The sequence below is a fragment of the Brassica oleracea genome, chromosome C2 (assembly GCF_000695525.1).
Source record: "Brassica oleracea var. oleracea cultivar TO1000 chromosome C2, BOL, whole genome shotgun sequence".
Classification (NCBI taxonomy): Eukaryota; Viridiplantae; Streptophyta; class Magnoliopsida; order Brassicales; family Brassicaceae; genus Brassica; species Brassica oleracea.
The window spans coordinates 13,853,631-13,916,554 of NC_027749.1; the positions used below are offsets into that span (position 1 = coordinate 13,853,631).

At 34.6% G+C, this 62,924-nt stretch overlaps 7 protein-coding genes and 1 long non-coding RNA gene across 16 annotated transcripts; 4 read left to right on the forward strand and 4 right to left on the reverse strand.

Annotated features, from left to right (window-relative positions):
* Positions 1 to 705: 705 nt before the first annotated feature.
* On the reverse strand, positions 706 to 2,640 carry LOC106322777. The gene is made up of 2 exons (XM_013760914.1): positions 1,948 to 2,640; positions 706 to 1,869 (listed from the first exon to the last, which is right to left on the reverse strand). Exons 1-2 carry the CDS (start codon positions 2,406 to 2,408, stop codon positions 909 to 911), a joined length of 1,422 nt encoding a protein of 473 aa, XP_013616368.1. The 5' UTR covers positions 2,409 to 2,640; the 3' UTR covers positions 706 to 908.
* A 10,880-nt stretch (positions 2,641 to 13,520) lies between these two features.
* Positions 13,521 to 22,216, reverse strand: LOC106327161 (cleavage and polyadenylation specificity factor subunit 1). Its single transcript, XM_013765232.1, has 25 exons — positions 21,662 to 22,216; positions 21,438 to 21,591; positions 21,194 to 21,329; positions 20,693 to 20,838; positions 20,236 to 20,331; positions 20,100 to 20,152; positions 19,797 to 19,928; positions 19,643 to 19,694; positions 19,430 to 19,549; positions 19,210 to 19,341; positions 18,803 to 18,931; positions 18,540 to 18,617; positions 18,040 to 18,180; positions 17,861 to 17,955; positions 17,453 to 17,649; positions 16,571 to 17,340; positions 16,329 to 16,409; positions 16,154 to 16,219; positions 15,987 to 16,064; positions 15,230 to 15,460; positions 14,930 to 15,061; positions 14,684 to 14,857; positions 14,418 to 14,603; positions 13,969 to 14,330; positions 13,521 to 13,873 (listed from the first exon to the last, which is right to left on the reverse strand). Exons 1-25 carry the CDS (start codon positions 22,150 to 22,152, stop codon positions 13,759 to 13,761), a joined length of 4,347 nt encoding a protein of 1,448 aa, XP_013620686.1. The 5' UTR covers positions 22,153 to 22,216; the 3' UTR covers positions 13,521 to 13,758.
* A 4,655-nt stretch (positions 22,217 to 26,871) lies between these two features.
* LOC106323504 (U3 small nucleolar RNA-associated protein 25-like) lies at positions 26,872 to 32,996 on the reverse strand. The gene is made up of 17 exons (XM_013761616.1): positions 32,980 to 32,996; positions 31,607 to 31,772; positions 31,392 to 31,515; positions 31,224 to 31,311; positions 29,212 to 29,224; positions 29,002 to 29,121; positions 28,834 to 28,914; positions 28,572 to 28,735; positions 28,409 to 28,481; positions 28,228 to 28,311; positions 28,083 to 28,121; positions 27,692 to 27,780; positions 27,535 to 27,599; positions 27,407 to 27,453; positions 27,156 to 27,214; positions 27,011 to 27,083; positions 26,872 to 26,925 (listed from the first exon to the last, which is right to left on the reverse strand). Exons 1-17 carry the CDS (start codon positions 32,994 to 32,996, stop codon positions 26,872 to 26,874), a joined length of 1,356 nt encoding a protein of 451 aa, XP_013617070.1.
* Positions 29,301 to 30,986, forward strand: LOC106324996. 8 transcript variants are annotated; one of them, XR_001266779.1, is made up of 4 exons: positions 29,301 to 29,521; positions 29,775 to 29,910; positions 30,144 to 30,433; positions 30,550 to 30,986. XR_001266779.1 is itself a non-coding variant. In XM_013763010.1 (4 exons), exons 2-4 carry the CDS (start codon positions 29,866 to 29,868, stop codon positions 30,565 to 30,567), a joined length of 366 nt encoding a protein of 121 aa, XP_013618464.1. In that variant the 5' UTR covers positions 29,301 to 29,521; positions 29,775 to 29,865; the 3' UTR covers positions 30,568 to 30,985. The 8 variants fall into 8 exon arrangements, 6 of the variants coding, with proteins under 6 accessions (XP_013618464.1, XP_013618466.1, XP_013618465.1 ...); XR_001266778.1 differs by having other exon boundaries at positions 30,153 to 30,433; positions 30,550 to 30,985; XM_013763010.1 differs by having other exon boundaries at positions 30,166 to 30,433; positions 30,515 to 30,985.
* A 2,199-nt stretch (positions 32,997 to 35,195) lies between the features above and the next one.
* LOC106322512 (protein YLS7) lies at positions 35,196 to 37,321 on the forward strand. Its single transcript, XM_013760552.1, has 4 exons — positions 35,196 to 35,383; positions 35,507 to 35,856; positions 35,956 to 36,230; positions 36,299 to 37,321. The coding sequence occupies exons 2-4, from the start codon at positions 35,517 to 35,519 to the stop codon at positions 37,112 to 37,114; spliced, it is 1,431 nt and encodes a 476-aa protein (XP_013616006.1). The 5' UTR covers positions 35,196 to 35,383; positions 35,507 to 35,516; the 3' UTR covers positions 37,115 to 37,321.
* Positions 37,322 to 40,337: 3,016 nt separating this feature from the next.
* On the forward strand, positions 40,338 to 42,960 carry LOC106325033 (AT-hook motif nuclear-localized protein 4-like). Of its 2 annotated transcripts, none has more exons than XM_013763053.1 (5): positions 40,338 to 41,221; positions 41,616 to 41,683; positions 41,967 to 42,095; positions 42,180 to 42,341; positions 42,432 to 42,960. In XM_013763053.1, exons 1-5 carry the CDS (start codon positions 40,666 to 40,668, stop codon positions 42,816 to 42,818), a joined length of 1,302 nt encoding a protein of 433 aa, XP_013618507.1. In that variant the 5' UTR covers positions 40,338 to 40,665; the 3' UTR covers positions 42,819 to 42,960. The 2 variants fall into 2 exon arrangements, with proteins under 2 accessions (XP_013618507.1, XP_013618508.1); XM_013763054.1 differs by having other exon boundaries at positions 41,622 to 41,683.
* An 8,877-nt stretch (positions 42,961 to 51,837) lies between these two features.
* On the forward strand, positions 51,838 to 55,871 carry LOC106326516. The gene is made up of 3 exons (XR_001267254.1): positions 51,838 to 51,943; positions 55,147 to 55,626; positions 55,834 to 55,871. It is a non-coding gene; the product is annotated as an uncharacterized LOC106326516 (long non-coding RNA).
* A 4,090-nt stretch (positions 55,872 to 59,961) lies between these two features.
* Positions 59,962 to 61,660, reverse strand: LOC106326624 (putative FBD-associated F-box protein At5g56560). Its single transcript, XM_013764550.1, has 4 exons — positions 61,567 to 61,660; positions 60,346 to 61,208; positions 60,118 to 60,252; positions 59,962 to 60,027 (listed from the first exon to the last, which is right to left on the reverse strand). Exons 2-4 carry the CDS (start codon positions 61,204 to 61,206, stop codon positions 60,010 to 60,012), a joined length of 1,014 nt encoding a protein of 337 aa, XP_013620004.1. The 5' UTR covers positions 61,207 to 61,208; positions 61,567 to 61,660; the 3' UTR covers positions 59,962 to 60,009.
* Positions 61,661 to 62,924: the final 1,264 nt, after the last annotated feature.

A 62,924-nucleotide genomic window follows, 5' to 3' on the forward strand; every position in this document is an offset into this window, starting at 1 on the left:
TTATCCTTGGATAATTTGGTACATATGGAAAGCTAGAAATGATAAGTTGTTTAGAGGCATAAATAGAGATCCACTGGAACTAGTCAGGTATGCAGAGAGTGAGTGCCAAGCTTGGTACAACGCAAGAGACACTGAACCGGTATCGCCACAGGTACAGACTAATGAAGAAACACAAGCCTTAAGCTTGGGTGATATTTGTATGGTGGATGGTTCATGGACCTCTACAGCTCAATTCAGTGGAATGGGATGGGTTTGGAAGGATACAATGGGGAAGATACAACTCATGGGATCAAGGAACTTGCAGAGGAGGGAGACAGCGTTACACTCGGAACTGGAAGCGCTACAGTGGGCAATGGAGAGCATGATACAACACTCGTACTGTCAGAGATTTGGGACGGACTGCAAGGACCTGATTGCGATGTTAGAACAGCCACAAGATTGGCCCACCTTCTCAACAGAGCTGGAGATCATTCAAACTCTTCGGTTGTGTTTTTCAGACTTCAAAATCAGCTACTTCCCAAGGATGCAGAATGAGATTGCGGATTCACTAGCTAAGAATGCACGTTTTTTTCACAGATCCTTATGTTTTATTGGTTGTTCTATTCCGGTCTGGCTCCCCAGGCCACCTCAAGTTTGAGTAATAGAATAGCCGTATGCCGTAAAAAAAAAAAAAAAAGCATGTAGTAAGTCTTTAACGAATAGATATAATAAGAAAATAATCACTCAAACTCATTCCAATATCTACATTGTTTACAAACTTTTTATATAATTTCTCAAATGTCAAGAAAATAACCCCACCCAAATAACTTTTTTCATTTTTCCATAATGCGTATTATCAAATTAAACAAAGAAGAAGAACCCAAAAATAACCCACCAAAAAGCAAACAAACAAAAACTCTACAGTAAAATTAGCTGTGATTAGGAGGAGACTGCAGATTGAACAGAGCTTTAGCAGTCATCTCTCTTTCAAATCTCCAAATATAATTCAACCCAACAAGAAGCTCTGTAATGGCTGCTTCTGTCTTGACTTTATCCGCAAACAAAAGTGTCTGAACCAACATCACTCTGCTCTGACAATTCACCGCCGTCGCAACGTGTCTCTGCTCGAAGCTTCTCTCGCTCTGCCACCTTATCATATTCTGCGCCAACGGTAACAACCACCGTAAGATCCTACCTAACGCCGCTTTCCACTCCACAGCTAAGCCACCGTCCGTCGCCGTGAACCCAACTCCTTTTAGCCTCGACCTGAGCGACGACCTCACGCTCGCCGGCAACATCGAGTACAGATCGTCTCTCGCGTCGAGGCCCACCAGCTGTGGTTGCTTTATCATCTTCTCCATCACGACGATCAGATTCGCGTAGTGAAGCGCCGCGCCGGACCCGCCCAGAGTCGTCTCCGGCGGTTTCAAGAGTCTAGCGCTTTCTTCGAGGAAAGCAGAGGACGACGCCGTTTTGAGCCTCTCCTCGTCGTTTGGGCTGGGGTGTACGAGGTTCATCGATGAAGAGGAGGAAGAGAGAGAGCGTGGGAGAAAAGACACGACGGTTGGGCTTGGGCCCATGTGGCAGCTCGATGCTGCTGCGGCGGAGGAGAAGACGGTTTTGAGCCTCGCGAGTGCGGTGAACACCGATCTGGCGAGGATCAACACGACCGTGTCGAAGCTTTTGTTCCACAGAGATCTGTCTTTCAGATACTTCACGTGTTGTCTCTGTCTCTCGATCTTTTGCTGTAGATCCATCACTTTAATCGCATCTTTCTTGCTATCTTCTTCGTATTCGATCCTAATCTGTGAATTGTGTTTTCTCAGGGAGTTCTCCAAACTCGTCATCTCTTCCATCTCTCTATACAAAGCTGTCGTCACGCTCACGTATCTGTTTCCATTAACAAACTCACTAAGACTCTGTTTTTCCTCTGTTTTTAAATGTTTATGTGCAAAGAAGTTTCTTTACCTTTCGATTTTCTTGTTTTTAGATTCAGTATCTTTGCAGCTGATGACCCATCCATGAGGGTCACGACCCATGTCGGCGAACTCATGGAACAAGCGGTGGAAAGAGCGGAGGCTAGGGGTGGTGCAACGGAGGCTCAGCCGGGAAACAGAATCAGCAGTGTGGACGAGACTATCAGCGAGCTCAGCACAGACGAGGCTGAGGTGGAAGGTTTCGTCGCCGGTGACGATCTTGGTGAGACCTTCTAAGGACAGAGAGTGGTCGCGTAGACTAAGGAGGTTGGAGTCGGTGAGAGAGTGAGTGAGGTGGAGGACTTTAGTCATGAGACGTGCCACCTCGAACGATAAAACTCCGACGGAGGAAGTGGTGGTGGTCGGAGGAGATGTTGATCGGGTTGGTCGGTGAGAAGTGGGTTTGGAGGAAATGGCGTTTTTGAGTTTTATTAGGAAAGTTTCGAGAGCCATTGGAGAGGCAAAGCAAAGTGAATGATTTGATTTGATGGAGTGAGTGGGAGGTAATGAGATTTAAGATATAAGCTATAGTTTTCTTCTTCTAGGGGAATGATAAAGTTGATGTGTGAATGGCTCGTGGGGTGTTCTTCCCATCATTACACTTTAGGATTATTTAAAAAGGAATAAGTTTTGGTATTCGAATTGTGAAATAATGTATTCTGATATTCGTTTACATTATTTAAATGATTGGAACTTTGGAATGAATGTTAGAGGAGTCCTCTTCAGCAAAATTCTTATTCTATTCATTATGATTCTTCCATTCTCTATACGTACACACTAGATTAAATGACCAATATTTTACCAGATTTCTTTGTTTTTACATAGATATATAATCTTCTGTGGTCAAAGATATAATAAATACATGAAATTGTAAAACCCCATGAATAAAATAGAATATTAAATTTTGTACTACTTCCGTTTTAGTTTAGTTGTCGTTGTAGAGTAAAATTTTCGTTTCAAAATAAATATCGCTTTATAATTTCAATGTAAAATTTATTGACTTTATATTCCAATATATTTTTCTATTTGTTGAAATATCGTTAGGTACGATAATGATGTTTTTAATTAGTAAATATATAAATTAAATATATTTTTAATCCGTGTAATCAAATGTGAAATGACAATTAAAATGAAATAGACGGAGTTTAATTTTTCTGTATATTTGTATATAAAATTCTAAGTACTCCTAGTTACCTTTTTTATCAATTGATATTTATCTCATAACTTTCACTTTTCCATGAAAATGCAGTTTCGTTTTTATTTAGACTTGCTCGATATTTTAAATTACAAGGAATGATTTTTAAGTGTAGACGATCTTTTACTGAGACATTCTTTGAATAAATTACAGTGGAAAATGAATTATAGAGTAAGCGCATGAGGAGCAAATAAAGGCGTACCAAGAGCATTACCATAGTCATAATTAGAGTTATAGTTTATTATATTAACGACAATGATAGTTAAAATAAGTTGGGGGTGCATGCGAATGCCAACCAATGGCAAAACAACCATTTGTGCGGAAGAGATGTGTTGTCGTTAAACTCTGAGGCAAGAACATCTTTACCATGCCTCTATCATTTACTCTTTCGTTTTTAGAACCTCTCCGATAAAATCGATGTTTAAAAAATCGGCCGCCTAGCCGTCTAGGCGCTACGCGTTATTCTTCCGTCTCGATTTATGCTAAATCGATTTAAAAAATCGAATATCCAATTTTTTTCCGCCTAGACCGCCTAAATGACAGTCTAGACGGCCGCCTAATCTTTTTTTTTTTATAATATTTTTATTTATTTATTTGATCTAAAATTTTATAGATATCATTTATATTCATAATTTTGATGAACATTACACTATATTAAATTTATATATTCTATTTGTGTATTTTATTCAGTCTTAAACACGAAAATGTATTAATGTTATACGCAATTAAAGATTAACATGTTTTATAAAATAGTAAACAATCTAAAAATTCCGTCCCGCATAATTTTCGATTATTCTTCGATTTTCTCCTTAGGCGCTAGGCCCAACCTGACCGACCGACTAGCGCTTAATGCGTTCCCGAACAGGGGATAAAATCTGAACATCTGTTTTGTTTGATCAAAAATAAAACCTTATTATATACGTATTTGAATATTAAGAAAATATTTCCGTGGCATATGAATTTTTATTTTGCATACTTATCTTGATGATTTTTTTTTTCTTACCTTGATGATTTCAGTCAGACGAAGGCTAACGAACTTTAAAAAAAAAGACACTCCAACTAGGCCTGGAACTTTTATCCGAGATCCGGATTCGATCCGTGATCCGATCCGGATCCGATCCGAAAATCCGGATATCCGGAGAGGCAGAATCCGGATCCGGATAGTAAAATGTTGGATCCGTCAAAGCCGAATCCGGATCCGGATATCTTGATTTTTTAGTCCGGATATTCGGATCCGTAAATTTTATTAATAACTATTTCAAAAATAGTAATATCTATATATAAAAACTAATTTTATTTAATATATTTTCATTTTTCTAATAGTATATATAAATTTTATGTAAATTTTGTACTATTATACATATAAATAATTAAAAACATTATATATTTTTATTTTTAAATTATTGTTAATATTTTATATATATTAATATTATTTTTTATTTATTTTAAGGATCCAAATCCGGATCTGGATATCCGCCGGATATTATAATTTTTAGAAGGATATCCGACACCCAGATATCCGCGAACCCCGGATCCGGATAAGGATCCGGATCTGGATATCTTAAAATTGCCCGGATATCCGATCCGTCTCAGGCCTAACTCCAACTGCATGTTTTCATGATAAACGAAATAAACGAGTTCAAAACATATGTGATTCATACGCATAGTTATTATTGCTAAGCAACAAGATGAAAAACAGTTAGGGGGTGTATTTAGGTGATTTGTATTAAAATGACAAATTCACTGTTATTCAAACATGAATTTTAAAAACTCATTTAAAATCTACTGTTATTGAACCTAACATTTCGTAGAGTACTCTAAAATCTACTGTTATTGAAAATATTTTAGTTTGTGGAGTTTTAGGGGAATGTATTCAATTTAACATTTAATGTGATTTGATTTTTAATGGGGTTTTAGATGATTTCAATAAGTTGCAGAGATTTAAATAATTTTTTTTTAAACAACTCTAGAATATCACCTAAAACTATGGGATTTGGGTTTTAATTTTTTTAACTAAGAAATCCTACCCAAACACCCTAAAATCACCTTAAAACTTTAAAACTCCACAACTTAAAATATTTTCAATAACAGTGGATTTCAAAGTACTTTAAGAAATGTCAAATTCAATAACAGTGGACTTTAAATGAGTTTTTAAAATTCATGTTTCAATAACAGTGGATTTGTCATTTTAATATAAATCACTTGAAACTCTCGGTTGAATACATCCCCCTAAAGTTTTCGGGTGATTTTGGGGTGTTTTGATGGAGTTTCTTAGTTAAAAAAATTAAAACTCAAATCCCAAAGTTTTAGGTTATATTCTACAGTGGTTTAACAAAAATCACCTAAATCTTTGGAACTTATTGAAATCATCTAAAAATCCATTAAAAATCAAATCACCTCAAATGTTATATTGAATACACCCCCCTTATATTAGAGCTATAGATTAGCAAATACTTATTTGTTAATACGAAAGCTTAAACACTGTCATTTAGTAATTTGTTCTATTACATAAACTACTAAAATAGACTATTTTGTGATTTAAACTTCATCCAAATATAGACTAATAATGCCTCATAAAAACCTACATATGTGCTTTTCATATTTTTTTTCTCCTTTTCGCCATCTTCAAAAATAACACACACACACAGTTAGTCCTGGGCAAAAAAACCGGAACCGAAAAACCGAACCGGAACCGAATCAAATTATCCGAAACCGAAACCGAACTGAAACTCTCAAATATCCAAATGGTTCCTAAATTTCTATATCCGAATAACCGGAACCGAACCGAAAATCGAACGGATACCCGAATATCCGAAAAACAAGTATCCACTTTCTAATATAAGGTAAAATGTCATCAACCCCACTCAAACAGAAAGAGTAAGAACATTGTTATCACCGGAACAAGTATCCACTTTCTAATATATTTGATTCATCTATTAAATGGGTATCCGAAACCAAACCGAAACCGACCAAAACCGAACCGAAACCGAACCGAAATCTCATAAGTACCTATTGGGTATAAGAATGATTTATCCGATATACCCGGAACCGAATGGTTCCTACCCGAAACCGAACTGAATACCCGAATGCCCATGACTACACACAGTCCTGCATAGGGGTGGACACTTTACCCAATATCTGAAACCGTATCCGAACCCAACCCAAAAAATCTGAACCGAAGTAGCAAAGTATCCGAACGGATATTGAATTAGGATATATTGGATATCCGAACTCGAACGGATAATATCCAAACACGAATGATATCTAAAGATAATCAAACATATGAATACTTGATCCTATATTTCTAGTTTACTTTTGTAATTTTATTCAAAAAATTTATACTGATTTTGCACATGACTCAAAATCAAATAATATACATATAATTATGAAAAAAAACCATTTGTTATTCACTTAAAATACATATTAAGCTCTTGTTTCTTACATTAAAAAACGTTTCATCCAAAATTTTAAAATAACAACTAAATTAGTGTCTTTCTATTTTTAAAATTTTATCTTCAAACCTATTAATAGTTTAATTTATTAAAAATTATAAAACCAGTTAAGTTAAAAGTATATATTTTAAATACAAAAAACTTAAACAAGAAAAAATTATTTTTTTTCTTCAAAATCTAAATATTCGAACCCGACCCGAAATAACTGAACGCGAACTTAAAATACCCGAACCCGACCCGAAATGTACAAATACCCGAACGTTTCTATACCTCTGTATTGAAATATCCAAAAATTCAAAATACACGATCCAAACCTGAACGGATATCCGAACGCCCATTTCTAGTCCTGCATATGCAAATAACAAGACAAAAAATATTTAAATAAAATAAACCTAAGCAACTCAGCCAAGTGTTTCGCGAGAGTCGTAAAAACAGTTTATTGATAAATCTTCTACAACACAGGTGGCAATTTGGAAAAGCTTCAAGATTCAATCCTTTGCCTAGAGTAGAATGTCAAACTTAGACTTAGACGTTCTAAACACAGATGGTTTATATTCTTTAAAATGAGCTTATTTACATTAGCTTCTAACTTAAACGTTCTAAACTCTCTAACTTCGATTTGTATTTTTGTAATACCCTCTGATTGTCCACGGTTAAAGAATTTTCTACATTGTTTACTCAATCTATGGGTATTATAAGGCGTGATGGTCGTAACGTTAATTTCTCAAAGCCTTGAAAGATTTTTTTACTCATCCTTCAATCATCACATAATAATGATCACTCATACGATATCGCAAAATACTTACTGATAGGTTATTCATCTATCCATTATTCCGGCTCAAGCACACTTAACTCTCGAGCTCTCTCTGAACAAGTGATCAAAAAGATAAATACACTTTGATGACATAGGTAACCAAATCAAATCTTTTAAGCCATTCCAATATACCGCAAACTGAGATGTTACAATTCACTACTTCTCACAGAATGCAATGTCCACATTACGTCTCAGGATCATAACTCATGTTAGTGTGAGCTCACACATGACTCCACACTCGTCGGGATTTGTCTCTGATACCACTTGTAACACTCCAATCATCCACGACTAATAATTTACACGCCCGCCAAATTCGGTCCATGGGCTCCATCCCATCCGGCGATCGTAGCCTTAATTTTTCATAGACAAAAACTTTGTTTACAGACCATGCAATCACCACATGAATTTTTTACGTGTTTTAGTCTCACTCGCACGGATATCGCGAATAATTTTTGACATGTCACACATCCTTCCACTACTCCAGCTCAAAAACGATTAACTCTAGAGTTCTTTGTGGAGAAGTGTTCGAAAAGGTAAGTGTACTTTGATAACATAGGTAGTCAAATCAATTTTCTTATGCCATCCCACATATACCACCAATCGAGATGTTACAATTCTTGTAACGCATTGATCGTCCACGGCTAATGAGTAATGAGCCTCCTACGCCCGCTCACTCGTCCCATGGGTCCTATCACGTGCTATAAATGATGCTTTCATTTTTTGGAGGCTTGGAATGTTTGTTTACTGACCCTAAAATCGTCATTTATTTGGCATCACTCACACAATAACGTTAATAGGTCACACATTCTTTAATTATTCCAGCTCAAACACACTTAACTCTAGAATTATCTCTAAATATGTACCCGAAAATATAATTTCACTTTGGAACATAAGTGATCAAATAAATTCTTTTAAACTTTCTAATATATACCACAACCAAAATATTATAACTCATCATTTCTCACAGAGCGCAACATTCTCATTGCGCATTGCGCCCTAGGATCGTCATCCACATGTTCATCTACTTTGTAAACCGTTGTACATTTCGTTGCAAAGTAGAAGGAAATAGTTTGTTGGTATATCCTTGTTGATTTACAATGACTTAAGAACGTAATTTTTTCGTTCATTTGTTGCTACAGCCATCATTTTGCGTCAAAATACTCAATTGTTATTTTCTAACAAGTTTATAATGATTTATTTTTCTTCACTAATTTGTTGGAATACGATGCAAAATAACAACAAAATTTTGTGGTATTTTTCGTTTAAAATTGACTACTTTCTTATAGCTAGTGTCTGATTGTGTGTTAGGCCAGTTGTTAAGAGGAACAAACAGGCAATTTGACTTAAACATTTTAATATTTACATGACATATTTTTGTAAATCAAATCAATTGTATTAATCATGCTGATGCACCGGGATTTGTAGTGATTGGAGTAAGAGACATCCCGTAAAATTAGCATGAAAATCAACATATGTCTATAGATATACCACTTGGATGATTTATCTATTTACAAATGTGACATAAATGGTTAATTGAATGTATTCGTACTTTGAAACTATGGAGTTGAACGTGAAGGAAGCTTCGTGAGAGAGTTAGTTTATGAGATTTGACGACGCATCCTACGATGGGGTTTTTCGTATGCTTTGACCCGCTTCACGATTTGTAAGACCTTTATTTATGATCTCAAGTAATTTGTCTGCCATATATATAGATAGATATTTGTTTTGTATATAAATTACATATTAAGCGGTTTTCCTTAAAAATATTAAACTAGAAGGTTTTCTCCGTCATGAACAGTAATAATAAATTTATAAAAACAAAATATTTTCTAAAGTTAAAATTCAAATTTTAATATTTTTAAAACCTTTTAGATTTTTTTCACTATAAATATAAATAAGCTTTCATAAGTTATATTTTTGGCTTATAAATTTTTATTTTTACTTTTAGATTTCTTTAAATTTAAACTATAAAAAAAATTTGCTTGCTTATTTTATATTATATTTATATTTATGATTACGTTTATCTTATATTTATATACATGTATAAATGTATAAATTTTAGTTTTTGTTAAAACATATAAAAATAATAAATTAATTTATTAATTAACTTAATAAATTATGAAATACATCTAAATTTATGTGATATAAAGTAATTTATTAATTAACTCAGTAAATAGACTAAAATTCGTTCAACAAACATAATTTAGTAATTTGGTAATTTGATTAATTTTTCATACCAATTAATGAATAAAAGCATAATCCAAACATTTAATTAACAAATATATTCACAATTTATTTTGATAAAATCCAAAATTTTTGAATATTTTTATTTTTTGTAAGTTAATGTAAAAGAATTATATATTTATAATTATGATATTATTTTAAAATTTCATTAATGTGATACATATAAGTTATTGTTATATTTAAAGAATCTTACCAAAAATGTAAAATTTCATGAATGCAATTTGACATGCCATAATAAGAGTTAAGATAAGTCATCATTATCACTGAGTCATGTCATTTTTTTCTACTGAAAATGAACGTGGTGATGACACATAAATAGAATTCAAAAAATCAATTCTCAATAACAACTTTTAAAACACGTCAAAATTGTGTTTTATTTGAGAATGCAGTTTTGCATAGAATACTAAATGTAAAATTCTTTTTTTTTCAAAGATTTTTCATTTTCGTGGACTTTTGAAATTTTGTTTTTAAATTAAAAAAAAATTAAAACCATCTAAACCAAAACCTAAATACGCCCGGTGAAATAACAAACCAACTTACACACGAAACACAAAAGAGCAAACCCTAAAGCCGAAAATCTCGCCAAAGAGAAACCTCAAATAGTAATTCCATGTCGACCGTTGATATTTGTCTAACAAATTTACCACGACAAAGCACGAAACAGAAGAATCGCACACACCAGAAAAAATGCAAGATACATTCACAGAGTGAGAGAAAAGAAGAACCAAGATGCATGAATGGTTTAGGGTCTCCGGGGAAAGTAAGGGAAAAATACACAACCACACCTCACCACCAGAGATGTATAGCTACCACCAGGAACTCCAAATAGAAATATGTATCCTCAAGATGCAAAACCAGAGGAGCTGCCCATGGTCTTCAGCAATCAAAAGAAATCCTCCCTGATGCCTCCCAACCTCACCAAAACCACCACTACGTCGACACCGCTGAATGGAATGATCTACAACTGCCAAGATCTGGTCCTCTTAGATCTAGATCGACATGCCCACAACATGAACCACTGCCAAACCAACACAAAATACCATCAATAGAGCTAGGATGGCAAAATCATTGGTTATTGTTGGACATGGACTATTTCCTTTAACAAGATCCATTATGTAAATGAACTCGGTCTATTTAAGAAGAGATGTAATCGAAGAAAGACACGTCAGCTTAGAAAAAAAGGAAAAGAAATCGGCGAGTTCAGCTATAAATAGAGAAGAACTCGTTAAAAGACAAGACATTCACAAATACACAAAATTCGGCATAAAAACTAGGAGTTTCATAAATTTATTTTATTCTTGTCAAATTTATTGTCTTCGCCGATCCCTGAGTTATTTTTCTATAGTGGATTTTCTAATAAATATCTTTCAAATAACTTAACACTGAATCCATGCTTTTATCTTCAACACCCCGAAACGATAATATAACAGGCGATAAAAACAATTGTTAGGTCCAATTGGATTGTGGTTATTACATTTGAGTTTAATTTTATTGGTTCAATATTTGACAACATTACTTGTCGTCTATTAAAACTGAACATATTCTCTAAAAAAAATTAATACTACATTAAATATTATGTGCCATTGAGATTTTGTGAGATTATTAAGGTAGTTTTGTCAATTATATTTTTTTCACAAATATCTGTCAAAAATATTTAAATTAGTTTCAAAAAATAAAACATTTCCATGTTTTTACTTAAAATATAAATATATTGTTTTTGCTAAAACAGCTTTTCCTTTTAAAAATTTATTTAATCTTGCAATTATATTAATTATTATAATAAATTAGTTCTAATTAAAAAGATGAATTATTTTCTTTTCAGTTTTAAATCTTTCTAATTAAATAAACAGATTATCCTATTCTAATTTTCATATTATGTTCTTATGAACAAATTTTGTTCTGTAAAAATATAAATATTATAAATCAACGTAACACATATAAAATTTATAGTGATTATTTTATTCAAACTATAGTATTTGTTTTTTAAATTATGATCACATGTTAAAATTTAACATAGCTATTAAATATTTGGTTTATATAATACATGGCACTTTATTTCCGATCCCAAAAATTTATCACACTTGTGAACCTAGTTAAAATAAATAATCTATATAAATTTAATTGTAAACTATGTAAAAAATTAAAATACAGATATTATGTACAATTTATAATATTTATTCAATAAAGAAAAGTGCGGATGAAAATCTAATTTACATGTTAAATTCACTTATAGGCATACTTTTCCACGAAACAAAAGAAAAAATTGTCTTCTTGAATCAATGTTTACGTTCATTTCTTGCATACATTCTTATTATTACATAAAATATTTTTGTGTGTGTTTCTAGTTTATTCAATAGAATATGTAATTACTCTAATTATATAATATTATAATAATTGTGAAAATATTTACAAAAAGTGTACTATTATTCTTATTGTAAAAATGTATTTTGGTTTGCATCCAGTTTATTTATTATTTCGTATTTTGGTTAACTTTTCTTAATCATGTCCACGTCCATGTCCAGTCATGAATAAACTAGAAACCCACACACACACACACAAATTATGCAATAAATTTTTTTCGAAATTATTTACGCAATAACATAAAGGTTTTTATAAAAAATTATTGAAGTCAATATGTATTTCGTAGCACATATATATAATTTGTGAGTACAGTATACTAAAAGAGAAGAAATGAGGAAAATAAGAAGTGAAACAGAAGCGGGAGTCCAATCATAAAGTGATCTATGAGAAAGGAGGAAATCGCTGACTTGCAACAGTACACACTCAGCCACGCTGCTAAGCATTTCACCAACATTCTCCTTCTGACTCCAATCATTTGCTTTTCAGTTCTTTTTCTTCTTCTTCTCAAACTTTTAATTATTCGCAAATGTTGTCATGTGAACCTTTCGTGTGTGAAAACTTAGCGACAAGTAAAAGTGGATATTGCTTAAAAAATAACTGACAATTGGATGTTGTCTCTGAGTTTTGTTTCACCGTTAGAAAGTTTCTTACAACACCACCATTTTCCTGTTACTTAACAGAATCTTAAAACAACTGTTCTCAAATCAAATCTCTTCAGATACAATTTCTGAAGACCCAAATTTAAAACCCCCAAAACAAGGATGCTTTTAAGTTTCATACCGCATAAAATTTGCACTTAAGTACACATATGATGTGATGAGACATTTTCCTATGAAAATATCTAGTCGGGTGACAACATTTAATGTATATAATTTATAAACAATAATTATTAATAATTTGAGTCACTAATCTGTTGCCAATGTATCCCTAAATTTGTGGTTATGAATACATAATGGTGCTTGACATATTATTATGTCAAACACTTATTTCGCACTTTGACTTCTCTCTGTCTCTTTTTGAGTAGTGGGATATTTGAAAGGGGCGAAGTTTACAAATTCCCACCGCGAAGTGAGTTTGTGAATTGATCGAAAACTTTCTCAAAACATAAAATTTCAATAACAAAATAGATTCTCAAAGACAAAGAGTAAAAGATACAGAGAAAGTAAGTAAAAATGCTATTACTTTGGTAGACATTGGAAAGAAAGCAAGATAGGGGGCAGAAAGAGACAACGACATGTTACTATGATTGTGTTTTGAAAACTAAAGACTCATCTACTTTGTTGTACGATTTGGCTTATCTCTTTTGAGCGTGGAGTGGTGAGTATGCGCACGTGTTTGCTATTTGTGTGCTGGACACAATAATCATCAAGCCTGCCCATTTGCTTCTTCACACACTTAAAAGCTTTTTACCATTTTATAATCTCCACTGTCTCGCTATTTTCACTGTTTTTAATGACATTTTCATTGGTAAACCGACCGAATTTTATAATACTCAAAACTAAACAAAGTTGTGTAATTAAGATACTGTCTAGATCTTAAGGTATTCAATGTAGGCATGAAACAAACAAAGAGTTTGGAGAAGAATCTTCTTAACATAATCTAAATGCAACAAAACATCAACGTTCATGACAGTTACCATACGATACAGCTTCTGTACAACATTAAGCAAGACTGCCTTTCTTTTTTTGTCTTCATGTCGTCCATGGTGAACAACAACGACGCATTACGATCTGACCTTCACAAGAAGCTGGTTCCGACAGAGAGCTCAACTAGATTCGCGAAAATCTGAGCTCGGGTTGTCCCAATCTGCTGAGCAAGTGCATGCTGCTCCTCTAGTGGAAGCATCTCGTAACTGCAAACATTTTCAAACAATTAGGATCATCTCCGCCTATGATCATGCTACCATACGGTTTTCAAGTAACATATAGACTGCGGTAGAAAACTTACTGGCAGAGTAGCTCGCAGTCGATTATGCTGTCAGGCCCAGGTTTTCGAGCCTTACCACTCGAGCGGAACTGACGGAAAGAGCGTGGGTTCAGACCGGCAACATGAGGAACAGCATCCACTAGCTTTTTCTGGAGAGACTGTAACCTACGGAATGTGACCTCATCTAGTGGAGCTATGCAACCAAAACTGCCGTCTAGAGTACCAAATAACGAAGCATATCGACTTTTTTTATCCGCGCTAAGTGATTCGACCATCTGCAGACGCAGGAACTTTGTCACATGCGCACCCACGTGAAATTCCGCCCTTGACAGAAGTTTCTGACCTTTCCAGCTCTCCGACATCTTCGGTGCGAAATAGAATATCTGTTGGGGATCAGTACACCGTCAGTTTAAGAGTATTTCACTATCTTCCATCACGTACACACTAAAAGCGATAAGAGGGATGCTGACCTGGAGATTCTTTTGCTGATCGGAGACAGCCAGGCTAAGCGTACTTCCATCAATCAAAAACTCTGAAGCCATACAATCGAGGGATCCAAAATCTTTGGCTAGTAAGCTAAGCTGGGACCCTTGTTCTTTCCAGCTAAGAAAGTATACGCTTTTGTGAACGTCACCAAGGAGGATGAAATTCTTTACCTGCGCAAGGAAATATAAATTAGCATGTGCAACAAAGCCAAATCACGCAGAAGAAAACTCATACACAAAGTAAAACGTACCACATTCATGCTGACTACATAGAGCGGTGGATCAAAGAAAGCAACACCAGTTAATTCAGTGCCATTCCATTTGTGCAAGGTAACTTTAGGACCAGATGATATTAGAAGATGGCCCTGAATGGAGGCTACAGCTGATACAACTCCTTTTAGTTCCTTTGAGTACACTTCAGTAACCTAATTGAAAGAGCGGCTTCAGAATACATCCAACATCTAAGATGAAAATGTTGTAGGCCCAACTAAACATACCAAATTTTGAGAATTATCGCCATTTCTTCCAAAAGAGAAAAGAAGAACACGGCCCCTTGCAGCAACATCCTCCCCTTGGACATAAGCAGTTCCAACAGCAAGAAGTGTTTCATTCTCCGCTGTGCTTGCATTCTGAAACATCCAGATAGTAATAAAATGAGCATTGGCTATTGCAATTTAAACAATGACACTTATTAGATTGACCCCTAGATTTGCTCCCAGGAATATTATTCAATTAACATTCTTAATGTAGACAGAGAACAATATTATGACTTTAGGCAGGCTAAGTAGCTAACTTACAAGAAGTGTGACAACTCGCACAGTGAGTGCATGTTCCGAGCTCTGCATTGGAATAGTGGTTTTAGTTTCCCAAGGGCCACCAGATCTTTCTGGTTCCAAAATTCGGATTTCAAATTCCTCAACGGTGTATGGTCGTTGGAGATCATCAGAGCTCAGATTATGGTTGTCAATCTGCTGCCCAGCTTCTTGATCAACTAGTGAAGAAAGCACTTGATGCAACGGCTTGCTGACCTGCAAAAATGAGAGACCAAATAGCCTGTATTAATATGATAGAATAATAATGATTAAATAGGCAGGTAAAACATAACAGGCACAGAACTTCCTTTCTTCTCAACAAAAAGAAAACAAATAAATACGCATTAGTTCAAGTGTTCAGTTATCAAACAAAGCAAATAAGCAGGATCTAATAATATTGCTCCAACCAAAATCAGGTATATGTGATATTCATAATGAAATTCACAGTGGCATCCATTTGAATTTAGAGCTCTTGAAACCTGTTTTCCTTTCTCAAGCCTGCTCTAGAAGGGGCAAATTGATGATTTAAATTAAGAAAATTCCAGATAGCTGAAAATGGTAAAACTGAGAGCCTAGGGAACCTATGAAATATTTAAATATCCCGAGTAATGTTGCCTGTGATGCCTAAATGCCTTATCGTCCCATTTCAACCACAAAAATAGAAATCATCCAATGCTACCAAAGATACAATGCGGATTAGGTAGAAAAACGTAGATAATATTATCATTGCTAATATTCGTACCGGATATGATACTATCAGTGGGTACAAGTTCTTCTCCGCGTAGTAAGTAACTTGGTGAGGCGTGGCCTTCAGAGGAATCTAGACAGGAATATCAGGCATTAACGTTATCAGTCCTCATATACTTATTATTAACATACAGAAACAGTAAGCGATGAAATGGAACTCACCTTTTGCACTGGCCAATAGTTATCGTAGACTGGTGCTGAAGGTAATTGGCAAATCTTCAAAACTCCCTGGTTTATGTCAATATGATATGAGTTATCTTTAGGAATTCATAGCCTAGATGCCAACAATAAGAATAGAAAAGAACAACATAAATGAGACATAGACACATTATTAAACCTGTGACGTGACATATATGAATCCGTGATTGCAATTCACATTGTGAAGCACAGTAAAAGCCACAATTGATCCATCGCACAGCTGAAAAAGTGTGATAGCATGAGATAGAGGAACTTTTTCAAGAAAAGCCATACAAGCTTCGTATCATTGTTAATTAAGAACTCCAAAATATTGAAATCATAGCATTGTTTGCTTTAGACGCAAAAACACAAAAATTGTCTTTTTCGGTGAGGGTATCATACCTGTGAATGAAATCGAAGTCTTTCTCTGAACAACATGCACCACCCTGGTCTTGAGCCAGAAAGAAAAAATCCCTGGTGACCGCTAATATTCTTGAACATGGTAATTCTTTGAGCTGCAACACCGTCTGAAGTCTCCTCTCTTGTGGACGTGTCCAAGGGGATGCGAAGAAATCTCAGATTCCTAAGCTTAGAACTGCTGGAGGAATTTAAAGCAGCAGGATTTTCTGAAGGAACACTATTCTCTGCGTTGGTACCATCAACACCCTCAAACAGGTAAGCATGGTAACAAAGAATTGTGCCATCAGCCAAAACTGCAAAGAGAAATGGGCGTGTATGGTGCCCAGACCATCTTTGCATAGCTAACTCAACGACCTTTGTCTTCACAGTGTCTTCATTCCTTGCAGAAACATTATCCTGGGATTTTTTGTTGAGTTCATACTCTAGCTCATGAATAGGCATATCAGAGAGGTGGCTTCTTCCAGATGCAAATTTATCAACAGAGAAAACACAATTGAAACTAGGCACATCAAATATCTCAAGGGCACCACTTTCGTAGCAGAGAACACAGTATATGTCACCCTGATCATGAGGTCCACCATCAGCACTATCAACAGCCTCTCCAACTCCTGACAAAAGCCATGCATCAGTGCTAGCTTTCCTTAGCCAGGGTTCTGGTCCTTTATCATGGTACAAAGTACATGCCGATACCTTCCTTTTAGAGCCTTCAAGTACAGATGGAGTACTTAAAGAAACTGTGCAAGTCGAAGGATCTGCAATTCAAAGTTCCATATGAGACTGCTTGAGTAAAACATGTTAAGATGATCAAGATAATAGACTACAAGATCAACTTTTGCATAAGAAGATAATATTTCCCTAACATACCTCCAACAAGCAGGCGAATGCTGTCATCTGTCATTCTAAGTAAAACATATGGATCGGCAATTGAAACAGATGCGACACTGGAACTTTCAGAACCAGAATTGGATTCTGTATTAGGAGCTCCAAAGTTTAATTCGTGATTCATAAAAGAACCATCCAGGATACGGGCACCATGCTCAAACACCTGGATTACCCGACGTCTGAAAAAGAAACATGGAAATTATTATAATACCATTTACTATCTCTTACAGCTGCATGTAGTAGATACAGTTCAATGACTAGAAAGAAGCCATGGATAGAGCTTAGTAGACGGCACATGGGGTTAATAATATAAAAGATGTAAAGGAAAAAAATGCTTCTACAACAAACACATCTCACAAGATGCAGCAAAAACATATTATGGCAGCTAACCTTCCAAACAAATTTCCAGCAGCCATTGTTCTTCCCTGAACATAATAGTCAACACTCTCAGTGACTTCTGTGAGAAGGTCCGCAGTTTCAAGTACCTGAGAAGCCAAACATTGAAGGTATTTCTATTGACAATAGGAGGATCTAATGATATACGACCAAAACAGAGAAGTGAAATATACCATAGTGCGAGCCTCCAAACTTATAATCAAATAGGCATGATATTCATCCTCATCAGCAGCCATTTTAGAAGAATCAACATTATGACCACGGGAGCTCTTGTGATAAACTGTCCATATTCCTTTGCAGCTTCCAAGTTCAACCTACCCACAAGATCATGCAGAATATCGTGGTTAAGGATCGAAGATACCAGGTCGCATAGATAGCATTACTAAGTAAGATCAAATATCCACTTTTAACTTGCCATTCGCACATATTTTTTTTTTTTTACTTTTCTTTCCAGATCATATTACTAAACAGAAATATTCCAGTGGTGGATAGTAATTGTGAAAGATATAACCCCGCGAGAATGTCCTAATACAGCCTTCTGTTCAGAGTTTACTATAAACTAATGCATCCAAATTTTGAAAGAGGTATATACGAAATTACGTCCAAGCCATAGTAATGGGAGTATATTTCCCCCCACATCTCATATACCAGAAACAATTCGGGATATGCATACCTCAGTAATCATTTCCGGTCTAATTGACTGCCGAAGAACAGATAAAGCACCATTCTTCCCGTGACCAGAACAGCACACCTAAATGCCAAGATACATATATTTAGTCTGGCGTTTTCAGTTTTTAGACAAAATACGAGGCAGGCAAGTGGACACTAAAAGTTGTGGAACAAAGACGTCTCTGAATGACAACCCTAAGAATGTTGTTTTATATAAAACATTTCCACGGCTAGTTTTATATAAGAACTACTAAACAAACGGCTCACCAATTCATAGTTGCTCTGTTTGGAAATCCCAGTGGCGTTTGCATCAGCATTTATCCTTAAGCCATACGCAAAATCTTTCACTGGACCAACATTAATTAGTGAATCTCTCACTGCAAATGAAAATGATTTCTGCATTTATTGAAAAAGTAAACATGAGAAACTTCATGGAAATGAGAACATAGGTTATCTAACTCTTATTGACATAATACATGCTGCAGTTTTTTGTAAAAGCAAACTATTTCTTCAGTAACTAAACCATTAATTTTCTATTCAGCATGACTTATTTTTTAAATTGATTTATGTGCTATTGTAAGCACATACAGATAGCGAAATGGAGAATGTTCTGCAAAAGAACCCTAACTCAACAGGATATTCTACAAAACTCTAGCCAAGGCAGAACTTGCTACCTGTGATGAATCGGAGTTATTTGGTGTTGAACCAAATAATGAAAGCTCCTCGTTTCCAATTGTATCTGGAAAAGCATCAGAAGACATCCGCAGACGTTTGGCTTGATGACTCTCACCTTCAATATCTTCATCCTGCATAAAATTAAGCAAGAAATTTTACAAGTTCCGGATAAGCATTTAACTAATACCCTGACCAGCCTAAAAAGGATTGACCTATCACCTCATCTCTCAACCCAGGTAAGGATGCTGCGGGCCCAGATCTACAGGAATATTGAACCAGTAAACTGTCTCCCAAACGGCTACCTAAAAAGAAAAGGGAATTTCCAACACTAGTAATGTCCTGCAAGAAATTTGGTACTACATCTTAGAGATTCTCTAATTGAACTGGATCCAAAGTGAAGCACAAATATATTGAGAGAAGATGTTGACTAACCGATGCAAGCACAGAGGCTTTTGATTTGGAAAGATCAAGTCTCTGCACAGCACTTCAAGAAAGAAAATAGCAGTCAGTTTCACATATTATAAACAAAATAAGTTGTAGCGAAACAAGGTTCAGCAGAAATTTAAAAAGAAAATCAAAATATTACCGCCCATCATATATAAGAGTCAGCAGCAACAATTCCCCAGACTTCGTTGACAAAAGAGCCACATCGTTCGATATCCAGGTTCCATGGGCAGCATCGAGTTCCACACTGAAACTTGATGCAGGCAGTTCTTGACTGAAAGAAAACAGACACACAATAGAAAATAAATATGGTTAACAGTATAAACAGATTTTTACAATTGCTAATTCAAGCTATAAGATTCTAAACCAAGGTTGTGGCAACAGGATTGTATCCATAAGCAGAAGGTAGATTTCAAAGAGTGGAGAGTGTGCGAGAAAACTGCACCTGCTATCAACTGAGGAGGCATAATTGTTCAGTGCCAGAGCACAGGAGGCTGACTACAAGAAAATATGGTATCTCAGATGTTTAAGTAATTGTAGACTTTAGCTTCGAAAAGTTAAGCTAAGTGATATCAAATTACCTGACTATGATAATGGATTGTATTTGCACACAACACAAGAACACCACCGATCGGAGATGGTACTGCGAGTAGTTTGTAGGCATCATGGGGCAGATTCTGGAAAATACCAAGAGAATGGGAATGAGTATGACTGGGACTAAGGTTGGCGCAAGGAGATTTTAGTAGGTTCAATTTTACTGATTTGCATAAAAAAGCTTGTTATTCTATGAATATTTTCCTAAACCTTTTTGAGCAATGCTAAACAAAGAACAAATAAGAAAAGTCAACATGCAATGCTTCTGTTTTCTTTGTAGTTGACTGAAAAGCCTAGTCATGACACAACATTGAGCCTACAATATTTTTTTATATGAATTCAGTTTCTGCTCTCAGCTATACAGATAACTAAAGATATTCAAATATTTTCCTTCTTAGGAAGAAACGGTTTTTTAACATAAAAAGAGGAAAATCAAGAACATACAATAGCTGACCAGATGACTGGGTGTTGTTTTAATGTCGTATTGATACTAAGAGCAGAAAGCATGCAAGTATGGTGCTTCCATGAAACTCTCCCAGCCCATGTATGCTCTTCTTCCTGAAGGATTACAATTACAGGCTCAATATAACCTGAACAAGACACAAGATGCCACAACAAATAATTAGAAAGAGAAGGACCACTTAATTTATTCACATTATGACTATTTGGAAAAACAGAATATCTAAAAAAAATCAAATCCACGATACAATTGCCCATGACAAGATGCCTACGCTGGATAAAAACAGGAAATACGCAAGTTGTTTGATGTCGTATCGCATTTAAAACCAACAAGTTAGTAGGAAACAGAAGTAACTGCAACTTTAAATGAAAGTTTAACAGCTAAGAAAAAATCATCATACCATAAGATTAGCTACTTATTCAGAGATACACGGAGAACTCAAAATAAGGTGGATCAACACGGAAAAACCTTTCTTGGTAGCTTACCATGTAGAAAAACAAAATCTTTGACGTGTTTCATTCCGAGATCACGCAAGTTGATAATGTAAGATGATTCAACTCGAGCAGAAATTGTCCCACCAGAAGTGAACGCCTCATCATCTCCAACTAGTCCAGAACCAACCTGAAAACCAACGCATAAGTCTCTTAACAGAAAATAAACTTCAGGCAGATTCCACTAAGCATATCACAAACTAAACTGAATATATGATGCCAAACAAAAATAAAAAACCTGAGAAGCCTTGAGTATGATCATCTGCAAACCGTAAACAAGAACACCTCCACACCTGCCTTGAGGATCCACTTTCACCAAGGGCCCTCTTGGAAAGGACTCTCTCCCTCTTTTCAGATGAAGCCAATCCGGACCCTCGAAACAGTGCATCGAGCTGAAAAACAAACAACACATCCATTAGTTTTCTACCAATAGCAAATCAAGCAATTCACACTCTCACTAACTTCAATCGAAGACTGTGAATCGAATCATCAAACTCAAGAACCGAGATCTTCGCGTCGCGGAACGTCACCACGATCGAATCCCTCCCCCTAGTGGAATTCCCTCCTCCCATAGGAAGCACCGCGAGCGACTCAACGTTACCGTGCAGCCTGTAATGGCACACGAGCTCGAGGGAAACGCCGGAGACGCCGTCTAATACTCCGCCGCGCTTAGCGAGCTTCTGCCCCCTCGGCTCCTGGCTACTAGCACCGTTCCCTTCCTCTTGAACCCTAACCACGTACACCTCGAGGACGTTCGCGGCGGTTACGACGACGTTAGGAACGGCGCAGATCCCGCGCTTGGGTGGAGCGGGCCAATCGGGCTCGAGGTCGTCGCCGGAGGTGATGGGAATCTGCATCGGAGTTGTGTCGGAGATGGAGTGGGTGATGTAGCCGGAGGCGCAGTTCTCGACGCCGGTGGGCCAATGCATCATCTTGAAGGCCGCGAAACTCATCCTTAGTTCTCCTCTGCTGAATCAATCTCTCTCACACAGCGACTGAGTAATTTAGGGGTCCGTCACGGGGGTTTTTATTCAATTTTCGGTTTTGAATACGCGAACGGAACCGGGTTCAACCGTTTAAAGATTTGATGCCCGGTTTGGATTTACTATAAGTATATGCTTCCGTGTAAGCTGATTAAACCACATTAAGAAAAACAAGTTGGTATGTTCAACAAAGCTAATTTCGTTGTATCTAGGTTTGAAAGTGCGAAGTTTAGACCTTACTGTTCTGAGTAATAAACGATTCGCACATTAGATTTTAGACAATCTATTGTATATCAGGTAGTTCAATTTGGACTTGAAAACTTAGCATTGTCAATTAAGATTATAGAAATTTAGAGTTAGCCACTGCATTACTTAACCATGATCTCTCCTTTGTTTGGAAGGATAAAGTAAGCACATAATTAAATGTATACACATAACAATTATGCTGTATTGTCTGTGAGTATTTACGATATACCAATTACCTTTCTAATGTCACAAACCAAATTCACCTTATTTTCTCAACAAAACTAGTTTGATATTTACTAATATGTCTCATCAATCATGTTTTTTTTTTCTATTTTTCGGTGTGAAAAGTCCATTAGTTTTTTATTATTTGTTTTCAAAGGGATAGACATCCTGAGCTCTGAGAAACAGTGGAAAAACGCTTACACATCTATAATAGTAACCTTAGGGTTACCGGCGGCTAGGGGTGTCAATTGGTTGGGCCACCCATGGGCTAACCCATTCCAAACAAACATGGGTGGGTGATGGTCATACTCATATAATTAATGGTCCAATTGGGTTAAATACCAACTTACCCATGGGCTAACAGATCCAAACCAAATGGGTGATGGGTTGGCCCAAAAACTTAATTTCTAGGGTTTAGACAATTGGGAAAAAATCAATCAGATCTCCTCTTCCCCGATTCTCTCCTCTTCCGCGATTTCTCTTCTTCCCCGATTACATCCTCTTCCCCGTGGATGTAGAATCACTTACCCATTGATTCTTTTCTCCTTACGTCTTCTCCTTTTCTCTTCCGCGAGTCAAGGTAAGTTTTGAATCATTCCTTTGTTTTGATTTTAGCTCTGACCTCGCGATTTCTCTACGTTTTGTGTTGTGGGCTTTGTGGGTTTTGTATCTCGTTCGATCTCGGTTTATCTCTTCATCTCATCTCAAGTTTTTACTCTTGGACCAAGAGTAATTGCGTTATTTGCCTCTAGTTCAAAGATTATGGAGATGACTTGTACTTTTGGTTAATATAATATCATCCGTAGGGCTGTTAATTTGACTATTTGACTTTGATACAAAGTTTTTGGTTGGTTTATTACATTTTAAATTGGTTTAATTAAGTACTGGATTATAGTTCCTCTGAGGCTTGTGAAGATGCATAAAGCATGTTTCTCTCTTATCTACCTAACCGAAGCATGGGTTATTCCATACATATGGTGATGATATCTTGGTCATATACACTTTTATTGAGTACCAGGCATTTCTCTGATTCTCTCAATCAGTAAACCAAACCTTTGTGTATGCAAACATGATTTAGCAACATAAGACTTTGCACTTCTATTGACAAATCGATTTAGTTTTATAAATTGTAAACTAACTCACTGCAAACAAGAGTTAGCAGCATGGCTTTTGCACCTCAACTGACGAATGGATTTGTTTGAAATTGTCAAAGTTGCGTATTATTTTGGTTTGTGGAATCAACAGTATACAAAACCCGAATGTAACACAACTCACAAAACTTGCCATTCTCTTTGTAATGCATCCCTTAGTGTATGTCTTTTGTTCGACTTCTACAAGAAACTGGTTAAAAGGGTTTCCAGAAATGGGTTAGTGTTGCTTATAATATGTTCATATAATAAATTGCTTCAGAATCTTCATGAAATTATTTTTTCGTAGGTGATGAGTCGGTTGAGAAGACAGAAGAGAAAGAAGAAGAGGATAAAGAGAAGGATAAAGAAGAAGATAGTGGAGAGTCTATAGACTTGACTTGAGGTATGATCTCTACACTTTACTCGTTCAATATTGCAAGAAAAACTCATTTGAGTTTACAGTGTTGATGAGAAGATCATTTTGTGGTTGTATAATACAACTTGTATTAAGTATAAGAATCTGAGGTTGAATCTTCTTTTTTCTTTGTTGTTGCAGACTGCAGAAGAAAGAAGAAGAGAGTGGAGACTGGAGAGTCTAGAGACTTAACGCGAGGTATTATCTTGTACTTAGCGTGAGTCTAGTGTACTTTTGGATAAGATATTGAAATGTTCATACTAGAGAACTCACTACCTCACACTGATTTTGTCATTGTTTACTTATTGAAGTAGCATCTGATCTTGATTTGTAGATGTGATCATTACATTTAATCTAATGTGATATTCTAATAGAAGTCTTTAGCATATTGTGTTTTTATATTGTCATTGTTTGAATCTAATGTGATTTATAGAAATGACGCTTCATAATACACAATGTTCTCATTTTTCTCACTAATGTTTTTGGCTATGTTTTTGTTCATTGTGGTTGCATTCAGTATAAGAATCTGAGGTTGAATCATCTTTTTTTCTTTGTTGCTGCAGGCTGCGGATGAGAATAGATAAAATCACAAAACTAGAATAAAGTGAATTCATAAACAAAGTTATCAAAAACTCAATCTTTTGAGATTATTTTACATCATATTTATTTTCAGATTTTTAAATGTTGTTTAAAATTTCAAAACTTTATTACTCAATTCAATGTTGGATATTTCTATCTCATTTTGATGTTATTTGATATTAAAATTGGGCTTACATTAAGTTTAACAGATTTGGGCTAATATTAAAATTTACTTATAAATGGGCGGGCTTGGGTTGTCCAATTGGGTGATGGGTAAAATTGGGTTTGGGTGTTATTGGATGTGTGCTAAATATGGGTGTGGGTGTCTTGAGTCCAGGAAAAATAAATGCCCATTGGGCACACCCATTTGGGTGCAGTCCAACCCAACTGACAGCCCTACCGGCAGCTGTGCTCGAAGGGTTTACTTGGTATAAAAAGAGGGAAGATAGTTAATAAAATATGTCACGAATGAAATAATGTTAATAAAAATGTCACGAATCTAGAAATCACTAAAAAAAAATTTTGTTTTTAAAGTCGGCACAAAACACACATAAGGAACCATTTTTATATTAAATAAAATATTCCTTCAATAATCAATCTTGATCAAATTAAACACAAACAATTAACATACCAATCAATGTTCAAAAAATCGCTAGACTAGACGGTAACTAAATACTTTATAGGAAACAGTCCGGCCCTGATACCAAACGATGGAAGCGTGAGCTTCCGGCCGATATAAAATTATATAATTTATCGGCCTTTATTTGACGATAGTTCTCTTTGGCATAATGGTAAAGACATTGGGTCGTGGCTTAGGCCATGATTATCCCTAACAAACCCATTGTGGGTGTCTTAGTTTTAAAAAAAAAAAAAAATTAAAAAGCAAACCAATCGCAGGCCGCCACGTGTCAGTGGGGCCCGCGAACAGTGTAAGAAATTCACTAAGATCGGTTCTTAATTAGTAATTTTTGTAACTGATCCTTAAAAGTTTTGTTGGGGTCCACGCACTAAGAAACCCACTAAAGACCCCGGATAATCATGCTCTTAGAAATAACAAATTCGACCTTCACCCTGCGATTTTGTATTAAATTTTTTTCACAAGCGGCCTTTAATTTCTGTTGGGCTTCGGGCCTTCATATTCATCGGGCCGATACTGATAGAAAATTAGCGACTAGGCGATTATTTTATAAGAAACATGTAACAATGATTTTTGACATGTTTAATTTTCCAAAATAGAAGCAACAATAATTTTTTTTGATGCTGATATGTTTTAGTCTAATAATTTATTTTTCTATAATACTCACTATGTTCACTATGTTCTCATGACGTTATAGAATTTCCACAGCAACTACAACTATGTCTATTTTATCATTTTTAGTTATTTTTTTAGTGCTGATCATTTATTTCAGATAATTTTATCATCATTATTCAGTACTGATCCTCATTTATGTTAGTCTTAGCTATTTAATATCATGACAAATTTTCATACAAAATGTATATAGCTGTCAGTTTAAAGTGTGTAGATGTGAGTTTGAGCTTCTTAAAAGAGAAAAAAAAAACTAAAACAATTTATTGCCAAAAACGATTGGGTTTCATTGTAATCGGCTTGAACCGGTTAGTGTATATTTTAAACCGTTTGTTATGGTTCGAACTTCGAACATTCTAAAATAGACAATCAGGTGTCCTCTCTCATTGTAAAGCATGATCTCTACCTGAAAAAAACCTTTGTCGTGCCCTGGATTTAGCCTTATTACTTTCAGATCTGAAAAAACGTGAGTCGTGATTAACTACCATCATCCGATGAAACAGAGCCAGATAACAAGGAAAATGTAACTTCAAAACTTATACGAGGAAAAATGGTCTCACTCATTAACAATACAGAAAGAGGCTTTATGCGATCTTAAAAACTTGCTAAGCATGGTCAACTCGGCGTTAGAGCTCATAAAGATCATTTGTCCTCCCTACAAACAGGATACAAAACATACGACGATCAAACTCTTAAATTAACAATACGATCATTTATACTGACCAGCTCTGACGTTGGCCATTCTAATGTTTTTCTTATGGCAACTTAAAGCATGGATACATGAGAATAGTTCAGCCTTTAAATGATGGGAGTACCTGAACAGAATCTTTAATTCTTGGGAATATCTATAACAAAAAGAAGAACAGAATCAGAAAATAATTTATTTAGCTATAAAGATAAAATAAATAAAAAGTTGAAAACCAGAAAGACCTTTTTGGCAAAATATTCAAAACGTGCATGTTCAGCTTGTTGCATCGAGTCTGCATCAATTTTTTTCATAAATCTGCAACAAAGACAAAAAAAAAGAACTAAGATGTCTAACTTTCATGTTTATACACGAGGATGGGATTATAACTGACAAACATTGTGCAACACTTCATGAAGAACACCTTTGTGTTCACACTCCAGCTTAATCTGCATTGATTCAAATGAAAGTGTGATGGGACAATTTTAATTCAGAATATGCCAAATCCTGGTTTGGAGAAGACAAAAATACATAGTTCAACTCAAATCACAGAGGTAGTCTGTAGCCTAAAGATACCACCACAAATCCATGTGTAACATATATAGAGGTAATATGTGATTATAAAAAAATCCCATGCCCACCTTTCCTTTATAGTTCAAGCAATGCTCATTGAATAGAGCATTGATATCTGAAATGAAATATTATTCGGGTTAGTAAAAGTTTTGAAACCTAACCATAACTTAGCTACAAATGAAGAAGAAAAACACACCTGGGGTTAAATAAGAACTTAAAATTATTGACTGCCGATAGAACCGTGCATGTCCATCGAGATACCTAAACATAAGACGAAATTTTACTGAGAGATTCTGACATTGTTAGGGAAATAGTGGGACACATACAACGTATTATAGATAACAAGTACATACATCAGCCGGACTCGGTTTACATCAGTATTATGATGTCCTGATGACTGTACATTTAATTTTGTGAGTACTGTTTGAACGTGCTTCCAGTTCTGAAATATGATATAAAGTAGATTATAAAAAATGAAGTAAGAATACACCCATCTCTGCAAAGTCTTTAGAGCATAATTAATGGCTGGTTCTTAGCTTTTTTAGTTAAGAGTTAAGAGACGGTTCTTAGTCTTTTTAAGAGACGGTTCTTAGCATTTTTAAGAACTGGTTCTTAGTTTTTTTAGTTAAGAGTTAAAAGACGATTTCTTATATTTCGATAAAAACCTCACCCTAAGAACCTCATTAATCATGCTCTAAGAACCCCCTTTAATCATGCTCTTAAATTCACTCCCTTGCAACCTACCTGCATATACATTACATCCGCATGATCCATACCAAAAACCTATTCACATGTAATTGTAAGAAACATTAGTAATTAGTTCAATGAGAAGATGAAGAATACAACTTCAAATATATATGATCTTCTTAGCAATGGTAGACAAAATTACCTCGATGGAGGACAGATAATCAAGAACCACTTTCTTGTTGTCTTCTTTCCTCAGTCTCTTCTTGTCTTTTTCTTTTCCCAAGGCCTAGAAAGAGTAAAACTGATAAGATAGAGTAAAGAAGATTCACCACAAAAAAATCATATCATCTTACAAAAAGATAACAGTATATAAGGGTACCTACCAACTGTAACCCGAGAGGGGAATCAATAATCATGTCCGAGGTAATGAAATCATTATACAGCCTAATGCTCTTCCTGGAATCGACAAGAAGATTCAAGTCTCAGCCAACTACCAAATCAATCACCAAACAAGAAGCATGCACTCCCATATTAAAGAGGATGTACCTTGTATACTTAATGCCTAGCACAAAGGTATCATCATTGTTTCTTTCACCAAATAGGGGTTCCCAATCACGAGGTTTTGAAGGCTTCCCATCATCATCTTTCTCATCAGGTTCTTCTTCACATCCAAACTCATCGTTAAACCGGCCATGGTGTTCCACAGTACCCTGAGACCAATCAATAATATGTAAAGAGAACATAGGCAACTCAAGACATAATCAGCAACCGAGACAATATCAATGCAGAAAAATCTATGTATATATACCCTATGAGCTTCTGGAGTTAGTTGTATGAGCCTATTAACAACGCGAAAGGCAACACTTCTCAATGGTAGTAGAATCAGTACCTGGATTATGCATACAATAAACATAATACCAATTGTTAAAATGCTAGCAACAACGGATTTAAACAGAAAAGGGGATCATGCATGCACCTTTGGACTAGTAAATCCTCTGTCCCGGAATCTATCATCAGGAGTTTCCCCATCAGAAAGCTTGGAAATTTTACTTTCATTCTTCTTGACAAGATCTCTAGCTCTAAAAATGTGATTCAACTGCATAAGAAAAACTCTTAACTTCAACAAATCTTGGAGATATGATAAGTGGAATGAAAATCAAGCAAAGGAACACAATTGTGCACGTACAGAATGCATAAGAGCATCATTAACCGGGTTCTTTAGGCCTGTCTCTTAGAGCATCATTAACTGGGTTCTTTAGGCCAGTCTCTTAGTATATCAGAATTAAAAAAAAAAAAAAAGCAATTACCCTAAGGAACGTCTCTTAATCAAGAGACAGAAGAGACGGCTCTTCTGAACACACGTCGCTCTCTCTTCTTCCCTGCTTCCCCTCGAATCTTCTTCGGCATCAGATGAATCGGATTCTCTCTTCCTCACTTTTGATTGATAATACTCTGGAGTCAAAGTTCAAGCAGAGATGCCCTTTGTGGTATTGTAGGTTTGTGATCCAATCTGGGGTTTCCTGATTGGATGTTGAATTGCTATGATCTGATTATAAAGCTGTGATTTTTTTTCCTAAATGATCGAATCAAAATTTTTACTTGATCAGATGACAAAGGATTCACCTTTGAATGATTTTGACTTTGATTAGTATATTGTAAAAACAATGCAAATGATCTGGTGGATTAGTACGATGATCATTGCTTAATCAGTTGAAAGCTCATTGCTTTTTGTGTTCTTGGTTTATGTAGTTGAAGCCTGGTGAGATAGAGGGAATCAAGAAAGACTGAGGAACCTGGAAACCTTGCACCGACCGGTCTATTCCTTGGCGGAGAGAAGTACATGGTTGTCCAAGGTGAAGCAGGAGCTGTCATCCGAGGCAAAAAGGTAACATCTTTTAACTTCAACCACTAAAGAAACACACCTCTGCCTTGTATTATGATTTGATTGTTGTTGTGCATCAAACAAACCTAAACTATACTCTTGAAATGATATAAGAAACTATCACATTTGTGTTTGGTTTTGAGTATCTATTGTTCTTCTTGTGTTTTATTTCTTAATATATCTCTGGTTTTCGATTTGAATAATGAAATAACATTCTGTTTGGTATACGATTTGAGTTTGTAAAGCGGCTGTGATCAGGCTCAGGTTCTATTAGTCTCTGATTTATGCTGTCACCACACACCACAAGAGAGAGAGATAGAGATAGAGAACATGGGAAGAAAAGAAGAAGATGACAACAACGGAGGAGGTGAGATGGCGTCATCTTTCTTGGACGGTACGGGGTTGGTCTGTGTAACGGGAGGGACTGGTTTCGTTGCTTCTTGGCTCATCATGCGTCTCTTACAACGTGGCTACTCCGTTCATGCCACTGTTTGGACCAACCCAGGTTCGAGTCTCTGTCTTGCAGGTATGTATGTATATTCAATTATTTTTCATTGTTTTCTGTTACGTTCAGTTTTGTCTTCTAAATGGTTGAAATTTTAACTAGAAAAGAGAATGCTTCTCATCAGAGCAACTCTTCAGGGTCTTGCTTGGATGTGAAGAATTCAAACGGCTTAGCTGACTTGAATGAGCCACTCAAATGGCAAGATTCAGAACCCGTGTCTCTCTGTCCAGGGATATGCATTCTCATTACGGAGAAACAATGCAGATGTTCAAGGACAGTGGTTGGAGAAAAACACAAGTCAAAATGAATGGATGGTCCTTGAAACAGGTGAACTTTATGTGATAGTTAGCATGCTCTGCATTTTCATTTCATTTCTCTAATCTTTGCAATGATATGAACAGAGACGCACGTTTTTCTCTGTGTGTCTTCATGCTCACATATGTTTCATTAGCTGAAAATACGTCGTAGTAGTGTCTTATTATGCATGTACTTGTCGATGGTTCATGAATTGTTTGCTTATCCATTTTTGCATATCTTCTAATTCTCAAATGTTTTCATGTGGCATATTTTGTTTAAAAATCAATGTTTAAGATGTTATCTTTTAATATGTTTTATTTAATTAAAAAAATTTAAGTTTAATAAAAAAATATTTAATAATTTTTTTAAGAACCCTTACTTAAGAGCTTTGCAATGGACTACAAAAAAGTTTGGGTTTTTTAATGTTGTCTCTTAACTCACTTTTCCTACTTAAAAGTATTAAAATAAAAATAAGAACCCCTAAATGGATCTTTGGGATAATCATGCTCTAAGGTATGCATTAGTGTGACTTGAATCTTCTCTACGGTCTCCATTGTAAAAGGGTTTCTTGTTAGAATGCAAAATATCCATATAGCTGTTGCCTAGAAAAATCAAATAAAATATAATATAGTCAAAATCTGAAAGAAAAGAACAAGGGTGATTCCAAGAAACAAATACGTACAAATTGAGAAGAATCTTCTCCTTGTAGATGAGCCAAAATCTTCTCCTCCAGCTTTCTCATACAATTGAATCCAGTGCTCAAGTAACCTAGGCTTGATGCCATAAGTTGAATCACTCTGAGCATTCTGCAAGAAAGTAGTTTTTTTTTAGTGATACATAATTAGTTCGGAAGGCAAACTCTGCAACAATGCAAGCCTTAATTACAAGAACACATACATGAAGAAAATTTGGTCTTGTTTCTTTCCAGATGCAATTTGGCATGCCAATGGCAGGTGCTTCCCATTTAAACTCGCGTTTGTCTTTTGGTAAAGTTTCCACTTCTTCACTTGATAAAATATGACTTAGGTGCTCACTATATGGCACTAGTAGATGAAGAAGCAGCCTGACCGTAAAATTATTTAACCATAAGGTAAAAATACATTTTTACTCTTTAATAAAACATATGTCGATCATTTTCTTTTGTTACAAAAACTTTTTAAAAAAATTTCCAAAATATCCTAGGGAATTTTTCTTTTATTTAAGCCAACTAAATATTCCACTTTTGCAAAGACTCATTAAATCATAAATTTTCTATTTTTTGGCCAAAAAGATTTAGGTTGACATAACAAAGCCACCTAAATCTTTAAACCATATTTGAATTGGTTGTATGGTTAAAGCTAGCAGGTGGAGAAGAAAAAAAAAATTCTCTTTCTTTCTCTCTAACATCTCTCTACAGGCGGTTTCAGAAAAAACTTATCGTTGGTGGCCGGTGGCTTTAGCCATCGGTTACCATCTTCTCTTTTTTTGTTTTTTGTTGTAAATATCTTCGATCTTCTAGATCGATTGTATTTTCCGCTTATCGGATTTTCTCTTCGCTTAGGCGATTTCGGTTCCGCTCTGTCGGAAATTTTCTTCGCAAGGCGACTCTTTTCTTTTGTTGTGTTTCTTCAAGTCAATCAGAGCTTCTCGCTGATTTGCTTGAATTTCTTCTCCCCATGTATGTTTTAATCCTTTATCCCGGATCTTTGATTTGTTTCTCTTGAGATCTTCGAGTGCTAGATCTCCTCCATCGGAGAGTAATTAATTTCTTCTCATGATAATAAGTTGAGGAGTTTCTCCTTCTTGGTTGAGATTCGAAGTTTATGGATGAAGCCTATCGATTGGAAGCGGATTAAGTAAAGTTGGGGTTTGCTTCAAAATGTCCTAACAAATGATCTGTTTTTGATCGGAAAGATCATCCCAGAGTTTGAATAATCAAAGGTCATTAGGAGTTCAAATTATAAGATCCGGTGAACACTGCATGGGGGCTTCAAGATGGATTCGAAAGGCGATAGAGCTGCATGCGTCATCTCCATATGGAAGACCGGAGGGATGATCGAAATCAATCGGAGCGCCGGTGAGAAGATCTGAAAGACTCGGGAACCTTCTCACTGCCCATTGTGCTGCCCTTTCTTTACACGTGTCTCACACGTGTGTTATGACATGTATGATAGTTATCTTTATGTTGCTTTGGGCTTGTAATATTTGTTCTGGGCTTTCGAATCCTCTTGTATCGTTAAGCTTTTATAAAAAGCAATGTTGACAAAAAAAAAAAAAAAAAATCTTTAAACCATAGAGTAATCCCCATTGATTAACCATTTGGAGATCAATTGACAAAAACACCGAAACTAGTAATCTCTCCTATTAAAGCATAAACATTCTTGAACACATTTTTTTTTGTATAATTTTAACTTAAATACAATCATCTAGTATAAAGTAATTAGAAACAATATTATACTATTATCTATTGTTTCTAAACAACACAATAATTATTTTTGAGTCCAAACAATATAAGAGATTACATCTCATCTTTTTTGTCAACAATTCTGTTTCATCTTTTTAATAATTTTTTGTTGTTAATTTTTCATGAAATTATTTGATTTTATAAAATAATTGACTAAAACATTCAAATAATTTAAATATTAAAAAAATAATGTCACTCAGTATCAAATCAATTAAATTAATCAATTTTTATATATTTTAATCTATAAGTAATTACATTCATTAAAATTTAAATAAATTTTCATATTGAATTAAATCATGTATATAAATAAAATGCAATAAATTGACATTAAATAGATTTTTAATTAAAAATTTATCAAAATATATTATACAATTAATCAAAAAAATTGCAGATATCTCTCCTATTTAAACATAAACATATTCTTGGACTCAATCATTTTTGTAGATTTTAAATTAAATACACTAATCTATTATAAATTAATGAGAAATTCTTTAGGATAACATTTTTAATTTTTTCTCATAAAAATAGCTATCAATGAAGAAAATGACCAAAATAAATTTTATTAAAAGGTTTAAATGTATTTTACCCTTGGCTTAACTAATCTAGACTTAGGGTTTAGAGTTAAGGAGTTGAGTTTTGGAGATTTGGTTTCAAATTAAAAAAAACAAAAAAATATAAAAAAATTCAAATTAAAAAGAGTTTTTTTTGGTCATTTTCTTTTTGATGACTATTTTTGTTACAAAAACTTAAAAATAGCTATTCGAGAGAATTGCCCTAAATTAATTATAGAAACAATATTATGCTATTATCTATGTTTCTTAACAATATACTCTCTCCATTTTTTTAAAATAAGTCGTTTTAGAGAAATTTTTATGTTTCAAATTATATGACGTTTTCAGTTTTCTACGTAAAATTTATTAATAGTTAATGTTATATGACCAATGATAATATACATTCTATTTTATTATTGGTTGATTTGTGGTTAGGTAAATAATTAATGGTGTTTTTATTTAGAAAATGTAAGAAATTAATAATTTTCTTAATTTGTGTGCACAATTCTAAAACGACTTATATTAAAAAACGGAGGGAGTAATAATTAACTTTGTGTCCAAACAATATAAGACATTATGTCTCTTTTTTTTGGTCAACCATTAAGTCTCATCTTTTTAATAAATTTTTTATTAATTTTATTTCAAATTATTTGATTTTATCAAACAATTGACTAAAAATATTCAAATGATTTAAATATTAAAAATAATTTAAATCAATACCAAATCAATTAAATTAATGGATTTTTATATTTTAGTACATGAAAATTACTTTAATTTTAATTTAAATAAACATTCATATTAAATTAAATCATGTATAAACTTTTAATTAAAATTTTATCAAAATATATTATACAATTCATCAAATAAATAGCATAGATTTTATTAAAACTTCATAACGAAAAATCTGAAATAAATAAAAATTAAATTAAATAATATATTTAACAATTTCATATTTAATAAATACAAAATAATATACTTATATATAAATATTCAGATAAATTAAAATGATTATAGTATGAAACAAATTATTGGCAAAATAAATTACAAAAATAATTAGAATAATGATAATTAAAAAATAAAATAAATATTATACAATTAAAATCTTTCTTAACACTAAACAATATTCAGTTAATTTATAAATTTTGGTTAGTCAGTTTAAAATAAATTCGCATGGATTATGGTATTAGAGCATTTCCAACCCACTCCATAATTTACTGCAAAATGAAGTGAAAAATGGAGGGATGAACAAACAAAAAACAAATTACTCTATTTATGGAGTAATTATTTTTTTTATTTGCTCCTTATTCTATTTTCCATTTTATTTTGCAGTAAACTATGGACTGGGGTTAGAGATGCTATTAGCTGAGAAACAACTGCTTGCCATTTGCTAATATTATCAAACAAGCAAAGCAAAGTATGACTTTACTACTTGTCATATAGAATCCAATTTTAATTATGATTAAAAATGTTGAGAACATTGTACCATTTTCTAATTTCTTATAGCAAAACTTGGTTTAATGCTATTTTAGTAATTCGAGTTTCAATTAATTAAACAAAATTTCGTACTCTGTTTCCAGTTCCACACGCTTCTCCCAATCTCTGTTTCTCAGACTCCCAGATCCTCTGCAAAAGCCTTCTTCGATCTCTCTTCCTCCTCGCCGGGATTTCGTTTCTACACATGTAAGTTAACTTTTGATTCCTTTATTTCCCAAACCGATCTCAAACTAGATCAAGATCGACGCAAATGTTAATAGATTTGAAACAAAAATGATTTTATGATCGGTCTCTGTTTTTTTTATGCAGAAGAGAGAGAATGACTTTATCTCCTCCTCGGATTTCAAGAAGCGTGTATCCTCGGAAAGTACCTTCAATTGCGTTTGCTATTGGTGGGTTAACATCCTTCATCATCTTCGCTTCTCTGCTTCTCTTCTCCCATCCCCTTGGTTCTTCCCTTACTGGTTATCTCTACGGAACTGAGACCACTCGACATCTCGAGTTTCACCATAGTAGCAGCAGAGATACTTCTGATCCAAACCCATCTCCTGATTCCACCATTAACTCGCCTCCATTGCTGACACAACATAGAGAGGAGAGTACGAAGGCGCTTCCTACAAATCATGTTTCCGTTGAAAAAGAAGATTCAGTAGAAACAGGTGTTGTTGTTGTCTTGTACTAACTTTTTATTTATGTGACATTTTTTTTGGTTTACGATGATGGCTTCAGTTTCTAAGTTAGTTACCGTTTTTTTGCAGAATGTGATCTGTTTCGTGGTAACTGGTTCTATGATCCGAAGGGACCTTTGTACACGAACAACTCTTGTCCTCTTCTGACGCAGATGCAGAACTGTCAGGGCAATGGGAGACCTGACAAAGACTATGAGAATTGGAGATGGAAACCGTCTCAGTGTGATCTTCCACGGTTCGATGCCAAGAAGTTTCTGGAGCTTATGAGAGGCAAGACACTAGCTTTTATAGGTGATTCCGTTGCTCGTAATCAGATGGAGTCTATGATGTGCCTTCTTTGGCAGGTGAGTGTAGTGTCCCTTTGTCTTTCTTCTTGTTTTGTGTTTGTGAATTAACTTTTTTTGTTTTAAAGGTAGAAACTCCGGTTAACCGCGGGAACCGGAAGATGCAGAGATGGTACTTCAGGTCATCATCAGTAATGATAGCTCGTATGTGGTCATCTTGGCTCGTCCACCAGTTCAACGAGCCGTTTAGTTTTGCTCCACAAGGTGTAACCAAACTCAAGCTAGACCAACCGGATGAGCGTATAATGGAAGCTCTTCCGAAATTCGACGTTGTCGTGCTTTCATCAGGCCACTGGTTCGCTAAACAGTCTGTCTACATTTTAAACGAAGAGATTGTTGGAGGCCAGTTATGGTGGCCGGACAAAACTAAACCCGCAAAGGTCAGCAACGTCGAAGCTTTTGGGATCTCTGTAGAGACAATCTTGAAGGCAGTAGCTAAACACCCAAGCTACAAGGGTCTGACCATCTTGCGGACTTGGTCGCCTGATCATTACGAAGGCGGTGCTTGGAACACAGGCGGGTCGTGCACGGGTAAAGAAGAGCCTCTCCCTCCTGGGAAGTTGGTTAAAAACGGGTTCACGGAGGTAATGTATGAGCAGCAAGCAAAGGGGTTTCAACGAGCTGTGGAGGATGATAAGGTCGGCAATAGATCGAAGAAGATGAAGCTAATGGATATCACTGAGGCTTTCGGGTATCGCCACGATGGTCATCCTGGTCCGTATAGAAGTCCTGACCCCAAGAAGATCACGAAACGTGGACCGGATGGTCAGCCTCCCCCACAAGACTGCTTGCACTGGTGCATGCCCGGGCCGGTGGATACGTGGAATGAGATGGTGCTGGAGATTATAAGGAGAGATATGGAGGGTGGAAGAAGTAGACCATAATCTTGATCTAGGAGCAAAAGAGATCAATATACACTTAGAAGAGAGAAATCTTATTCATACCACGGATTAACTGATTTAAGGACTTCTAATTATTACAATATGATTATTAGTTACTTGTAAACCCAGTACGCTCACTTGTACTTCTGCTTTTTTACGTACAATGTAATTTTTGATTGAAAGAGAAACAAAACAGTTGGTGAAACAATATTATTCATGTTCATGTAACAATGTTGTTGAAAAAGTTCTTACAGCAGTTATTCTATGCGTCCACTGCCAAGCCTTCTAGAGGAACATCTAGTCGCAAATGTTGATGATCTTGAAGGATTTGATGTGACTGTTCTACAATAAGGAGGGAGGGCTCTCTGTTTAGATTTGCAGTCTAAATGATTTTACTTAACTTTTATGGAGTTCGAGACATAATAATGATACAACTCTTTTGTTGTTTTGATTGTCTATGACGAAATATTAAGAGACAAGTGTGAAAGGGATGTCATGTTCGTACATTAGAAACTAAAATTTTCAGAAAAAAAACACCATACATATGTCATAATCAAACTGAGTTATAAGTAACAAGACTGTTAATATCAGTTTCATAAAACATTATCAGACACGAACTAATCGGAAGGCTTCTTGCAAGAAAGCTAAGCTGCTTTGCTTTTGGGAACAAGAAGAGGAGGGCTAATTTCTATCCCCATGTTACCTGCAGTTCCTGCAATGGTTCTCATAGCAGATACAATGCTAGTGCAATTCAAATCAGCCATCTTCTTTGCTGCAATTTCACGCAGTTGGTCAACTGTTAGGCCTGTGGGGTTGGGTAGTTCGGTTCGGTTCGGATAAAATTTTGCCAAATTGAACAGTAAATTTTTTTGTTTAAGTTCAGTTCTTCGGTAGTTCGGTTTCAAAAAAGTTTACAGAAGTTTTCGGTTTTGCGGTTAATTCGGTTAAATTTTTGGTTTAAATTGAATAATATTTGAAAAATGATGGTTAATTCTGGTAATTTCGATTCTGATTTTGGTTAGTTCTGTTAGTTCGATTTGCATTTTGGTTTGTTCGGTTAATTATGTTCGGAATTTGGTTAAAATTGGTATTGTTTGAATTATTTTTAGAAAACCGAATTAACCGATTACCGAACCGAACTGGAAACCAATTTTTTTGTTATCAAACTGAACTTCCGAACTAAACTAACCGAAAACCAAATTTTTCGGTTCGGCAAGTTTGGTTCGGTTAATATCTTTAGTCCCATTAGAGGTCAAGTGTCAGCAGTTTCTAGAGTCTCATTAGAGGTCAAGTTATTATATTTTAATTGATGTATAATGTATTCTTTTTGTTCAGTGAAGATGACTTAATTAAAAAAGCAACATGTAAAATATATTTATTTTAGGAAGATCCATTTTGAAATATTTTATGAAAATGTTTTTTGTATAACTGCTGTATATATATATATATATATATGATTTAACTTTGAGAGTACAAATAGTCATGATGGAACAACTGATCAATACATCTTGGAACATAGAAATAAAAAACAAAAGAATCTTTATCAAAACTCTAAATTGGAAGTTTCATCTTTTTTTTTTGCATTTTGATCTTTATAATTAATTGCAGATTACATTTATGATTTTAAGTATTTTTTCATTTATTGTTCTAATCTTTAAAAGTTTTGTACATTATAAATATTTCATATTTATTTTAATAAACTCAAATTTTACACATAAAATTAAATAAAAAATTTAAAATAAGATTTATAATATTTTAAAACTAGAATTAGACAACAAAAATATTACAAAAGAAATTTAATAGATTTGTTTTAAAAAAGAACATGAAGACATAATTATCACACAAATTTAAGTATTACAACAACACTAATAGCCTAGTAAATTTGATGTAGAATTTTTAAAATATTGTCCAAACAAGTTTTGTGTAACTGAAGATGAAGTATTAGGAAAATAATTTTATGGAATAATGTGGTATTGTGCTTGTAATTTAATATTTAATTATGTGTTTCTATTTATAATTTTATATTTTAGTATAATATTTTATTAATTAATATTACTGTAATATTTTTATATATGTGTTAGTTATTTATAAAAATATCATGGATTTATATTAATTATGACAAGTCTTTTGTGATAGATATTTTGATTCTATTTCAGATTTCTATAAATTTTGTGATATATAATTATCACATATTTTTAAGATTTGAAATTAAATTTGAAATATTTGATTTCGGAGAAAAACATCTTGAAATTTCAAATATATAACTTTTGCAAACTCTAAAATATATAGTTTTTTTTTTGTAGATGCTCTTGGGGAAACAATTTTTCAGACCTGATTTTTTCGGTTTATCTCGATTTGGAAGCACATGGGTTTGAACCAACATACTTTATCATCAAAATTATTCACAAGACTCATGTATGTTATAACTGTTTTTTTTATATATTTATATCTTACAATAATTATTATATTTAAAAATATGTGATAATTATATATCACAAAATCTTTAGAAATCTGAAATAGCATCAAAATATCTATCACAAACCTTCAGAGATATTCAATAACACAAACATTTACATGATTTTTTGCATGTATAATGTTTGCAAATTTAGCGAGAATAAAATTAAGGGGAAAATATAATGAGAAAGAAGATTTTTTTTAAAGTCTTTTCTTTGATTGTTCACAGAAGTGTAATTTAATAATCATTTTAAAAAGGTAAAATTCATTGTATCTTTGGAACCATAATACCATTCCTTATAGCAATGACAACTGTCAGAAAAGAGCATAAACATTTTGTAGCTGAGATTTGGATTAGTCAACATGTTTTGGTTATAGTCAATGTGGTTTTTTTTGGTCAATAGTCAGTGTGGTTAGATTAGGAAAAAAACAAGTAGATATAGGATGAAAATCTCAAAATAAAGTCCAACTGCATATAATTAGAAAATTGTCCCCTGTCCGTTTTAATAAATTAATTCAGCTTTAGCTGTATCTCAAATTCCAAGAATGGTAGGAGTGGATGGTAATATTTTGAAAATTTTCTAAAGTAAATCCATTATTACCAATTTATACATTTTTATTTCTGGTATTTCTCTTTCCTTTTTTTCCCAACTTTAAATTTATAAATTCAAAATACAATGTACTAAAACTCCTTTGAATTATTTATTTCACATTTTACATATATATCTTTCCATTATCTTCTGAAAACCCTCATTTATCAACATCTCTAAATAAATCTCTCCCAAACTTAACCCACCAGTAGAAAAGAAAAAGACAGACACAAAAAAAATCCCATTTTATTTTGCTGGTAATTATGAATGTTTTCATCTGAAATTAAGATTCCGCCATGGACAAGCTTTGATCTTTCTCTTGACTAAGTTTTATTTAATTTCACTTGACTTCATCTTTTTTTTTTTACTCTTTTGAATCTTACGACCACTCTGGATCTCTCCCCTCTTTGTATCTTTTGCCTGTACTTTTAAATTCAGAAGCTTGAATCTGTCGTGCAGCAAGATTCGAGTTTTCTCCTTACTTGTCGGAATCTCTCCTTACAGAATCTAATGGAGGAGAGACAAGGAACCAGCAACAACAACAACAACAACGACAACAAAATAAGCAGTTTTGGTCTGAAACATGTAGCTCCTCCAACTCCTGATGGTGGGGTCTACCAGATGGGCCCACCACGGTCCGAAAATCCTAACCCTTTTCCGGCAGGAATACCCAACACCACCGCCGCATCCGCATCCGCATCCGCATCCGCATCCGCATCCGCATCCGCATCCGCATCTGCCTCCGCCGTGGCTGCTACAGCTCCTGAGAACGCTGCTTCTCCTTTCAGCTTAACAATGCCTGTGGGGAATTCTTCTTCCGAGCTGAAGATGAAGAAGAGAGGGAGACCGAGAAAGTATAATCCCGACGGCTCACTAGCCGTGACTCTTTCTCCGATGCCGATCTCCTCCTCTGTCCCGTTGACGACTGTGTTTGCTCCTCCGCAACGAGGAAGAGGGCGCGGAAGAGGAAGAGAACGCGGTCAAGCACGTGTAGAGCCGTCCAACAACAACAACAGGCTCACGAATCCTCAGATGTTCGAGTTCAACAACAGTTCTCCTAGTCCTGGTAATGTCTATTATCTCACTTCTGTTGGGTTATAAGAATCTTTGTAGGTCTTCTGTTGGAGTTAATACGTGGCTGTTTCTAATGTATCTTATTGCCGTATCGGATCCATTTGTTTTTTTGGTTTTGACTTACGAAAAAAAGTTTGAATAAGGACAAAAGGTTTTTGTTGAATAAAGCTAGTGAAGTTTGACTGTCCGGTAAACTAGTAACATTCTTTGATGAGTCAGTGGGGCATGAGCACTGTGATTAAGACGCCTAGGAACTTGTAGTAGTAAATCTAGTTGCATAAGGGTTTTGACGTGGGACTGTTTGCTGTTTGGTTCTAGCAATTCGTCAGATTTCAATTTTTATACCTTAATTGCTATTCCTGATTCATTTGATGTTTACTTTCTAGTTGTAGGAACTTCAGAAGTTGTCGGTGCAAGTTTTACGCCTCATGTGCTCACAGTAAATGTTGGCGAGGTATGTCTCTTTATTAGTGACCTTAATATTGACAGATTATCTATATGAGATGATTCATCAAACGCTTTAGATTAGGAGTAACTACTCTGATACCATATAGGTTTAGTTAATTGGATACTTCATTAGATTAGTGATTGCACAAATATAATATATACATGGATACAGAGAAGGTTCTAGGTATAAACTAGTAACAATTAGACCCTTAGTTACATATCTTGGATATGTTCTCCTTTGCAGAGTCTCCGAGATTTGTAACTCTTTTTGGATCACTGATTCATAACAGGATGTGACGATGAAGATAATGACATTCTCTCAACAAGGCTCTCGTGCTATCTGCATTCTTTCAGGAAACGGTGCCGTTTCCAGTGTTACACTTCGTCAATCTTTGACATCTGGTACTCTCACTTATGAGGTCTGCTCTCTACCTCTCTCTTGGATTCCTTTAAAGCTTATTCTTTTTTACCAAACTTGGTTAACAATTTTGTGGTGAGGTCAGGGTCATTTTGAGATTCTTTCTTTGACGGGTTCGTTTATAACAAGCGAGACTGGAGGAATCCGAAGCAGAGCTGGAGGGATGAGTGTGTCTCTTTCAGGACCAGATGGTCATGTCTTTGGTGGTGGACTCTCCGGTCTCTTATTAGCCTCTGGTCCTGTTCAGGTAACTAACTTATACAACATGAGGTGTTGATCTCTCTGGTGACCTCACGTTTTTGTCTTGTTTTGATGCATTGTTATCTATACTTTTCAGGTGATGGTAGGGACTTTTGAAGCAGGTAAAGAGGAACCTCAGCATCAGCAGATGCAGAATCAGAGAAGGGAGAGACTCGGGATCCCCATGACAACACAAGATTCTAACATCTCATTCGGTGGTGGCTCAGCGGAAGATCCAAAGGCTAGATATGGGCACAACAAGCCTGTTGTTATTCAGGCACCACCCGTGTCCGCACCACCTATGTCCCTTCCCCATGAGCCAAACACTAACGCGGCCCAAGGTTACTACACAAACAACACTGCTAACCAAATCAGAGATCTCTTCACTTCTCTCCCAGGAGAGGATGATGAGGATTTTGAAGGTGAAGATGATGATGAAGAATTTGGAAGCGACAGCGAATCTGACACCGAGGTTCCAAACTGATGATTGAGTGAGTTAATCTGACATTGATCGTTCTTGATCTTGACCTCTCACTTATTAGAGGATGTAATCTTTAGGTTGTAGAATTTCAAAACTTAAGTGTTTGTGCAAACTCTCTCATTCTTCATTTCAAAGTCCAGCGACTTTTCTTGGTTCGTCTTTGAGTATCTAGGCCTGGGCAAAAAAAAAAAAAGGAACCTAAGATTCGAACCGGAATCGAATTAAAATATCCCGAAGTCAGAACCAGACCGAAACCTTCAAATACTCGAATGGTTCATATATTTCCATTTCTGAAATAACCTAACTGAATCAAGAATTGAACCGCGTACCGAGCGGGTATCCATCGAATATAGTAGGGTATATATATATATATAAATATTAATTATATATACATATAACATAACTAAATATATACACATATATGATTGAAAGTCTACTAACAAGTATCCTTAAGTATTTGAAAAAACAAATTATTAAATAAGTATTTGAATTACCCGAAAGTATTTGAAAATATTCACGTATTTTTATTTGAAATATCCAAAATAATCCAAATTAACCGATATTTTATCCAAATTATCTTAATTATTTGATAATTTACCCAAAATACTCGATAATTAATCCAAGCTACCCGAATTATACCATAAATACCGAAGGACCAAATGGCATGATTGATGACTTTTATAGTGTTTACCACTCGATAATTGTATAAAAAAAGAAGCCAAAAGAATTAGAACCAGAACCAAATGAGAACTGATTTTTTTTCCGAATATTTTTTGGTTTCTAAATTTACTATTTGAACCAAAACGAACCCGTACCAAAAATAGGCACATAGTAAATGGATCCTCTAGCCCCCTGCCCGAACTATCTGATATCCGAAATACCTAAAGCGAACCGAACCAATATCCAAACTGAACCGAACCGATACTCGAAATGCCCCTAAGAGGATCTATCTGGAACATAGCTGTCAGATTTATACCAATGTGTTTTCTCATCGAGTTGACATATTTACTATGGTGAGTATCTATGCTACTTTTTAAAGTGTTCACAAAAGATGATAACTAAGCTAAACCAGCTAAAAGATCCACTCTTACAAGTAGACCTAGTTACTATAGCTAGTACACGGAAATACACATGATGATAGTAGTAAATATAACATATAAACAACTAAAGTCGGGGATAAGTTCTCTTATATTGGTAAGAAGTGAAATGAAGCCTTCGACATTAGAGAGCATATTCAATGATCCAACACCGGAGATTAAAACCGTAAATAAATAGCTTTAATCATTATGATTTTTTTGCTTTACAAATGGAGGTGGTCCAGTACCAATTTCTGATCCTTTTAACAGAATAAACACCAAAGAATTTGTAATCTTTCAAACAAAATTTCTTGCAATGATATCACTCAAAACAAGTGGTAAATATGGGAGGAAAACATACTCCACAAAAGAAAAACCAATGTGGATCACTAAGGTTAACCAGCCAACACCAATAATTGGTGAATGAACAATGATCAATTAGCAGCTTCTGCTCCCAGCAAACCTACCTTCATGAAAAAGCTCTCTCTCTAACAATATGACTTAACACACATATTTGGGACGAAAAGAACTCCATAAAAGGGAATAAAGCCCAAACGAACCTGATTCACCGATTTCTTCCCAATTGCAAGAAAAATCTAGGTTATGGCTTGACATGAAATAAGTTTTCTTCTTAAATAGGAAACTTCTAGACATTTGATCTATAATATGTAAAAGTAAATCAGTCTTTGCATGGAAAATTATTTTTCTAAATAGAGAATTGTAATCAATTTTTTTGTTAAACAAGTGAATGAACAAATATTATAAGTTGTTAAAACTGAGACTATGAATTTGTTGCTCAAATACGTAATGACTATTATATGACTTGGACTTAAACAAAAATTAAAAGGTAAGTAAAGTAAAGTAAAGTTTTTGTTTAGACACTGCATTAATCATCTCGGTATTTCTGTTGAAATCTATCGACAACTTTGTGCAATCGTTTATTGTTGGGAAATATATAGTAAAACTGGAAGAAGTTCGATAAAAGTCACAATTTTCAGTTAAATAATTGAAAATGCTTGATATTATCCTTAGTGACAAATGGTGTTTTTGTCGAATTTTAAGTTTTTAGTCGTTTATCAAATACGGTATGCGTTTTCTATTCTTTTAGTCCTTTATTGAGTCTTTTCAGGTATTAGGTTGATTTGGATCAGAAAGTGTCGATGCAGAACTGTGCAGATACATCAAAAGTTTAGCAAGGTATAATCATTTCCACTGATGGATTGAGATCAAATTTGGACACGGGATAAAAAAATGAGTTATCTTTCCAATGGAACCAGATTGAGGCCGATCCAACGGTTAGATTGAAAGTTCGGCGCGTTTTACTGAAAAATGGTCTGTCTACTATTTCAATAGGAGGAACAAAGAAATATTTTGGATTTTTTTTATTTCGGTTCGGTTTAACCCAAATCGACCAGTACGAAAATTAGAACTAAATCTGATATTTTTAGTCATTTTTAGGCCTACGCTTCTTTTTACATTAGTTTTTACATTGTGCCGGCAATTTGTTCTATCACGAAAACGATTCCATACTCTTTTCTAGAGAAAGTTTTTGAACCCCCATTATTATTGATTTCCATTGGTATGATTTATTCAGTGATTCTCTGTATTTTTTATTGTCATGTCTGAGTAGTTCTTTAGTTAGGTTTAGCGTTTTTCAAGGAAATTCATTGTGGCACACGAGTTGATTCAAAGCCTTGATACAAACTAATTAATTAGTGGTCAGTCCATGGGGTAACAGTTGGATACGAGTGGACCTGTGGTTCATCACTTGCTTTTTCCAAATGATAGTCTCCTCCTATGTAAGGCTGGTCTGTTAGAAAATACAGAAATCATGCAATGTCTGAAGCTTTATGGAGAGGCTTTGGGACAAATGATCAACACAATGAAATAATCTATTATCTTTGGCGGGAGGATTGATGATCAGAAAGTATTGAACACTGACAAGGAAGAAGGAGAAGGGAGGTATTTAGGCCTCCGGAGGTACTTAATGGACCAAAACGCGACATACTTAGCTATATTTGAGAAAAGCTTCAAGGATGATTACATGCTGGTTTGCGAAGTCTCTTTCTCATGGTGGCGAGGAGATTCTGTTGAAATAAGTATGCCTAGTCCTACATGTGTATGCTATGTCAATTTCAAGCTGCCCAAATGCAATGTAGGGCCATCCTGGTGTGTAGATACTGTTAATAGTGGTGCAGCATGGTTAGCTAGGGACTGTCGGGGGAGAACACTCTTATCACAGTCGGCGGGCAGAGCATTGTTCTGGCCTGTAGTATGAGTAACTTAAGGCAGAGGAAAGTGATCTTTGAATCATCGTCAGGGCATCCCAAACTCCACTCTATTTTCAATTCTAAAATAGAGTTTAGAGTGAAATGCTCCAATGGTACTTTATTTTTCACTCTATAATAGAGTGAAAACTAGGTTTACTTCAAATATAGAGTAACTTATTTATTTTTTGTCCATCACTCTATTTTTTACTGTAAAATAGAGTACCATTGGAGTAGATTCCAACTCTATTATAGAGTTATTATATTTTAGAGAAAAAAATAGAGTAAACCATTGGAGATGCAGTAGAGTCACGTGCAACTTTCTTAATTCCACAGGCATTTCCCTATCTTTCTGAGCTCACCCACAACATCTTAGTGCTCCTCTCCGAGTTTGAGACGTGGCACTGGAGCATGTTGGGATTGTTAAATCCCGTGTACAACTCTATATTCTCCGATTAGTATGATATTGTCCACTTTGGGCCTAAGAGGCAGGTCCGCATGGATTTACTTTTGGTTTCCATCCCAAAAGGCCTCGTACTATTAGAGTTGGACATCTCTTTATATATTAGACACTCCTTGTCTAATTCTCCAATGTGGGACTTAGTTTGCTATCTCACACATTCTCCCCCTCAAACTAAGGATCACCTTCATCTCGTGTCCCACAACTGACTTCCAGAATCTTTTGACTTGATCTCTGCCACACACCTCTCATTCCTAACTCATAGGATACCATTCATCTCTCGAAGGGTATATTGGTCTTTTGCAGATTTCTCATCAACCGCTCTGATACCAATTATTGAATCAAACACTTAATCTCAAACTCAAACTCTTTATTATAACTCTCTCAATGCTTTAGAAAATAACTCAAAACTAAAGCTCTCAAATCTCACACTTTATGCAACACTTTTGCATATCCTTATATATAAATTTAAGTTCCTAAACTCATTAGGAAACTACTCTTATAGATAACTCTAACATATGACTTTCCTAATCTCATAAGAAAGTGGTAGCTTGTTTCCTAAGCTACTTCAAGTTCACTTCAACATTTATTATTGAATCAAACACTTAATCTCAAACTCAAACTCTTTATTATAACTCTCTCAATGCTTTAGAAAATAACTCAAAACTAAAGCTCTCAAATCTCACACTTTATGCAACACTTTTGCATATCCTTATATATAAATTTAAGTTCCTAAACTCATTAGGAAACTACTCTTATAGATAACTCTAACATATGACTTTCCTAATCTCATAAGAAAGTGGTAGCTTGTTTCCTAAGCTACTTCAAGTTCACTTCAACATTCACCCCCTTGATCTTGAAGTCTCTATTTGACACATCTTGAATCCCAATTAGATCTCTCATCTCCTTAAACTTGATTCTCCCAAGTGCTTTTGTTAGAATATCGGCTTTCTGCTTCACACCGGCTACATGCTCCACACTCACCAGATTCTTCTCAACGCACTTCCTTATAAAGTGGAATCGTGTATGAATGTGCTTACTGCGACCGTGAAAAACCGGATTCTTTGCTAGCGCAATTGCAGACTTATTGTCTATACGTATCACCACCTTATCACTTGTCTGCCCATATATCTCTTCAAGAAGTTCCTGTAACCACACACCCTGTTTAGCTGTCTCTGTTCCGGCCATGTACTCTGCCTCACATGATGATAAAACCACAATCTCTTGCTTTTGAGAGCACCAGGTAATAGGGTTTCTGCCAAGATAAAAAACGTGTCCAGTCGTGCTCTTACCGTCATCTGGATCAACGTTATAGCTACTATCACTATAGCCTATAAACCCTTTCTCTGAACGTGACTTAAACTCAAGACCATAGCCCATCGTTCCTTGAAGATACCTCAATACTTGTTTAAGTGTGGCTCGGTGTGACTCCTTCGGCGCATGCATATAACGACTCAGCACGCCAACACTATAAGCAAGATCAGGTCTCGTATGTATCAGATACCGGAGGCAACCAATGTTTCTTCTATAGTCTCTTTCGTCGACGCCACGTTCCTCCTCTGCTTTGCTTAGTTTTAACCCTGCATCCATTGGTATGTGTACCGCATTTCACCCTTTTAACCCGGCTTCTTCAAGTATCTTAGCGGCATATCTCTCCTGACTAAGCATGATGCTTCCTTCTCGTTGCTTCACCTCTATTCCGAGATAAGAACTTAGACGTCCGAGATCGCTCATCTCGAATCTTGTTGCCATATCACGTTTAAACTCGAGTATCCATCTTTGACCCAGTGATGAGTAAATCATCAACGTATACGGCTACGACCAGGAGATCACCTTGCTTCTCTTTTCCGTAGAATAATGGTTCTTTTAGACACCTTACAAACTTCAGACCTTGTAGTACGGAGTTGAGTCGATACACCTTAGTCTCGCTTCCCTTGATTTCATACCCTTCCGGTTGTGAAACATAAACCTCTTCTTTTAATTCTCCGTGGAGAAACGCTGTTTTCACATCTAGATGATGCAATTCCCAGCCGTGTAATGCAGCCATTCCTATGATCAAGCGTACTGTCTCTATTCTGGCTACTGGGGCAAAAACCTCTTCAAAATCTATGCCATGCTTCTGTATGTATCCCTTAGCCACAAGTCTCGCTTTAAACTTGTTTATGCTCCCATCAGAATTCTTCTTTATCTTGAAAACCCATTTTAATCCGATCGCCTTACATGTCGGAGGAAGATCAACTAGCGTCCAAGTATTGTTTTTGATAATTGATTCAATCTCGTCATCACAGGCATCTCGCCAGACCTTTAGGTCACGCGCTTCTTCATAACTCCAGGGTTCTTCATTGACAAGAAGTAACAGATGCTCACACTCAACTTCACAGAGGGTCTCAAACCCTTCCTCTTCGCACAATAGCTCATAATCCTCTAGATACTTCGGCATGTGGCTTACGCAAGTAGAACGTCTTAAATGGTATTGCAATTTCTTCCATAGGGACTTCATCGTTCTCTTCTCCTTTAGTTGCCTCATGATTCTCTCCTTCATCGTCCTGTCTAGCTTGATCTCCAAGCATCTTGAAGCCAAAGTCTATAAGTTCCGATTCTGTTTCCTCTGTTTTCTCTGTTTCACTCCACTTCCATCCTCTCTCCTCATCAAACACAACATCACGACTTACCACTACTCTGCGTGTTGCTGGATCAAACAGCCTATACGCTTTGGAACCGGGTTCTGTTCCTAAATGAACCAGAGCTCTGGAACGATCGTCCAACTTCTTAAGGTGAGCCTTGTCAATCTTCACATATCCAATACAACCGAAGACTCTCAGATGATCGATGTTGGGCTTCTTTCCCTTGTAACACTCATATGGGACGAGACCTTCTAGAGTTCTCGTTGACACTCTGTTAATAAGATATGTTGCGTGTCGAACCGCTTCTCCCCAAAGCCAATTAGGAATGTTCATGTGCTTTAAAATACTCCGAGTCATCTCAAGCAAGGTTCTGTTTCTCCTCTCGACCACTCCATTCTGTTGTGGAGAATATGGTGCAGTTAGATGACGTTTAATCCCTGATTCCACGCAGAAATCGTTGAACTCTTTTGATGTAAACTCTCCTCCTCTATCGGTTCTAAACGTCTTGATCGTTGTACCAGTTTCTTGTTCTACTATGCTTTTGAACCGTTTAAACTTAGTGAATGCTTCACTCTTTTCCCTCATTAGAATGGTCCACATATACCTCGAGTGATCATCGATTAATGCAAACACATATCTATTCCTTCCAGCTGTAGATGGCGTTATAGGACCACATAGATCTCCATGAATAAGCTCTAATACACTCGTTGCTCTGTAAGAACTTGCTTGTGGAAAAGTTTTCCGAATTTCTTTGCCTCTCAAGCAAGAAACACACGTCTCCTTCTCGATTTGAAGTTGTGGCAAGCCGACGACGAGTTTCTTGGTGATCATTGTCTTCATATTGTTTAGACCGATATGCCCCAAACGTGCATGCTACTTCGTTGACTCCTTAAGCTGTATCGTCTGTAGACACCTGACGTTCTCAACTTCCATAATCACCTTATATAACCTGTTTCTTGACCTTTTTGCCTTGATCAATAGCTTACTGTCTCGACCATATAGATATAACTCATCTTCTTTCATCCTAACTTCGCATCCCGATTCAGTGGCTTGGCCCAAGCTTATGATGTTGCTCTTAAGGTCAGGTATATAGTAAACGTCGGATAGTATCTTTCGTTCACCATTCCTTGAAGCAAATAGTATCGAGCCTTTGCCTTTTATATCAATCTTTGAATCGTCTCCGAACTTCACCTTTCCCGTTATCCTTTGATCAAGCTTAGAAAAATAGGTGTGGTTTCCTGTCATGTGATTGCTAGCCCCATTATCTAAATACCACAGATTCTCCACTGCCGAGCTTGACTCAAACTTGCTTGGCGTGCAATTTCGTTCGTTGAGAAACACCACTTCTTGCATCATCAACTCTTCTGCTTCTTGAGTTTTGTCTTCAATCTCTTGTGTCTCTTGTAGTTTCAACAGTCGATCAGGGCAGTTCTGAGCGAAGTGCCCTATTTTATCACACCGGAAGCACTCGACCTTTGATGCATCTCTTTCTTGCCGATAATAGCCATATCCATTCTGTTGATAACCATTCTGTTGATATCCAAACCTTCCGCGACCTCGTCCACGGTTTCCCCATCGGCCACCTCTTCCTCTACCTCTCCAAGACTCGTTTCTCTCATGTTGTGGCTGTGAGTCTATGTACATGAGCTTATCTTGACCCTGGTCTTCATGTTTCTGATCTTCTTCATCATAAATTCTTTATTCATAGGCTTTTAACCTTCCCACAATGTCCTCAAAGTTTTTTTGGTTTAGGTCAAGCACTTGCTCAAGGGATGCGATAATATGTATGTACTTCTTTCGAGGTAGACTGCTCAGAAACTTCTTAACAAGCTTTGGTTCTTCAATATTCTCACCAAGAGAGGCTGACTTGGTTGATATCTCCGAGAGTTTTCCCACAAAACTATCAATGGAATCTGTTTCCTTCATCTTCAAACGGTTGAACTCACTCATTAAGGTTTGTAGTCGTGCCTCCTTTACTCGATCAGCTCCCATATGCCTTGACTTTATCGCGTCCCAAACAGCTTTTGATGTATCTAGGTTTCCCACCTGCAATATTAATGACTCTGGTATCGACTGAAAGAGAAGGGCCCTTGCTATATCACTCTTCTCTCCTTCTTCTTCTCCTGGATCGATGGTCTCCCAGACCTTATGAACCTTAAGCGCCACCTTCATACGCATTGTCCAGACCGTGTAATTTGTATCAGTAAGCATCGGACATTGGATCGACGACGATCCAATCTTTGTTTTGATGGTAGCAACAATCTCTCCCATTATCACAAGTAAGAATTTGAATCAATAAAAGCTCTGATACCAATTATTGGGATTGTTAAATCCCGTGTCCAACTCTATATTCTCCGATTAGTACGATATTGTCCACTTTGGGCCTAAGAGGCAGACCCGCATGGATTTACTTTTGGTTTTCATCTCAAAAGGCTTCGTACTAGAGTTGGACATCTCTTTATATATTAGACACTCTTTGTATAATTCTCCAATGTGGGACTTTGTTTGCTATCTTAGACAGAGCAAGTCCATCAAGATAAGAATAAGATGGCCACACTAATGGCTGAAAGCGTCACAAATATTTATTGTTAACTTCCAGTGGAGCATGTCACTTCCAAAATTTGTTCTGGCTCCATCACCTCATTCTTCGGGAAGCTCGTGATGGCTAATTAAGGTCTCTCTACCTCTCGATGTCTCAGTGGTTAGTTCTCTTTTTCCCAAACCACTGTCTTTTTTTTTCTCTCTATCTATCCTGCGTGAGTATTTTATCCCCTCCGGAGTCTTGATCCATGTGTACGCCCTGCCGGCCTTAACACCACTCCAACCAAGCATTGGCTTCAGGCCGCAAATTTTATAAGATTTATTTTTAGCCAAAAAATTACAAATGTTTCTTCCTTCTGGTAAGCTTATTACTTTTTGTAAATTTTCTTTTGTAAAAATTTGCAAATCATCCAATTTTTGTTTCTTGCTTGCAGTCCCCAAAGTTGAGGACAGACTTTGTGTGTACAGTGTTCTGCTTTTCTAGTTTTGGTTATTTAGTTTGTTCACCTGTTTTTCAGCGATACTCTTTTGGTTTTAGTTTCAGTTGGATCCATTCGAAATGTAAATTGAAAGTGTTAAAAAAGTCTAACGTTAGAAGGATAAAATTGTTATTTTACAACTAGTAGACAATTTCTAATATTTTTATGTGAAATTACTACATTCACATTAATTTATCGTTTTAAGGTATTTTAGATAATTTCATCTCTATTTAATACTTACTTTATATTTTTATGCAAGAAAATAAAGATTTCTTATTTATTTTTTTTGAGAAATTTCTTATTTAATTATACTTTCTTATATCTCTATAATATTATTTAAAAATTTAATTTCTTAGGTGTTGTTAGTAATATCTTTTATTAAACTTTCTTTTTGCTAATATTTATTTTCAAATCACTTAATTATCAAAAAAGTAATTTATTATAGAAATAAATATATATGTGTATATATCAATTTTGGATTTATTCAAAAAGGAAATTAATATAAAAGGCAATATCCTTAATATATATCTCATTTTTATATTTAAAATAATTAATTAAATAAAAATGAATTTATTTTATAAAGATCAAAAAGGAATAGAAAACAAAAGATAATATCTTTAATATAAAATATAGCAAGTTGTTATATTTAAAATAGATAGTTTAAGAAAAACGAATTATTTTAGATATATCAAAAAGGAAATATATTTAATATAAAAATAAAATTTCTTGTTTAATTTTTTCTAAAAAATAAAGTACTATAATTGAATTTATGTTTATGTGTTTTGAGTATTTTAGATTAATAACTTTGATTAAAATGATAAATATTCATTTTAACTAATAACTTTTTAATGTAGTCTTATATTTTAAATAATGCAATTTAAGATTGGTTTTAAACAATTTAATCTTAAGTAATAGAATAACCTTTCGTTGTCAAAAAAAAAACAATACTTTTTCAGTTTTGGAATTTTGTTTGTTTATAAATTTTGTCAGTGATTTATGTGTTTTCAAAAATTCATAGAATAAAGTCCAATAATAAACCAAAAATAAAGTTATACAACACTATAAATATAATAACCATACACACGATAAGAAATTGACTACACCAAAAGAAAATTAAATTGAAATAAAAAAACAAATATAATAAAGTTAAATATATTTCAAAGTACACTAAAACACCACAACTCAATAACCCGTAAACAACAACATTAACTAAGATAATATAAAATATAAAATAAATAAAACAAAAATAAATATTAATAAACTATTGCAATTTAGTTTGTTTCCGTAAATATATATATTCCCGCGTTTAAGGGTGAGTCAGCTAGTTAGAAGTAAATGAGAACAAACAAATTAAATTTATACTGTAACAAATAACGCAAAACCAATTACAGTTTTAAACTTATAATTAATTGTGGATATAATTTCTTTATAAAAATTTAAATATGTTAATGCTTCCGCACGCACATGGTGTGCGCCATCCATCTATACTATTAAAGGATTATTCTATTGTCTTTTTTACCTTAGCATGTTTTTTTACTAACATTGCCTGTTTCATTAAAGGCAATCAAATAATATTAATAACATATCTATATTGGGCCATTATTTTCGGATCCAGTCCACTGTCCACATCAGATCTCTTTTGGACCATTTGGGCCGATTAAGAAATCAGATCCAATTTTCACATTTTTTTTCCTTTGAGCTATTGAGTCCAAGTTCAAATAATTTTTTTTCAACCATTCTTAATTATTTTTTTTCTTTTCTTAATATAATTTAAGCATTCATAAAAAAAAATTGATTTTTTCATTGAAAAGTATAAATCTTTATTAAAAGTATATAATTATTTTTATTAAAAATATTAACCACATAATAAAATTAATTTATCAGAGTTATACCAACTTAATTCATTAAAAAAATAAAGTTTAATTTTTTTTAATATAAATAGTCATTTAAAATGAAACACGGTAAAGAAAGATAAAAAGTTTAAGTCTTTTATAAAATAAAACACAAATATATGAAATATGACATTTACTAAATATTTGTCAATTGAAAAAAAAAAAAATAAACCCGCGCTTCGAAAACGCGGATCAAAATCTAGTTATTCATTAAATCACTATCATGAATTTCGTGTTCTTAGTAACTTGGTTACAGCTCGATAGTAATTAGGTACTTACGAAATAAATACGAAACTTTCAAATGATATATAACCAGATCAAGGGAAACTCGAAAAGCTACACATTTTCAGAAAAAAATCTTAAGAACTGGAATTTCTTAGCAATTGTAAGTTTTTCAAGTGCAATTATTTTTTCTGACAAGTAAGGACATTAACTACATTTTTTCTCATGTTCTACTTGGTTTTCACAGTTAATCAAGGGAATCCGATCATGTTTTTTTTTTAATTACTGTCCATGATCCTGCTATCGGCTGGACAAGATTATAACAACGATGTCAAAATTAGTCTGAAGAGGATCAAAACGAAAAGAATCACGTAAACCTGAAAAACCTTAAAAGTGGCAAAAGATCATATCATACAAGAAAAATTCACACTACTATGGTATGATCTTCTGCCACTTTAAGGTTTTTCATTTACGTGATTCTTTTCGTTTTGATTCTCTTCAGACTAATTTTGATATCATTGTTATTATCTTGTCCAGCCGATAGCAGGATATAATAATAAAAAAAAAAGAACATGCTCGAATTCCCTTGATTACTATGAAATCAAGTAGGACATGAGAAACAATATAGTTAATGTCCTTGTTAGAAAACAATGATTTTACCATGGTAGTGTGAATTTTTCTTGTTGGTTAGTATGATATGATCTTCTGCCACTTTAATGTTTTTCAGGGTTACGGGTTACGTGATTCTTTTTCCTTTTGATCTTCTTCAGAGTTTGACGGTCCTTTTTGATACTGGAAGCTTGGATATGTGGGTACCTAATCCAGGTTGGAGGAGTCGCGATTGTCTAAAATATATATCTGGGGAATCATCAAATTACAAACAGAAAGGTACGTATTCCTCTAATGGTCTCATTTTTGGCAATATCCATGGAGCATGATTAATGTCTAACTTTAGATATTATAAGAGCATCAACAAATCTCGCATATGGTGATGATAATAAAACTCACGGATTACCTTTGCAAATATGATGTAACGACTGGTGACATTCTTTTTCTTTTGTAACTTAGACTGGTGACATTCTTGTGAAGCAACAAGTAAGACTGATCTTACATTTACTTGGATTGATTTTATTCGTTTCTATTTGAGGTTACTGGGAAAGCTAAAAGAAGTCCGCCTTTAATGGAACCTTTCGATGGTCTTCTTGGGTTGGATTCCAACAAAATTCTTTGAAAGAGTCACACACCATTTGGTAATAATTTTTTCACATGTACCACTTATCTATTCTCGAAACATGTTTAATACACACACACACATACATATATATATATATATATATATATATATATATATATATCATATTGTTTTAAACTATATAGGCAGAACATTGTAGCCCAAAATCTTGTACAACAAAATATTTTTTTTCATTTGGCTATAAATATTACGTACAACGAACAAGATGAAGAAAATGGAGTCATCATTTTCGGGGGACTGGACAAGTTACACTTCGAGGAACACACGTTTGGTTCCGTAACACAAGAAGTTAAATCACTAAACTTTACCAATCATGTTATACCTGTTAGAGAGTAATTTAGCATTCTCACACAAGGCCCGTCGGTTAATAAGATTCGGACCAATCTTATCAGGAGACTAACCAGGATCTAACATGACGATCGGTGTTGGAATCCAAGCTAATCATTTGGGCCTCCCGATCAACTGGATCAGTCTTGGATCATCAGGCCATCGCTCGATCGACTCAGCCTCACGATCAAATGACCGACTGGACCAGTATCGGCCCATCAAGCTATCGCTCGGCTGGACAGCCCATTAAACATCAAATTAAGCCCAAACTGCCAGGGCGAACGAGTGAGAGACATGTAGAGCCTATAAAAGGAGAACGAATGGAAGGAAGGAAGGGATCCGCAAATAGACACTAAGAGATTGACGGCAAGATCTAGGGTTTACGATCAATCGCCTTGCTTAGTGTTTCTGTCTGAGCCTTTCAACAAAGCTCCGACCTTTTCCTTCTTTCTCTAATCTCTTTGTAACCTCGACTGTTTACCTCATATTGTGAATAGAACGTCTTTGTAAGACCCACTAAAACCGAGTTCATTTCACTATCATTCAAGTTTAATGTGTAAAATGGGAGAAGATGAGCCCCCTTGCTCAAGAGAGATATCTCTTTATTTATAGAAAGATATGTCTAGGGTTTCCTAGCAATATGAGCCTAGTTCAATGTCTAATGGGCCTTGAGAGGGTGTAAATGCATCCCCAACAATACCTTTATTTTTAATAGTCAAAACCTATGTTAAGTTTCTATAAACTTTTACCAATTATGCTTTACCTTTATTTTTAAAGCTACAACAAAAAAACTAAAGCAAAATTTTTTTTAATGTATTTTAAGTAAAACACCTAAAGCTTTTTTTTATAGGTTGTAGAATCCGTGAAATAAAAAAACTATCTATAATATCAAATAAATTAGATAATCATAATAAAAAACATCTATAAATATTTAATTCAATTTTGGGTGTTGTAAAAATTATTGAAATATTTTAAATAAATATATATTATTTACATATCACATTTTAAATGACAATAAACTTTGAGAATTTATAAAAAATAATAAAAAATAATTATTTTATATATACATCACAGATTTCACATATTTTATTTTAAAATATTTACAGCCTATAATTTACAGCTACAACAAATTTAACTACAACAAAAGTCTCTGCAAAAAAAATCTACAGTAACAACTTTACAACTACAACCAATTTACCTACAGCTAAACTTTTACAGCTAAATTTTTAAAGCCACAATTAAACCAATCATCACCAAAATAATCCTTCTAAAATATCATCTATATTGAAATAGAAGGAGTATATTTTAATATAAATATTTATTTTTTAGAATTCACACTCATGTGATAAACACAAAATTTCCAATGTGCGATTTTTTGAATGCAATGTCAAAATTTAATTATTAAGGTTTCAATACTTTTTCAATACAAATTTAGAAATTATCATATTTAAGTATTTTTTCTATGTTATATAGTTTAATTTTAAACTATATTAATATATAATATGAATGTCTAGTAAATGAGACTTTATATTCATACGATTTATGATCATTTGTATCTTGTTATTACGAAACAAAGTTAAACTTTTGATCATAAAATTTTAGTGTGAGACATTTAACGTTTTTAGTAATTTATAGTCATTTTAAAAATTCAAAATATAACATATAAGAATTTTTTTTTTGTTATATGGTTAATGTGGTTGTTTAATATCTTTTAATAATATAAAATTAAGCAAAAAAGAGCTAAGATACAAAAAATATTATCAAATATTTATTATTCATAATCATTAATTGTCATATATACGTTAACCATATTAGGCAATTCCGTAGATTTTATTTAAGGAAAGTAAGAGAATATTCTTTTGTACACTATTTATCAAATTAATAGTTAGTTTAATCTTTTATATATTAAAAGAGAAGCATTTTGCAATAAATGTGTTCACACATACATTGACACGTGTCAGTCTTACAATCATTTCAACTTTATAATGCTTACGTGTCAACCTCACAGTCATTTAGTAATTAATGTGTTCACACACTTTTTTTAATCAGTTCATTTTTAGTTTTCGTATTTTAACCTTTCTATTAGTGAATTGAAGTTTTCTCTCGGAAAATACTGAATAATATCATTGTTGAAAGAAATAAATTTCAAAATCATTAAGATTCATATCAACTAAAATGCTCGAATGAGAATGTTTTTTGAATTGATAGTTTTGTATTTTGCCGAACTTAGCCATGGTTGAGGTTTATGCATACGAGAGCAACAAATAATTGTGATTAGTTATAAATTAAAGAAACTGAGGTGAAAAACGCCATATACAAAGTTGGATCTTTAGTTTAGCTAAATATTGTTTTTCTTTACAGAGTTTTCATATCACACCAAAAATTAGAAAGATAATCAGATTGTTATAAAAAATTAGAAATCATAAAAGCTTTACAAGAAAAGAAAATTCGTGAAATCAATTGAAAAAGAGAATTCATGTAACGAATGAAGAGATCACATCTATTTTTGACGCAATTCTAACCCATTTCACTCGATTGTATCGTGTTTTTATCATATTTGGCAAGAACTTTTATAAGAAACTACACATTATTGGTTATAGACTACATCAATTTTTTAGCATGTCCAACAATATTGACACGACGCCCAACCATTTTTATTGGTATTCTTAAAGTATGGTCTAATAATTATGTATGTGAAATAAGCCTAACATATTAGTTTTACATTTATTTATTTTTCTTTATATTTGTAGAAGAAAATAAGTCTAGGTAAAATATTTGGATCCGAAAAACCAAACCAAACTTTATTTGAAAGTAATACTAAACACAAAATAAAATTGATTAAGTACTAAAATGGATCTAAAAGTTTAATATCCAGAGAGCCAGAACCAAATCCGATCCAAACTGAAATATTTTGGATTCCAAAAACATCTAAAACACAATTATATACTTAAATATATTAGTTTAAATTTCATATCTATTAAATATTCATTAATATGAAAATATCTAAAATAACAAAATATGTTCAAAATACTGAAAATATATATTTTCTCCATCTAAATATTTAAATTAAACTATTTTTATGTAAAATTTAAGTATTTAGTCTTAAATTATTCAAATTTTTATGTTTTATATTATTTTTATTTTTGGATTTTGAGGATTAAGTATATTTAGATTTTTGTTAAGAAATTACATAATTATACTAGATACCCAAGCCCAAACCAAATCTAGAATGATTCGAACCAAATCTAATCCAAATTGAAACTAAAATTTGTAACTATCTGAATCATATTTAAATTTCTAACTCTAAAAATTAAAATCTGAATAGACTTACTGAATCCGAACAAATATCTGAATGTTCATCCTTTGAAATAGCTATGCGATAAATTTCTTACTACAACGTAAAATAAATAATCTAATTAATTATTTCCTTCCGCGCACGGCGCGGTTATTACCTAGTAAAAAGTATAATATAAGTTAAGATGGACCAACCTATTTCTCTAAAAATTCTGAATTTCATTCTCATGATGACACGTGGCTACAAAACAATGTTGTAATGTTTCTCAATTAATATATAAAGGATTACAACGTACACTAAAATAAGCTCATTCATTCCTTATGCAGTATTTCTTCCCAATCACTGTTTTAAGTAAGAAACGGTGGCCGTCATGGAAAATAACAACAAGCACCACCTGCAATCATAAAACTTATGTACAAACCAGCAAGAGAAACAAAAAGGGATAGTCAAATAAGCGCGGTTCACTTCGAGTAGCTGACTATCAAAGATTTAGCATCTTTTGTAACTACCAAAAGATATAATCCAAATTCAGTGACATGTTGAACTTAATATAAAAATGATTTCCTTGTTCGAATCAATTTTACATTCAATTAAAAAAAGATGGAAAACATGTTGATAAGATAATTCTAGATGACCAGCGTTTGCTACGAAATACTTGGCCACTTGTTTAGCTTTGTGCCTTTGAATGTTTACATTCCAAATTCTTGAGATGCGATAACAAACATTCAGGAACAAAAGTCTGCTTGTTCCAATGAACCATTAATGGGCGCGATGTATCTGAGATGCACAAAGTAGGTGTTAGCGCTATAGACCATTTGAGAAAAAGGAAAAAACACACACAGATTAAGGAAACTGAATACTACATACCGACTTAAGCTTGAGAACTCGAAGGGTTAGGGGGTCTGTGATTATGCAGGAAAGTAGATTCCACCACTCAGAAGAACAAGTACACAGCTCTAGATGTTCAAGAAAGGCAAAGGAAGTGCCTGCATGGTATGGAATCTGTAACCGAAGCGAACAAACAAAGTAAAATTAAAATTGACAGAAAACAATTAGGGTTGTGACTTGAGTGATTCCAAATTAACAAAAGCTTACGTTTGAAAATTTAGAACACAAAGAGAGATGGCGGACTGAGGCAAGAGATCCTATTAGACTCTCGGATTGATCACAAACAGCCTCAACATTCGCCTTGACCAGCACCGGCATATTTGTGAACAGCAAATAGTTACTGTGACGGTCTCTAATGTTCAGGTACCTTAAGGAAGGAGCATTTATGACAAATCCATGAACACCCGCGGGTTGATGAGATCCCGCACGTAAATAATCAATCGATAAACTCGTCAAACTAGGCACATTGATAGTGAAGATCTCCACATTGGAATATCCGGATCGTCTTACAACCAACTCTTCAAGAACTGGACAAATGCTTAGAAGCTTCTGAACAGATTCGTCGCGTGAGAACTTGACGGATAAAAGGCGAAGAGTTTTGAGAGACGACAAGGAACCATTAGGCGGAACATCCGCGAAATGTAGCCTGCAGAGTATCAAGGTTTCGAGGGTCCCACATGCATAGAAGATACTCGGCAGTTCTAGTGATGTGTAAAGAAACTCGATTCTCAACTCTCTCAAACCGCAAGAAACTGCGGTTTCAACCAAAGAGGAGAACCTATAAAAAGAGTTTATATTTCTATCAAGTTCACCTGGGATAAGCTTTAAATCCAAGCTCTTTAGAATCTGAGGGTTACTAATAGCCAAAGATCTGGAAACCCATTTGACAAGCAACTCGCTGAAGTCTTTATCACCAATCTTGAGTTTAGACCCCAACTTCCATAAAGACCGCCACCGTCGGGACAAGAAACTCGTAGCCATCACTTCCTTAAGAGAAAGTGACGACAGTATCTTTAAGAGCAGATCATCTGGCAACTGGCTGATAATGTCCCTCCTGTAATTTTCCATTGCTATGAAAGAGGAGACATATTAGCAGAAGTTTATGTTCCCGTCATCAAAGTGTCACCCAAAAATAAAAATAAATAATAAATAATAATGAAAGACGAGCATATTAGCCGGGCATACTACACAAAGACTATAGGTTTTCAAATCGAAACCCAGACGAGTTAAATCCATATATTATACTCAACAAAATCCTACAAATGCTTGTTCTTAAAATCAGTTTCTACTTTCTACACAGACAAAAGCCAAAGAGATCTGTAGGCTTGCAGAAAAAAAAAAACCTAAACACCTCCACAAGAAGTCAAAAAATTCACAATCAGAAGCACCAGGAGCGAAACTTTACAACCGATGAAAATGATGCATCACCTTGACCTTAACTGAAAAAACGGAAGGTAAAACTCACGCATGTAGTGATCGTCTTCGTTTATTTTTCTTCGGTTACATAGTTTATGTTTATGTTTCTTGATTTTATCACTAGCGAATGGAAGAAGCTTATCACCAGAGTCTACGTGTTTCTCAGTGGCTTCTTCTGTCGATTTCTTACCTTTTAAAAACAAAATCTTTTTAAAAGGGATTAAATCCTAAATTACAGCTCATCGCAATTTAAATTACGGTCAAAATTATTTATAAATTCTATTTGTTTCTCTGAAAGTAATACTATGAATCATTTCAATTTTTATTTATTTGACAGCTAATCATTTAAATTAAAGAATTTAAAGAATATTGGTTTATAATTCACTGGGAAAAAGCTGAGAATCGGATGAAGGGAAAGAAGAGAGAGTTGATTTAAGTATGAAACATATTCTATCAAGCAAAAAGGTATATATACACGTGGACAAATAGGAAATGTTTTAGATGTTTACATTGAGACAGAGAGAGATTAAGACTGAGAGACTATAGAGTATAATTGAGGTTGGTACTTTCTGGTTAGGGTTTCTCTGGACTTTCTCAGTTCTTTCTTAAACTATCTACTGGCAAGTGTAACACATTTATTAACAAGTTCGATTTCTATCTGGTTTTTAGTTTTCTTTTTAATTCTTCTTAATTTCTTTAAATACGGATAAGTCTTAAGTTGAATACGTATATGTACGTATATGTTTCAACCTAAGAAGCTAAAGATTATTGTTAGTTTTCATTAGTCTCGTTAGATTATGATTAATATTCTGTTGGTGTTATAAAGGAGAACGTATGTGATCTTCTAAGATTTGGTTTTTCATTTAATAAACAAGAGATTTTTTTCTCTGACAAATCACAATTATATTTCTCTATTATGAAAAGAGTCGTCGAAGAACTTAATCAGAGTTTGATTACAGCTTCTTTGATTATCCCAATACGCTGCTGCGACGGTTGGTATCAGATACAAAGAATCCTAACCATTCTCGCCTAAGAAGGTTCTTCAGAAACGATTTGATGACCAAGCGGAAGTCTTACGGGGAGCATTTGCCAACTTTCAGTTGGAGATCTATGAATCAATACGAGTTTAGATGGAGGCTGTATTGTGAAGGCTGATGGAAGGTCGACCACAGGCTTCGAGGAATCAAAAACGTAATGAACAGGTTCTTGAAGAGGATGATGATGAAGATTTTGTCGACGAAAACCCTTTTGCGGGATTGCAAGAGCAGATTTGATATGCTCAAATTATGTCCCTAATTATGAGCTACTCTGAAAATTCAGAGGTACAATCACTACAAGAAAACAGGGGGATTCTGATGGCCGAAATCGTC

Coding starts and splice junctions, on each gene's coding strand:
- LOC106322777 (XM_013760914.1), bottom strand. CDS start 2,408: ATGGCTCTCGAAACTTTCCTAATAAAACTCAAAAACGCCATTTCCTCC. Junction 1,870..1,947: donor AAAAACAAGAAAATCGAAAG/GTAAAGAAACTT, acceptor TAATGGAAACAG/ATACGTGAGCGTGACGACAG.
- LOC106327161 (XM_013765232.1), bottom strand. CDS start 22,152: ATGAGTTTCGCGGCCTTCAAGATGATGCATTGGCCCACCGGCGTCGAG. Junction 16,065..16,153: donor ACTATTGGCCAGTGCAAAAG/GTGAGTTCCATT, acceptor ATTCCTGTCTAG/ATTCCTCTGAAGGCCACGCC. Junction 14,604..14,683: donor ATGTAGTCAGCATGAATGTG/GTACGTTTTACT, acceptor TTCCTTGCGCAG/GTAAAGAATTTCATCCTCCT.
- LOC106324996 (XM_013763007.1), top strand. CDS start 29,866: ATGGTTGTCCAAGGTGAAGCAGGAGCTGTCATCCGAGGCAAAAAG. Junction 29,911..30,165: donor CTGTCATCCGAGGCAAAAAG/GTAACATCTTTT, acceptor GGCTGTGATCAG/GCTCAGGTTCTATTAGTCTC. Junction 30,434..30,549: donor TTCGAGTCTCTGTCTTGCAG/GTATGTATGTAT, acceptor GCAACTCTTCAG/GGTCTTGCTTGGATGTGAAG.
- LOC106323504 (XM_013761616.1), bottom strand. Junction 31,312..31,391: donor GAGAAGATTCTTCTCAATTT/GTACGTATTTGT, acceptor TGATTTTTCTAG/GCAACAGCTATATGGATATT. Junction 28,482..28,571: donor CTAGGCATTAAGTATACAAG/GTACATCCTCTT, acceptor TGTCGATTCCAG/GAAGAGCATTAGGCTGTATA.
- LOC106322512 (XM_013760552.1), top strand. CDS start 35,517: ATGACTTTATCTCCTCCTCGGATTTCAAGAAGCGTGTATCCTCGGAAA. Junction 35,857..35,955: donor AGAAGATTCAGTAGAAACAG/GTGTTGTTGTTG, acceptor GTTTTTTTGCAG/AATGTGATCTGTTTCGTGGT. Junction 36,231..36,298: donor TGATGTGCCTTCTTTGGCAG/GTGAGTGTAGTG, acceptor TTTGTTTTAAAG/GTAGAAACTCCGGTTAACCG.
- LOC106325033 (XM_013763053.1), top strand. CDS start 40,666: ATGGAGGAGAGACAAGGAACCAGCAACAACAACAACAACAACGACAAC. Junction 41,684..41,966: donor TCACAGTAAATGTTGGCGAG/GTATGTCTCTTT, acceptor GATTCATAACAG/GATGTGACGATGAAGATAAT. Junction 42,096..42,179: donor CTGGTACTCTCACTTATGAG/GTCTGCTCTCTA, acceptor TGGTGAGGTCAG/GGTCATTTTGAGATTCTTTC.
- LOC106326624 (XM_013764550.1), bottom strand. CDS start 61,206: ATGGAAAATTACAGGAGGGACATTATCAGCCAGTTGCCAGATGATCTG. Junction 60,253..60,345: donor TGTGTTCTAAATTTTCAAAC/GTAAGCTTTTGT, acceptor CTTCGGTTACAG/ATTCCATACCATGCAGGCAC.